Raw genomic sequence first — 72,089 nt, forward strand, 5'->3', positions numbered from 1 at the left:
TTTGTTGCAACAATAAGGTGCAACATGCGGAAGAAATGCAACAGATGATTCTGGTTGAAGGCGTTCTTCCGCTCGATCTGCATGCGATCCCTCCCGGTGAGGATGTAGAAATCCTCGTCTCGGTCATCATCCCGAACCTCGACGCCAGTATCCTCAGCCTCTGACTGGCCTGCATCTCTGGCTGATGCTGGCTCACATCCCCGGCCAGTAGATGATGTAGAAGTGCCTACATCCTCACGGGGTGTCGAGTGTGCAAATGTCTCCACTCCTCGACGAATCCCAAGGTGCTCGCCGATAACATCTGCTAATACCTCAATGGAAACACCGCGTATAGTCACGGTGTGAGAGGATGCATCCTGAGGCATGTCACACATCCCCATATAGAATTCTTGAACCATTGAGGGGTATACCTTCCCCCTCAATGTGCAGATATTTCCCCAGCCTCTACTGAGGAAAACATCTCTCAGGTTCGTCTGCTGCCAACAGAGTTCGTCGAACTCATTAATTAAGACCTCTCGCTCTACCATAACAGTACGAGCTCCGATACGGGCAGTGTTTGACGTGGCTCCTTCCCTTCCTCGTTTCCTAGTATGCAGTGGAAGAACATATCTTGAAAATAGAAAAGGAAAAAAAAATTATTTACAATATGCATTTTTTTGTATTAATTTTAAGATGCTCTGCCGTAACGTTCAAACGTTTTATCTTTAACGTTCGAACGTTAAAGATAAAACGTTCGGACGTTTATTTATACGTTCGCACGTAAAATAATGTCAATATATTTACATTCGAACGTAAAACAAATACGTTCGAATGTAACAATGTACGTTCGAACATAAGCAGTAAATAAATATTGGCTGACGTACGTTCAGACGTTAAAACAAATACGTTCGAAGGTATTTGTTTTACGTGTGAACATAAATATGAATGTCCGAACGTCGAAGCATGAATAATGTAGAAAATCAGTACGTTCGGATGTTATAATTAAACGTTCGAACGTGGAAGCCGTAATGGCTCTGTAATTTAAACGTCGTACGTTCGAACGTCTTGGTGAAACGTTCGAATGTTTCGACGCAGAATGGCTGAGTCGACTCAGCCATTATTGAAATCTCAAAAATTTCTCTACACGGTTCTAAATACCGAAATGTCACCGTGGAAATGAAGTATACACTTCAAGAAACATTTCTACGGTGACTATTCAGCCAATGACTAGCCGTGGTGGCCGGAAAATGAAGTTGAAAATCCGGCAACCACTTATCCGGTTTTAAACAAAACTCAATCCAAATCTCAATCCAAATCTCAATAAAATACATGTTACTTGAATAAAAGATGAATGCCTACCTTTAGTGACGGTTGTGGCGGAGTTAACGGCGGCGGTGAAGGAGGCGTGGCGGCGTGCAACGGAGTAGACGATGATACATATTGGAAATGTCGTTTCGACGTTCGGTTTTGGCCTTATATACACAGAACGTTCGAACGTATTTATTATTACGTTCGAACGTTTTTAAATTTAATATTATATTATAAATGTTTATGTTATATATTAGGATGTTATATAATATTATTGACAATTAGATTATTGGTTTTTTTGTGAGTGCTTGTTATATTTCTAAAGTTTAGCAATATGTTTATACATGTTGTTGTGATTTTATGCTTACTCTTGAAATAATTGTGATTATTGTTTGTGAATTTTGTGAATAGTTTATGAGCTTATGGTGTTTATTGATAATTTAATAAGTAGTATATAGTTATAGATATATAAAATGTAGTATATATATTATAGTATAAGTTAGTATATAATAAAGAATTTAATAAGTAACAATTTAATATATATTATTGATTTATATATATGGTATAATTTATATATTATATACATTTATGTTCTCATTTAAAGTATTATGCTATCATACTATACAATGTAGTATATAGTTATAGATATATAAAATGTAGTATATATATTATACTATAAGTTAGTATATAATAAAGAATTTAATAAGTAACAATTTAATATATATTATTGATTTATATATATAGTATAATTTATATATTATATACATTTATGTTCTCATTTAAAGTATTATGTTATCATACTATACAATGTAGTATATAGTTATAAATATATATATAAAATGTAGTATATATATTATATTATAAGTTAGTATATAATAAAGAATTTAATAAGTAACAATTTAATATATATTATTGATTTATATATATGGTATAATTTATATATTATATACATTTATGTTCTCATTTAAAATATTATGCTATCATACTATACAATGTAGTATATAGTTATAGATATATAAAATGTAGTATATATATTATACTATAAGTTAGTATATAATAAAGAATTTAATAAGTAAAAATTTAATATATATTATTGATTTATATATATGGTATAATTTATATATTATATACATTTATGTTCTCATTTAAAGTATTATGCTATCATACTATACAATGTAGTATATAGTTATAGATATATAAAATATAGTATACATATTATAGTATAAGTTAGTATATAATAAAGAATTTAATAAGTAACAATTTATATATATTATTGATTTATATATATGGTATAGTTTATATATTAGTTACATTTATGTTCTCATTTAAAGTATTATGCTATCATACTATACAATGTAGTATATAGTTATAGATATATAAAATGTAGTATACATATTATAGTATAAGTTAGTATATAATAAAGAATTTAATAAGTAACAATTTAATATATATTATTGATTTATATATATGGTATAGTTTATATATTAGTTACATTTATATTCTCATTTAAAGTATTATGCTATCATACTATACAATGTAGTATATAGTTATAAATATATATATAAAATGTAGTATATATATTATATTATAAGTTAATATAGTAGGAATCGTACGTTCGAACGTTTCAAGTTAACGTTCGAACGTTAAACTAAGAGCGGGAAATTTCCCGCTCGATTAAGGTATCTGTGCGATTATTCAGACGTTCGGACGTTTATACTATACGTTCGAACGTTATTTGATGAAAATCACCAGAAAATTATGTATATCCGAACACCAAATATGTTAACGTTCGAACGTTAGTTAAATTAGTGCGGGAAATTTCCCGCTCAAATATGGTAACACTTTGATGAAATGTACGTTCGGACGTTTAAGTTAAATGTTCGAACGTTTATCTGTAAATTTACGAACGTTCGAACGAAAAATTGTGATACATTCGAACATATATGAAGAAAGTGCTGGAACTTTCCCGCTAGATTTTATGTTATAAATAAGAAGGGTACGTTCGAACGTGTACTGTAAACGTCCGAACGTTATGGGCGGGAATAATTTTAGAATATAACGTTCGGACGTACAACTTAAACGTTCGAACGTTTAAACTAATAATTTTAGAACTTAATCAGTATGCACACGGGAGGAAGCGAATCATTTCTTCTTCTCCCGTGCGCGCAACAGAGAGAGAGAGAGAGAGGGGGTGTTAGAGTGAGAGAGAGTTGAGTTAGAGAGTTAGAGAGAGTTGAGTTTTGGTAAGAAAAAATTTTTATTTCTTGTCTTTATTTGAATTTTATGATATTTATACAATGTGTTTTGTTATAGAATATTTCTAATAAGTTAGTGTTGTATTTTTTTTAAGGATTGCTTGTTTTGGGAAGTTGGAAGATTTTGATTTGTAAGAGGATATTGTGAGTGCTAGGTATATTTCTAAACTTTATCAATATGTTGTTGTGATTTTATGCTTACTCTTGAAATATTGTGATTATTGTTTGTATAGTTTGTAAATAGTTTGTGAGTTATTGTAAATATGTTGTGATATGAATTTGAAATATTGTATTTATTATTAGAAATATATTTTCATTAGGCTTTGTTAATACATGTTTATTGCTTACTCAACTTTAGAAATATGTTAATACATGTGGCATGTTATTTTGTGAATATATTGTGAGTTATTATGAATATGTTGTGATATGGACTTGAAATATTTAAATTATTATTTGTGAATGACGTTTGAATATGTTTACATTGTTACAAATATATTGTCCTTAAGCTTTATTAATACATGTGGCATGTTATTTTATGCTTACAATTGAAATATTGTGATTATTATTTGTATAGTTTGTAAATATTGTGAATATATTGTGATATGGATTTGAAAAATTGTGATAATAATATTTCAAATTAAGTAATAACAAATAAAAGTAACTCTTTAAGAATTATAATAATTAAAATTATTGTATAACCATTGAAATTTAAGAATGATAATTAAATATTTATAATAATATTTGAAATTAAGTAATAACAAATAAAACTAACTCTTTAAGAATTATAATATTTAAAATTATATTATACTTCTTTTACAATTTAAGTATAACAATTAAAATTATATTTTAAGAATGATAATAATTATAATTATAATATAACCTTTAAAATACTCTTCAATAAAAAAGTCTTGAAACTACTAAATAAGTAGAGTTTGAATATGTAAATATACTTATTTATTATAAACTAAGGAGAAAGGAAATAAGGATCAAATAGATTCTTATATAAAAATTATATAGTTATTGTCTATATAAGTAAATAACTCACTCAATTAAGTATAACAATTAAGATTATAATTGTGGAATGATAATAATTAAAATTATATAATAACCTTTAAAATTATATATAACAATTATAATCTCTAAATTTTAGTCTAATTGCTTGACTGTCATAGTCTCTTCGGCATTGAGAGTTGTCAAGGTCGGACAGTTTGTGACATTTAAGTAATTAGACTAAAATTTAAACATTTCTTCAAGATCATTCTCCCTCGTTGTGTACAAGACACGAAACGTAGGGTCACATAATCTTCCATCCCTTTTTAGTTTAACAATATGGAGATATTGTTGTATGATTTTTTACTAGATGCGTGTGACATTGCATAAATACCCTTAGACCCGTTTGGGAATCAGTGTACATTTATGTGTCCACTGATTCCTGAATTGTCCAGTGTGGACAGTTTGAGATTATATTATCTGTATTGCACATTTTTGTTACTCGCTACTTTCCACGTTTAATATGAAGTTTCGGTGTCTTCTTCTACTGTTTTTCGGGTATACTGTTTGTAGGGTCACAATCCCGATATTTGAACATGTATACTTGGAGAATTATGGGGAGGTGCTGCCAAAATTTCTACTAACGTAGAAATTAGTAGAGTGACGAGATTTGTGCAATATGGAGAATATAATCTCGAATGAGATAGGACCAACTACCTTATCAAAAAAGTAATAAGAATTGGAGCATGACATGCATGTGAATTTTCAATGTACGTGTTATTAATATATAGATGTTTTTAGAAATGGACAAAAATTGGATGCGTCTGGACGATAGACTTGGAAAGGATTACGTACCCTATGCATGTGGAGTAAGAACTTTCATTGATTTTGCACGGGCTTCTGCTGATAGTCGTGGTTACATTAAGTGTCCATGTCGAGGGTGTAAAAATTTGTGTGCGATAGGATTGGATGAAGTAGAGCGTCATATATTTGTGAACGGTATGGATCGGGGTATACGCGATGGGTACTGCATGGTGAGCCGTATGAAGAGTCAGCAGATGTATTGGTCGATCATCACAATTATTTGCGGCACATGGATGATGATTATGAGCATGATGAGATGGAGGAGATGTTGGGTGACATTGGAGCTGGGATGTTTATGGATGAGGTTAACGACAATGCCTCAACTGGTGGATCAGGGACTGATTGTGAAAATTTCCCTTTACTGTGGGAAGATGCAAAGCGCGAGCTTTACCCAGGTTGTACAAAACATTTCAAAATGTCGTTTATTGTGCGGTTGCTTCACATTAAATTATTGTGTGGGATGTCGACGAAAGCAATAAACATGGTATTGGACTTATTTAACGAAGTGCTTCCCGAAGGGTCTGCATTGCCTAAGAACTTTTATGAAGCGAAGCAGTTGAGAAAGGGATTAGGATTTGAGTACAAGTCCATACATGCATGCAAGAATGATTGTGTATTGTTCTGGAAGGAGAACGAGGAGAAACAAGCATGTCCTGTTGATGCATCTGCACGTCGCGGTCGTGGCTATACACGTGGAATCTCTCTTGAAAAAAATAGAAGACATGGTAAACTGAAGATCACAATTCTTGATAATTCCACTGGAGGAGTGGATGATAGTGCAGCAGCGCTTTCCTCCTATATTGGCACAGTAGTTCGAGCTTATGCTCCATTTTATATACGCTCATGGCGAGATGTTCCGAATGAGATTAAGGAACACATTCGAAGTCGTGTGCTGGTGAGTTTACTTTTCAGTACATTTTTTTCACCTAGATTAATATATTATATTTTTTACCTGATTCCCTTATTAGGATGAATTCGACCTCGACTTTGGCCGTAGCGAGGATTTGAGAACCGTGAATGAATTGATAGCTACACTATTCCGACGTCACAAAGGACGATGTCATGACCACTTCAAAAAGTTTGAGACGTTGGAAGAGGCTGCGCACTCTCCTTTTCAGCAGATGAAGTTAGATGATTGAAGAAAGTGTTGCGATCTTTTCGCATCTCCAGATTATCAGGTATTTTACATTTATATTTTTTAATTATTTACATTCGTATTCGTTTTATATATTATATGTATACATATTACAATTAACATTTTTAATATATTTTGTAGCACTTGAGTTCTACAAATGCACAGAATAGATCCGTTCTGACTGTCCACCATCGTGCCGGTTCAAGGTCATTCCACCGTCTTGCTGAAAAAATGGTAATTAAAAAATTATAAAATTCATTTATTTTCCTGATATTATTTCTGATAAGTACTAATATTATCTTTTTAAAATTGCTAATATTGTCGCTTTGTTAGAAACGTGATGATCTTGAAAACTTTTCCCTCATTCATGTCTATGCTGCTGCTCACACTAATGAGCATAGTGAGTGAATGGATTCTGTCGCTGCAGATAATTATGTAAGCAGTGTTAATTTTGTTAAATAAATTATTTATATAGTATTTTAATAGTTTATTTCTTATTTCTATTTCTTTTAATACGTTACTAATTATTTACGATCATTACCTTTTAAATTGCAGAGCAAAATATTGGAGATGCAGTCGGCTTCTGAGGAATCCTCTCCTAGTGACATAGACATATTCACGCAAGTGCTCTGGCTGCAGTCTAGTATGGCAAGAAGTTTGGGACGATCTATCAAGCATAAATGTTCATCCTCCTCAACCTCATCGGCTTCACAAATTAATAATCTTACTGCAGATTAAGAAGCTGCACGGCGTGAGAATGAGTATATGAGGTCGAGACAACAAGAGTTAGAGTCTCTCTTAGAACGACAGTCTCATTTAGAGACGCGTTTGCAGGACCAACAGAGAGACCAGGAGGAAAGAATACGCAGTGAAGTGCAAGAGCAAGTGCAACGGGAGATGATGGTGCAAATGGAGCGTGTTATGTCGTTGCAATAGAATCCCCGTGGGCTAGGGAAAAAGAAGAAATAAATTTTATCAATATTTCTAACTAGTTTTAATATCTAATTTTGTGCTTTTATAAGACATTGTTACTTGTTAATTGGGTATGTAATATGATACAATTGGTATTATGTTTTTAAATTTTATGAAATTAGTATTTCTGATCTGTACGTTTGAATGTAAATAAAAATCGTTCGAACGTTGGTTCACACTGTAACAAACGTTCGAACGTAAATACAATTGAATCGTTCGAACGTTAAACTATACGTTCGAACGTACTCACGCTAAAACGAACAAACCGTTCGAACGGTAAAGCGACTAACGTTCGAACAAAGAACTTGCATTCGGACGCTCCTTCGTTTACATTCGAAATAACGTCCGAACATTAAACGCGCTATGTTTGAACATTTACGTTTACGTTCGAACAAATATTCGAACGATTATTGTAATTAACGTTCGGACGCATTAACATTCGAACGTAAATATGATACGTTCGAACACGATATCCAACGAACGTCAACTTCTCTCATTCGAACGCCAATCGGTCGGGTATAACGTCCGAACGTGATTTTCTGTGACAGTTCATAACCGTCACAAAAAAAAGGAACGTTCGAACGTTGTACCGAACGGAACACTTCCAACCATCACTAAAAATATTTTTTGTGACGGTTGAACAGTAAACCGTCACCAAATGTTTTCTGTGACGCACTTTAGGTGACGGTCATGGTGACGGTTTCAAACCGTCACCAAATATGTTTAGTGACGGTTTGCCATTTTTTTGTGACAGTTTTCTCTGTCACAAAACACACATTCTGTTGTAGTGAATCCTCTACACATGCATGCTTATAACTTGATCATATTGGCATACCCTTCCGATCGAGCCAGTAGTACTACTGCATCCATTCACGTGCATTAATCATCAGTTCTGTGGTTGGTTTGTGGTTGATAAGCCAACCTCGATCGATCATTAGGGCTGGTACCTAACGTGCTAAAGGGTTTGGTCGGTGTACTTTAATTGAGTTTGGGTAAGGTTAAAGTACTTAGTTCTTTCAAATATATATAATTGAATCATACTATATATATATGACATCGAGTACGTACGTACGTACGTACTACTTAGTTCCATTTCTGAAACCATGCAAATTCTCTTGAGTTTGATTAATTGTCCGATCGACTTAAAATAATTAATTGCTGTTATCTAAGATACATGCACTTAGGCATTTTATGACTTTCAACATCCATCCATGTGATCCTTTTTTGTTGTATAACTTGTGCCTATGTCTTCTTGCTTTGGTATCACTAATTGGATTACGAGCTACTAATCATCAACTTAATTAAAATCAACTGGTGTAGAGAATACACAGAGAATGCATGGTTTATACAAAGTACAAACTAATTGGAGTGTGCAGGCCTGTTCACACATTTTAAAAGAAGAAAATTTATGGGCATGAGTGCTGGGGCCACCGAGAGTAGTGGGTCCTGACACTGCCCACCGATAAGGTGATTTCATTTTTTTTTTTTATGCATTTTTTAATCTCTTTAAACATTTTTATTTTTTTAAAAATCACAACATCATTTAAAAATACCTACTTAGTTATTAAGTAAAAAAAAATAAAAAGAGATCAAGACCCATTATCAGGACAAGAAGCATTTTTTAATAATTATATTCTTAAATCGGTGCGTAAAACACATTTAGTAAAATGTTTACACATCATAATTTGATTTGGAGTGGCACATGGAGCTGGTCAGGTGCCTAATGTTGATTGTCATTAAATAGATGCCACGTGCAAATTTTAGTTATATTGAGAATAGAACAACATGCAGCAAATCACAATTTTACAACTTGAAGATCTCTCAAAACGCGAAGCTAGAAGCTCCCAAAAAGCAGATCATCTCATCTAATGAAGATGCCACATGACGTTTAAATTTCAATACCAACAATGCATATTAAGAAACCATTTTTAGAATCATCTTGCCTAATTTTTGGTCAAGCCCGTTTCCTTTGTGAGCATAATTTTTTCAGATTCCTTAATGTAACTGATGAAATAAAATGAGAGCTAATAAATTAAAACTTTTCAATAAAATAACAAGTATAGGATAGAAATTAATTTGGGAAATTAATGTTGAGGGACATATGGATGAAGGAAGTGCTCAAAGAGCCAAGCATGGAGAATTGAAATGGAGCTATCAGGAAGCCCCCTTTGAGGCCTCCAAGCATGTCGCATTACACCAAACTGCTGAAGAGCCCTTTGTTGCCTCAGATGCTGATCTACATAGCGGAGATGAGGTATCCCTCCTCCTTGATCACACAAGGAAGTATCTTTCCCAAGGTTTCTTTGGGTAGCTTGAATTAGACCCATGATTGCATCACGTAAACAGCACCTCGTAAAAATGATATATGTGAACTTTGAATCAGCTCACATTCGAATCAGGATCCTTGGAATCGGGATGGGAGAACAATAACTTTGAATCTCAGGATCCTTCAAATCGGAAGAACAAGAAAGGGAGGGAAGTGGAAGAGTAGGAATTCAGGATGAGAGAGGGAAATGAAGTTGTAGGGATTCGGGAGGAGAGAGAGGAGAGGGAAAGGAAATTAAGTTATTCTGTGAGATATGTGATATTGGAAGAGAAATAAATCTCATACGTGGTGCGATCTTATTGGCCGGTGTGAAATTGGGTATTACACCCGTCCGGTTGTGAGTTTTTCTCTTTGATTTGATATATAAATTTTAAAATTTGAATCTTACAAATCAAATTTTTTTCATTTAAGTAATCTAAATAGTATGCTCCACACGTCAACTTGAGAATAGAATAACTCGTAAAAAAAGTGAGCTAGACCATTAAAACACTCATTTTTTTTATACGAGTCCCATATTTTTAAAAAAAAAAAACATGCATGGAACTTACACGTCCTTAGTCTACAAATATCATTAATCATTCCTTTCATGACATTCATTATTGTGAAATATAATTACACTTAAATTTTATTTTGTTATATTTATATTATTTTTTAGGGGCTGGTGGGTTTTCTACGCTTCTCCCAATCTGTCCACTTGTTCACAGATTTAATAAAAACTAAAAAAAATCTGAAAAATTCAATGAAAATTTTGAACATTATCCTGAGAGCTGGTGGGTTTTAATTGCAGGAGTAGTGAACAAACGATGCCTCGTAAACCGGGCCAGCAACCCCAAATAGGAATATATATATATATATATATATATATATATATATATAATTAAGGGGTTTTAATTAAGGGACTGAAAGGAATGCGAGCCCTCTGAGAATATCTACCGATCGAGTAATAATTAAGACTTGATCATTTGGACCCATCAGGCATCAATTCTATTAATGGACTCTTTGCCAACCATTAATTAATAAAGACCGATTTCAACCAACTTTCGTTGCCCATCAATGCCTACTTTAATTCCTAAAGAATTTTGCTCTTATTACAAGAAAAATAAATTTTTATGATTAATTTATTATAATTAAAAAATTATTTATAATCAATTTTAATTATAAATAATTATTTCGTTAAAATTAACTTATTGCAAATAAATAATTTTTTTATAGTGTGAATTGTACGTTTGCCCTGGGAGTTGCTTAAAAATTCACTCCATACGTCGTGGATATGATAAAAAAGATTGATGAAAAAATCAATTTATTTTTTCACTTAAAAGCAATCTTATCTATTTATTTTTTCAGAATATATATCCAGTAAAATCTTAACAGAATGTAAGCTAAAGAGTAATGTTATATTGTTATAATATCTCCTAATTTATACAATTCATTTTGTCTATTGACGTGGCGTGACTTTTTAAAAGGATTAAAATCTTTTTAAAATATATATTCAAAATAAAATGACACTCGAAAACATAAAAATATGAAAACTAAAACTCTAGATCCCTCTACCCTTTTATTTTTGTGTTTTTTAATTTTTTTAATAAGTCAAATAGCACCACAATGTTGTGCCATATCATGAAATAAAGTGAGTGTTATAAATTAAGAAGTATAATAGTATTTTTTCAAGTCAAACTCGTTTGTCATGTCACTGATCTTGGGAATAGAATATTCTTAATCCATATGTATAAATGATTATATAAAAAAAACATTTTAGAAATTCAAATAAAAACTTTGTCATAAGCTTAACCATCATTTAGCAGTTTTAGTGCATGTTTGGGATTGTGATGTGAAATATAGCTTATAGTTTGACGACATATAACTTATAGCTTAAATAATAAATTTTATTATTAAAAAGTTATTTTCTATCTGGTAACTATATGTTTAAAATACTTTAAAACATATTATATTCATTGGGAAACAAAGTTAAAAAGTATTTTCTGAATTATAAATGACGATCATTTGATTTTTTAAAGATTATATACATATCCTTAAAGGTTAGAAAATTGTGATTATCTAAATATCGTATGAGAGTTTTTGCTTATTGACAATCTTTTTAAAATTTAAATTGCATTACGTGTTATTCAAAAAAACACGTTTGAAGAAAAGTATCAAAATATTTTTTAACTCAAACGTACTTTTTAGCATATTTGAGATTAATAAGTACTTTAATATGTAACACCCAAATAATCTGATTTTTTCATTAAAGGGCTTTTAAAACTATTTAAATATTTTTTAAAACTCCTAACGCAACCCCAAACAAGCCCTTAGAACTATTGAATATTAATTAAAGTTTTAATCTTTTGCATCATAATATTCTATCATGTTTCCAAATTCGATATTTATAGTACATAGTCCATAAGATAATACACGACCTAAAGGAATAGCTCTCTTTTTTGGCTATTTCATTTATCACTTTAAACTATATTTATACATAATACAAAGACATTATGTTCAGTGTTACTACGCATAAGAAAACAATCCCAAGCCTAAATGTAATCTCAGCTCTAACTAAAACTAGTTCTAGTCCCTAAATTTAACTCAAAAAATCATTTACTTTCTATGATTCAAAGCCCGTTTACATAACTAAAATGACCAACAACAATCAAGGAGGCCTGACTCGTCACAATAAATAGTTGTATGTTCTCTTATATATTCATCTTATGGTCCCCTTCAATTAAATGAAAAGAATCATAGCTCCGTCCCTAAATGTCATATGACGCACAGCTATGGTAGTAAAAATCATTTTTTCATGGTGAAGTCCATTATTTTTAAAAGAACTACACCAAGTTTGAACATTCTAAACTTATATATAATATTATTCTTTCTTAAAATATTTATTTTATCATTAGTAATTAGAAAAATTCTTCTCATCAGCCACTAGGGATGTACAGGAACCAATCAGACCAGTCGAGAACTAATCAGATTGACCGTTGGAGCACGAAAATGGCTGGAACCGACAAGGAACCAGTCGACGGGCGAGAGGATTTAAGGGAAAACCAATATCGGTTGAACCGACCGATTCTTTCTATTTACTTATTCTTTTTGAATATATGTATATAAAACAGCGTCGTTTTACTCATGAAAATGCGTCGTTTTGCCAAGTGAAAGTTAAAAAAAAAAACATATAGAACGGCGCCCTTTTTTTAAGTTAGGTTTAATAAACCCCCCTCTTCTTATTCTTCCTCACGTACAGTCTATTACCTCTACAATCTTAAACCAAACTGAACGCGACGTTCCTCCTCCGTCACAAAGATGCCGACGGCAAACAGAAGAACCTGTGCCGTGTCGAGACCAATAATATCGATTTTCTCTTCCCAATCGACTGGTTTCGGCTGGTGTTGAGCTCTCATGGTAGACATCGGTGGGGTCTCGGTTTTGGCCAAAATCATGTTGAAAGCGTCGGTTTTCACCCTATCAGACACTATTCACTACCCACACTCTATGAAAAACTCTTCCACACTTATGAAAAAAAACTAGAGGTGTGTGATGTGAACTGAATAGTAGTTGATATATAAAATTCATCTAGTAATTATAGCATTAGATTTTTTCTCTTTTTCTTATGACTCGTGATAAAATCAAATATTCTCTCAATAACAAAATGCTCCCTAATTCGTTGCTTGATCATGTCCTTGGCACATAGTTTTAACTTTTCTTTTCTTCCATGCATGTTGCTGACATGACAAAAATCTTGGCTCTTATTTGGGCTGATTACTAGCTAAATTTCTTTCTTACTCAAAGGCCCAACTAGGATTTGGTCTTCTGGCCCATTAGTTGCCCCTCTTTTTGGAGGTCCAATTAGTCTTCTTGGTTAAGCCATTTCTACATCTGACTGGTCTCTATTAGTTGGGCCTAAAGAATCTATTTCTATCTATCTTTCTTTCAACACCACTCACCAATTTGGGATTTAACCATTTTAATTGGTTGGTTGGGACCACACAGCCCGATAAGCCCTATCCTTTTGACTAGTTATATTCTATTAGCCATAGTGATAGAAGCACGAATGGAGGTAAATAGAAATTGAGAAATGATATTTACAGTCATAGTGAATAAATATGGAATCTATATAAAAAATTAATTTTTTACTGATGGATCTTACTCTTTTTCAAAAGAAATATGGCTCTTATACAACACATAATTGTATTTAGCATTACTTATGGAAATTACACAACCAACAATAAAAAAAAAAATTTGGAAAATACTAGTTTGCCCTTGAAGTTGTCCCAAGGTTTGATTCATAGTATATATATTTTTTTCTAAAATGTTTAAAAAATTATCACTAGTGATTGGTGTATTTTTTTTAATATTTGAAAAAAAATCGATTGCACTAAGAGCACGCCCAACCGTAAAACTGGGTGGTACACTAGCATGGTCCAAAAGATTTTGCATGTTCCCTGCCATTCTCGTGCACTTCTGTACGTAATTGTAGCATCACACATTCTATTAGATGTTGAGAAGTGCAACATCTTCAAAACGACCTCATAAAAATAAGAAATTTTTTCTAAATGGGGGCCGGTTTTATTTTCTACACCAAACACCGGCGTAATTTTTTCCATATCACGGTTCGATTTCAAACAAAAACCCACCCGCCCTTCATCGTCCCTTCTCTGACTTGATCGATAATTTATATGTTGACGGTAAAACCCAACTCTTTCTCTCAGTGTAAGATCCTAAATAGTTATTGCAAGGTAAAACTTAAGTCCAATTGTTTCTAGACTTTTATTTGGTTGTTGAGAAAAACTGAGAGAAACAATGTACTACAAGGTTTTGAGAAATACTTCTATGCAGCCTTTTATTTATTTGGTTGCGCTGAGAAAAACTTAGAGAAACAGAAACAAATGCCAACACTGAAGCTAAACTATCAGAAAACTCAGATCTTCGCCGAAGACCAAGAAAGTTTGATTTCTAGACTTTTGTTTAGTTGTTGAGAAATATGAGAGAAATAATGTACTACACAGTTTTGAAAAACACTTCTATGCAGCCTTTTGTTTGTTTGGTTGCTAAGAAAAACTTAGAGAAACAAAAACAAATGCCAACACAGCTAAAAGATAGGAAAACTCGGATCTTCGCCGGAGACCAAGAAAGTTTGAGAAACTATTTCTAGACTTTTGTTTGGTTGCTGAGAAATATGAGAGAAACAGTGTACTACACGGTTTTGAAAAACATTTATATGCAAACTTTTGTTTGTTTGATTGCTGAGAAAAATTGAGAGAAACATAAACAAATGCCAACATTGAAGCTAAATGACCGAAAAACTCAAATCTTCGCCCGCGACCAAGAAAATTTGGCGAAATCAACAAACCTCTAACAAAGGAAGGTTGAGGTCAAGGTCGAGCAACCTATGGGTGGGAGGATGATCAAAATCGTCAAAGGAAGAAAGACTTTTGTTGAGATCCGCTCTACCCAACGAACCTGCACATTGCAGTTTGCCTTTGCCCATGTTGGTATGAAAGACTTTTGTTTGTTTGCTCCTAAATTTTGCATTATAATCTTAAAAAAAAAAAAACACACACACACTAGCTAATCTGTATTCTGTATGTGGTGTAGCGGCTTCCGTATAGATATAGTTTAAAAATAAACTTAAAAAGAAAATCATGTGATGTACAATATCAAACCGCACCAGTTCGTGAGTTTAAATATCTTGTCCATTTTATTTTGACATGATAGGTATGAAGAGAATACCAAAAAGCAAATAAACTGATATTAATAAAGATGATAAAAATATATATATTTATTCTTTTATGAATAGAACATTTTTCTTTCCTTTTTAGATCTTTTGCTCCTTAGCTCTTCAATTTTGTCTATCATTATATTCTCTATTTTCATATAACCTTCTATTTCCTTTAGCTTTTCATTTTTTATAAGTAAATAAGTTCATTTAGCTTTTAATTCCTCTTATTACTTTTACTAGGTCGGAACAACGTGCAAAGCACGTTTGCCTAATTTGGCGAAATAATTATTTTAAAAAAATAGTATATATTTCATAAAAAAGTTGATTTTGATCAATAATTTAAGGCATGGGAAAAAATGTGAAATCTAGCAAATATTTAGGAGTAATGATAGTTAAGTAGAGTATAATAATTACATGCTTGCATAAATTAGATGATAAAAACATTAGTTCAGAATATAATATAGTCCAACACATATCTATTAAATGTGTAATTTTGTTTAAGTAGTTAAACTCAAATTACACAATTGAATCATTACTTATATAACATTAATCTGAACATACTAATCTTAATAATTCCGTATACACAACATTTTTTGTGCAGCTTTTTTGTTGATCGTTCAGTGACACAGGCCATTTTAAAACCCTTACTGTAGATGTAGTTTTAGCCCTTGATAAAGCCACATATAATTGATCATGTGAGAAAATAGGTTAAGGTAAATATATCCCAACAAAATCTAATGTTTGCCCTTGTGACTCATTTATAGTCATTATAAAGCTTAATCTGATAGGAAATTGGGTTCGTTTGAATGAGAAACCACTATTTTCATCAATATTTGATTAGAATGGGATCATTGGAATAAAGACTCTTTTTCGCTATGGTGTCCAACTGTGATTTCTGTATCAATGACATTTCGATCAAAAGTCCGATAAATTAGGTGTGTTCCGTTGCATAGTCCTTCTGAATGATTAATGTTTATAAGCAGAATGATGAGACAGTATATCTTCAGTGGAGGAAGTCCATTTGGGATTAGAGTATTTAAAAAATCTTCCATGACTGATTGTTCAGATGCATATAATGCTTCATCAAAACTATAATATTGCCTAAGCTTAGCAGGAAACCTATGAATTAGTAATGCATTTATTTCATCAACATAACTGCTCTTTGGTGTTAATATGACCCGATTCATTATAGCTGAAATATTTATTGAATATTCATGAATATTATGGAAAACGTCTATTGAATGATCCAAAGAAGTGCAGTCAGCTTCATAAGGTACAAGCATGCCATCAGGAATTTTTATAGTTTCATCAACTGTGATTGGTGGTATTATGTTGCCTAATTCTAACACCTTCTGAAAAAACAGAATCCAATCTTACTCACATATTTTCAGTCAAATGAAACTTAATCAATGTAGGCCACAAATAGGTAGAAACCAAACTGGCATCGATCTGTTCTTGTCTTGTTCCTTTGCAAACCATAGGTAAAACCTGGCGAAAATCTCCACAAAAAACTATAACTTTTCCACCGAATGTTAACTCTGAATCATTAATGTCTCGTAATATTTTATCTAATGCTTCGATATGTTGTTTTCTTGACATAAGGGCCTCACCCCATATAATTAACTTTGCTACACGTAGTAGCTTTGCAATAACACTTTGTTTATTGATACAACACGTGTTATTTTCATCAGTATCCAAGGAATCTTTAAAGCGCTGTTCGACCTTCAAGAAGGATAAATGCAGCAACACCAGATGAAACAGTTGCAAGTGCCACTAACTTTCTTGATCTTACTGCGGTGAGAAGTGTCTTGTACAGGAATGTCTTTCCTGTCCCACCAGGGCCATCAACAAAGAATGGAGTAGCTCTATTTGAAAAAACCTTTGCCAAAACTGAATTATAGACATGTCGTTGTTCACTATTAAAGGATTTTGATGCAGTAATATCTTTTTCTGAAATTTCAATAGTCAATTCATCATCGATTTCCCTAAAATCGAATTGGTTTTCATTGAAACAAATGTTGTCATCAAGAAGATGGAATGAATTAATGTCTTTCTCTATTGATTCAGGTGTAAAAGAGATTGAGCACAAAACTTGCATTTTTACATTGAACATAGAATCTTCAATTGACTTAAAATTAACTGACATATCTTGCTCAAAACGTTCCCAAAGCTCTCTCGGATTGGTTGGATTACAATAAACCAATATAGTTGCAAATAGATGTCTCAAACTAGACGGCATTTAATATAGAGATGCTTCTTGTAAACAATCTTTTAAGTCGTTGTCTCTCTGTAGCAAACCATGCATAGTTGCTACCTCACGAAATGTTGGAGCTACAACACCATCAACTGTCTTAAGATCTTCAAATGATAAAGGTCCTCTTACACGATTTAGCAATATCTGTAGATAATACCTCTCACATTCAAATGGATTTGCAATAATAATTCGACCTATAATAGTTTTCTTTCTCCGACATGTCCATTCTTTGTATTGTTGGCTCCAAACATAAAATTCTAAAAATTCTTTGTACAACAACGTCCTGGCATTCTCATCCACACAGTTTAATGCAAAAAAATCTGTTAACATCGATTTTGCAGGCCAATCAGATTTGAGAACATTGATTAAGTCTTCATTTGCTTGAAAAGTTACTTGGTATTGATCCTGAAGATGTAAATCTAAGTTATATACTGTTGGGTACATTTCATTAACAATGAAGCCATATATTCTCCACATAGTTTCAGGCGGAGCAATATACCGGGCCGATTGGAATTGTTGGATTTCATCAATTTGTTGATTGTTTTGTTTATAAACCAAATTGAAAGTAACATGATCATGCCCTTTGTAAATGTACTTATAAAGATATTTGACTGCTTTTACCGTAAAACAAATCTCGACGTTAATGTGATAGTAAAATGTTGCAAGCAAATACGGATTATATGAAACTACTCAACGATTATCCAAATTATGACCTTTCACATTGACAGTTATTCCATTGTCAGAATGCCTATATATTAGGAAGTAATAATTTCCAACAATCGTACCCGATGCAAAATATTTTGGATAATGCTTTTTACAATAACCATTTTTTTCATGCAATCATTTGTTGGATTCAACACCCCACATGGTTCATGCATCATATGCTTGACAACAGCGTTATGCAAGTGTAAATTCACATTTTTATCAAGTATTTTTGCCGATACAATCTCATCAAAAGATTCAGGCGCATAGAACTTCCAATCCCTTCGTAATATAATTAAAAGATGAACATGTGGAATCCCACTATTTTGGTGCTCAATAATATAAACATATGTTGAAACTTTTCTAAATATTTGCCGCGTGAATAATCGATCTTTTAATTCTTCTTATTTTGCACGAAAACCCGAGCAACCAAATCAGGTTGATTTTGACTCTCCTCATGTAGGCGTAATTCATTTGAAATCTCTTGCCAGTTTGGATTGCATCTCATTGTTAAAAAAATGTCTAGTTTATCATAACGTTGAAGTAAAGATATTGATTCCATATATTTTTTTCGCATATCTCTTGGACTCACAATAAACGACGAAGGCAAAATAATTCGTTTTCCAACATTAGAAGCATTAGTTTCCCCAAGCGTAATGGTATCAACAATACCTTGATATAACTTAGATCGAATATGTTGTTGTTTACTACGAAAATAATCTAATCTTGACGTCTTGATCTTAACATACATATTAACAATAAATTGTTGCAATAGACAACCAGACAACAACAAAATTGATATGATATTTTCTTTGATTTACAATTTATAGCAATAATATTCATGGCACGAAACAATTGGATTCTTCGTTTTTCTGTTTAATGCTACAAAAGTTGAAGGAGAATGAAATATTATAAAATTGAACGTCTACAAACTAAGTACAAAATGGGAAGATTAAGATTACACTCTCACCTCGTTGTTCTCTTGTAAGTAATTCTTCTGCTGACATTGATTGTGAGGATCTATTAATTGGGTTGTTTCATCGCATATTAATGTGCTTCCTCTATTGACCCTTTGAATGTTTTGATGCTAACCAGTATCCTCAAAATGAAATAACAGCGTATACTGAAATGGATCATAGCAACCAAAATAATACTGAACTACATGACTTCCACCAGAATGACTAAAGACACAAATGTCCCGTCCTCCCAATTGATCTGCATCTTTATTTTCAACCCATATTGCTACAACTTGTGACGATGTCGGCGCATTGAATACACGTTGATCTAGGCCAACATCTTATATGAATTGTTTGATTTTTCAAATTTGGCAAATCACCAAGAGACCGAAAAAACACAAAGTATGGATTGATGCGAAGAATATCGATGAGTTGAACTATAATTGATGAATTCATTCTGTCTGAATCAGAAATACGTATCATAAAAATATAATTGGAGATAAGAAGGACGACCATTTAAAGGGACTAAATCATTGATATAGTGATAGATCTGTCCCTGAGTTTGGAAGTATAAATCTCTCTATTCCGTCTGCAAAGATCTCTATCAAATTTAACTCCAAAAGATATAAACGCGAATTTGTTCTTATAAGTCCGAACATAGGTCTTAAAATGCGTGGCTTCATCTGTGTCGGAGATAAAAAGATCATAAAACTAATCAGAGATATCATTTGTGGCCAAAGAAATTGTCTCATCAGCACAGCAAAATCCGTTTGTTTCATAATATAATCGTTTTACTTTATAATATTTGCAACAAGGCACATATGACAAAGAATATGCATCAAATGGCACGACTTACAATAATTGTCTAAGTCCACTAGAGCGGTGATTCCACCCACCTATTGAGTTCAAAAATGAACACAAGATAATATGTGTAAACCCATTGAATTCTTTGAATGATCTGACTAAGGATACTACGGGAAGAGTGATAAGAGTTGACAATGGAATCAAAAGAACGAATGATATAATTATACTTGTTTCTTACCTCTACAAGGTGGCAGTATACTTGTTTCAAAACTTGACTCTTCCCGAAAAACACATGGGGCTTATTTGAATATGATGTTCTCAAATTTCAATGAAAAAGAATATAAGGCTGCTTGAATAAGAAAGAAAGAAAAATAATTTTAGGAAAACTTATTGAATCAAAAGCTGATTAGAGACACATGTTTCATCTATATATGTGTTTTCTGATTTATGTGTAAGAAAATCCATAGAATCACTCAGACAATCAGAACGATTCGTCACATTGTTTAATGATGAAGTTGCCTCTAAATCAACAACACAGACATTAACACAATGAGGAACACATACTTTATGAAACGAATCTTTTAACTGGATGAAATTGCTTCTAGACGCTTTTTTTAGCATATATTTCTCTCTATTTTCTACGGAGTTTTTCATTTTTCTCTTCTAGTAAATCTTTATACGGGATTTTCTTTGCCGGTTATTTTCCATGATCTTCAAAAAATAGTTTCCAAACTTAACTTTTACAAAATTAATATTACTATTTAAAAACAAATATTTCATAACTCATTAACACAATCTTACTACTTCCCATTATATTAATGAAGCAAACAATTCTTCCAAACGTTAGATAGTGTTCCACACAACCAAGACTAAATGAATAATTAACAATTACCTAATGCGAAATGCACACCTCCCCAATGCATTTTAAATGCTATAAACAATTTCATTGATTAATATGCTGAAAAAAATATATTAAATCAACAAGGAAACGAATATAACAAAATATCACATGAAATGAAAAAATACCAAGAAAAAATAACCTATAAAAAGTATAAATCGATATCACATATTAAAAAAAAAAAGAAGGAAAAACGAAGAAGAATATAATCAAAGTAAAATAACTTTAACTTTAAGATTGAGTTTGTGATTGAGTTTGTGTTATTAAGGTTTTATGATTGTGAAGATGTGTTGAGATCTATAAGAGGAAAAAAACCAACAGAAATTTACCAAAACAAATCAAAACTTCTACAAATCCATAAATTTACCAGATCTAGAAATTTACCAAAAATAAAAAAAAAATTAAAACTTTTACAAATGCAAATGTTCTACATATTTTCAGATTATAGCCAACAGAAATTATGCAAAAAAAAAAATGAGATTAATATATGCACATCATCTCTTCAAATATGTGAAGATGTGCTGAGATTTATAAAGGAAAAAAACCAACAAAAATGAACAACATCCATTAATTTGTTTACAGATTCAAAATAGAAAAAACAAAGTAAAGATCAGACAAAAAAAAATAAAAAAATAAAAAAAAAAATAAATCTGTAGACAATATTTTCAAAGATACAAACATCTGTTGAAGTTTATAGGAAAAAGAAAACGGAAAAAGACACAGCAAACAAAAAAAAAGAACAAAGAAGAATAGAATCAAAGTAAAATAACTTTAACTTTAAGATTGGGTTTGTGATTGAATTTGTGTTATTAGGGTTTCATGATTGTGAAAACGTGTTAAGATCTATAAGGGGAAAAAAACCAACAGAAATTTACCTAAAAAAAAAAATCAAAATTCTACAAATTCATAAATCCAGAAATTTACCAAAAAAAAAAATCAAAACTTTTACAAACACAAATTTCTATATATTTTTAGATTATAGCCAACAGAAATTATACAAAAAAAAAAAAAAAAAAAGAAATTGAGATATACACACCATCTCTTCGAATATGTGATGATGTCCTGAGATTTATAAAGGGAAAAAAATTAACAGAAACGAACATCCATTAATTTATCTACAGATTCACAATAAAAAAAAAAACAAAGTAAAGATCAAACAAAAAAAAATAAAAAAAATATAGAACAATAAATCTGGAGACAATTTCTTCAAAGAAACAAACATCTATTGAGGTTTATAGAAAAAAGAAAACAGAAAAAGACATTAAACAAAAAAAAAAAAGGAAAAATAAAGAAGAATAAAATCAAAGTAAAATAACTTTAACTTTAAGATTGAGTTTGTGATTGGGTTTGTGTTATTTGTGTTTTATGATTGGGTTTATAACTTTAAGAAAATGGGATAATTGCATTTGGTTTGCCTCACGTTTTCTGCTTCTCCAAGTCCTTACATAACCAACTAGACCTCACATTGTTTTATATTTGATCTGAATGTTACCTTCAACTGTCTTACTTTTGTTTGACCAATTTTATAATTTTATATATATAATGCCCACCGACACAATCACCCAAAATATATAAAACATGTTCCAAAAATTAGATTGTTTGCAACAAAATAATATTATATTTGACAAATCTATAAGAATCTAAAATAAAATGCAAGAAATTATTAATCATACACTTACAATGATAAGAGCCAGAACGTCCAGCTCTAAAAGCCCTCAACCAACAAGACTTGAAAACAAACCACCAAAATAACCCACCGAAAATACTAAGCATTGCAATAACCAACGAACAAAAAAAGAGGAAGTCAGAAAATACTACACTAAACAACCATCAGAAAATACCAAACTAAACAACCATGCACTCATAATGATCAAACACCAAAAAGTTTCAGTTTTGGAAATCCCCAGCCAAGAACACCTTAGAGAACTGGGAAAGATGAACACCAAACACTTTAATTAATTCTTCACCTATGATAATTTGCTTGATCCTCAATTTCGGAATATCAGGAGCAAAGACTAGAATTCGTTTCTTTGAAAGTGAGGTTGTATAGATGTCAGACTGTATATCTTTTAAAGTGCAGTGCCCCCTCTCCTCCCATGCGACCTATCGTCCATCAAACCACTTCAAAACCAATCAAAAATTACAAAACCAACCAAACCAGACATGAGAAAAAAAAAAAACTCTCAAACTAAATATGGAAAAAAAACTCGTCAAATCATGCATGCGTATGTTTTTTTGTGTTCAGTAATGGGCACATTTTTTTTTTTTATCCACTTAGATGTATTGTTCTTAAAAATCTCTCTGACATGTATTTTATTTTACTTTGCAAGAAAGTGCAATAACAGGACCATGAACGGGCATAATACATGCATGGATTTTATTTTATTTTTTCAGTAATGATGAAGTTTTTTTATACCCACTGATTAAGAATATTTTTTAATGGTTTTTGTGATTTCTTATCTGTTTTTAGATTTTGATTGATTTTTTTTTTACAATTTTTTAATGTTTTGTGTTTTTTTATTTGTTTTTTGTATTTTTTTTTCTTGTAGCAAGCACGTTTTTGTAATTTTTTATCGGATTTTTAGATTTTGATTGATTTTTTCAAAATATTTTTTAATGTTTTATGTGTTTTTCTATTTGTTTTTTGTGATTTTTTTCTTCTTCTACAACGAGCACCTTTTTTTTATTTTCTTTGTAAATTTAAAGATGTAAACAGACACAATTACCTATACACAGACCAGTAATTTCCTTCCTCATAATTAAAATGACAGTGTCAGTGTATCAGAACTTAAAATGACAATGTCAGTGCATCAAAACTGGCAGAACATAAAAGACAAAACACTTATCTTTTGTATGATAGATTAAATTAAAATCATATATCAGAACTTAAAATGACAGTATCAATGCATCAGAACCGTCAAAACATAAAAGACAAAACACTTGTCTTTTGCATGATAGATAAAAATAACATCACAGTCAACAGATAAAAATGTGAAAAGTGCATCATAACTTAAAATGACAGTGTCAGTGCATCAGAATCGGCAAAACATAAAAGACATAACACTTGTATTTTGTATGACATATTAAAATAACATCACATATTAGAACTTAAAATGACAGTGTCAGTGCATCAGAACCGACAAAACATAAAAGACAAAACACTTGTCTTTTGTATGACAGATTAAAATAACATCACAGTCAACGAATAAAGATGTGAAAAAGTAAAAACTGACTGACGTTTAATGTTGATTTAACATAAAATTAATGAAAAACAAAAATTTCTGTTTCAGCCGTTTGATAGGCTCTTATATAATAAAGAATGATATTCTTCTTCACAATGGCTGGTGGCTATTATTCCCTCATTATTTTCACAAAAGAAAGCCATTCTATCATAACCGGGTAGCCCTCTCAAAGCTTTGGACGTTAGAAAGTCGCAATCAGTCCGACGAGGTAGCCACAAAATCAAGGGTGGGTTGGTTTTAATTTAGTGGGCTTAGGCTTTTGTTTTCTAAGTACTGGGCTTTATGACTATGGCCCATTAGCCATTTATTTCCCCCTTCAAAGGGTTCATAGATTATGGTTTTGACTTCTTCCTTCAAAGTATTTTGGTATGTACCATGTCTTCAGTTGGAATCCAAATATTAAATTTATATTAAATTATTAGTATTAACTATCTAAAAATTCATTGAATTGCCTAGTGTGATTAGGGAATGAGTTTTTCATTTATAATATGTTCAAAAGGATAAATCTGTTTGCAAATCTATTTATTAACATGTCAAACACATCAATGATGTGTTGCATCATCTTATATAAAAAGTAATGATATTGTAAATTTTTTTTTTTTTAAATGTCGGAAAACCTTTCAAAGGCAAAACCCTTCAGATCCAATCTCACATAGTAAATTTCGATCCTGTGCACCGTACTATCAAAAATTTCTCTATACAAAACTAGTTAAATCGCTGGTTTTTCATTGAGAAGTGTGGCCCTAAAGGATTTTTTACACTCATGAGGAGTTGAACCTTAAATATTACAAAAAATGATACCTCAAAACCAAAACTTTCACCACTTGGACTAATCCGAGTTTTGAAATCTTTTTATGAAAATATAACAAGTCTCACGATATGCGATTAATTTATTATTTGCTTAAGAGTATTGGTAATGGACTAGCCAAATACTAATGCAAGTCCAAACTTTAGCTAGATGTGAAAAAAACCTTCACATTAGACTAGCTAATGGTCTAAAGCTTAAGACTTGAGTTACAGTAAATCTTAAATCCTCTCCAAATATGACTAGCTACTATTTACAATGAAAAGTAATATTTTATTATTTCATCACTTCTCTCTTTTTGAATGGTAAAACATGCATTGCATGCACATTATTTATTCTATTGAATGCGAATATTGATAGAGTAAATATATTATTTCTATACAGCATGAAGATCTAAGAAATATATAAATTGTATTTATAAAAAATATATATATATATATAATATTATATTATTATTTTAACTTTAAGATAACTAATTTAATATAGACTCATTTAATAAAAAAAGTAATACTATAACTAAAATTTAAGATTCTAGCTAAATTTTAGAATTGAAAATACTCTTAACTTGCAAATAGGATAACTCCGTGCATAAACCACAGCAGCTTTTTAAATACAAAACTAGAAGTTACAAGCAAGAAGTCCAACATAATAACTCCCAATCACAGCATCACATCAACCAGAGCACCTGATAGGGTCAGTGCAACCCTTCCCGGCAGACTGTTTTGTGCCTCTACCTCCACCCTTTTCAAGATATTGTTGGTGATATTCCTCTGCTCTGTAAAACCTTTTTGCCGGAAGAATTTCTGTCACAATCTTCTCATCTTTCAACTCCAACTGCTTAGCTTCCTTTGATTGCTGAGCCAAACGAGCCTGGTTCTCATTGTAGTAGTATATTCCTGATCGATATTGTGCTCCCACATCACCACCCTGAAACACAAGTGAATCGTGTTTGAAAGGGGGGCCCGTTGACATCACCGTGAGGTTTCAGTGCATATTCTATGGTTACAAACCACACAAAAATGGCCTTAAAATTTCAGGTAAACCGCCATTTTGTTCAGCTTTAGGAAGAGAAAACAGAGAACTAACATAATAAAATTAACTTTGTGAGATGGAATTTGCAAGATTGAAACCTCCAACATAATTCATCCTTCCCTGAATTGGGACATTCCGTCCGTCCGACAGAAAATTGGAGACAACGTCAATCCATGCGGCTACAGTTAACCCTAAAACTAAATTAATGCACTTTTTTTTTTTTTAAACCTACGTGAATGAGATAGTTAAAGAAACACGAATCGAACCAAGAGTCAACTACCGACACAACCAAAAAGAAAAAGAACACAAAGAAAGATCAGATACCTGGCGATTGAGGCTTGTCGGATCATGGCGAGACCAGAAGAGAGAGAGGAGACTGGTGTATGGGCAAACATTCGGATCGAACTGGACCCGCACCACTTCCACATGGTTAGTGGTTCCGGAGCAAACTAGTTTGTAGTTCGGATCCGGGACGTGACCCTGAGAGTACCCGACCTCAGTCCTCACCACCCCGACCACTCGCTGAAAAGCCAACTCCACACCCCAGAAGCACCCGGCTCCAAACTCGGCTAACTCGTGACCGGGATCATCCGGAGCATCCGTGTCCAGGTCCAAAGCAGGGTTGTGGGCGGTTGTGGCAGTGCTGGCCATTCCTCAATGCTCCCAAAATTTTGGTCGTCCAAAGTCCAAACAGCATAACACGACAATTTATAAAGAAATGATATTAGCACGTTCGAAGTGTCAGAGAGTGAACCTAGTCGCTGTAACAGGTAAGGTACAAGGTTTACTATGGGCCACAATTTGATATTAGAAAAATAATTAATTTTAGAAAAAAATGAGGATAAGAAGAGATTTTATACCACAAATGACGATTTTATACCAGATATTTTTAGTTTTATGGTATTCAAGTTTTGCACATTTATTTAAAGTAAATCTAATAAATTTTATAAAATTACATCAGTTTATAAGTTTATTTTGTGTAATCACTTTGTATCTGTAGTAATTCTCTTAAAAAAAGATAAATATGAAACTTACATGATAAAATAATTTTTTTTAATGATAAATACAATTTTTTAAAGAAAATATACGAGACTTACACAAATAAAGCTGTATGTAGCATTACTCGTTTTATTTTAATAGTGGACATTTTAATGTTTTCAACCTGACTTCAAATTATAAAAACTGTTAATTTTTTTTTTCCTCAACAAGTAATAGATTCATTCCAAAACAGAAATTGTTCCATAAAAACAGTTAATTTACATGCTATACTGTTATTTTTGACACTTTGCACGCCTGCAAAATTATATCAAATGCTATTTTTTAATCAATTTTAACTGTTAAATTACAAAAAATATATTGATAATTTGATATGCAAATTATACTTTTTTTTTTTTAATAGTGGAATATATAGTTGGGCTGGTATGATGTTGGTCCACTAAATCCGTATTAAGGCCAGAAGGGCCAGTTTAGATCTCGCTAGCCCAATATTTTCAGGTTAATTGCGGTTTTGTAACCCACATGAGCTAAAACTCCAAGCCACTGCTTATTTGGATCTAGTTTTGAAAAGCAAGGACACCAGTGAACTAATGTATTTCTACCAAAGGCGATTGACTGCATAAACACGGCGTTTATACATTATGGTGTTTTTTTTGTAAATTGTGATTTTGGTAGAGATATGTCTTTATATCTAATGATTTTTAAAATCGATGAAAAGTTGGATGGACATGTGACACAATTTTTATAGTCTCGTGATCTAGGTGCAAATTATCTAAAAGAGATGATTTGGGATGTAAATTGACGATTTTACATAGTTTAATGTTTAAATTTATAATAAAAGATATGGTAGTTTGTTGACACAAAATATATATTCTTTTCATCCAACTTTATTGTCAGAAACAAGATCAATCCCAAGTGGGAATATGCTATAGAAAAAGCGTAATTTTTTTTTTTTACATATATAGATAGATGCTTTTACTCCTTATTATTATTATTATTATTATTATTATTGATATCGGGTGTCTGAAAATAAAGTCTCTGTTAATTTTTAGGATACGTAGACTCTCGACAATGAGTTTTTTGCAACAGAAGTTCATATAATTCAACCAGAAATTCTCTCAATCTAGTGGCCCAAAAATGTAATTGCAGAGTTTTGAATTTAAAACGTCTAGTGCATGTGATTGTAGTGAGAGTGAAAAGTTTCGAGCAATCTATCAAAACTTAAAAAGCAGAGTAATTTACCAACTCAACTTTCCATGAATTATAAAATCTCAAGCTCAAGCCAAGGGACATGGTCTTTTAAGAACTTTCATCCCGTCTTTTGCACGGCCTTGAAATGGTTGGCGACCAATTTCATGCACATGAGGTGGAGATCGGGTGCATCGCACATCCTCGACAGATGTAGCACGTCCACGATGTTCTCCATCTTTAGGCGCTCTCCCAAAGCCTTCGTGCATCTCTGCTGGCTTCAGCTGTGGGACCGAATAGACGTGGGACCTTGCCAGTATGTGAATCCCGTACTTCTCCATCTCCTCCCCAGTGCACCTGCATAAGGGCCATTTTCCTCATTTAATCAATCACTCATATTACCACTGTTAAATATTTTAACATGAATATTAATAATTTAATTTTTGATTTTTTATTATCTACAATAATAAAATAATAATAATTAAATACGTACTTTTTTTCATCTGTTTGATGATAAATTTGATCTGATTATGAGAGAAGGATCACCCTAACAACTTAGCCTCAGAAGTGTCTTCCAATGACTAGAGGCACTCTGATGTTATAGGTGAGAACCATGTAACTCCTCAGTACTATTTATAGACTTCTAACCATCAAGAAATCTAAAAATTTGTGTTTGACTATGATTAGATATATAGTGTTAATCTTATCTCTTAGGAGTTTTCTTATTCCATTATAACTTATTTAGTAACTGATAAGTTTTGAGCTATTTCAAACTCTATCAAGATGGGTGTGTGAGACACAGAGTTTAAATAAAACTCTTACATTTTTCTACTTGGCCCATACGTCCATAAAATAATATTTTCCGTTCATAGGTTTATCATAGGAAATTAACCATACTGCACAAATTCATTTCTTGAAACTTTCATAGCTCAAAATACATTTCATGAGTTCCGTAATATCAATGTCAAACCAGCTACTAATGCAAGTCATGAAGATCCTCTGTTATATGATAAATAAATTCCCTTCCATGTACCACAACGCCAGTAACTTAATTAAACACGATCTTTAATTGAGACAATTAAGGCAAATACTGTAATACCTTGGGTTCCAATTCATGTCTATTATAGACATTATCTTATCATCATTCATCCACACCATTTAATGTACATATAAAGTGGAAAGACAAGAAAACAGAAACAACCATAATAGATATCTGTCAATTTCCAGTAACAAAATACTCAGCATATTAATTATCTCTTTAACATGTTCACATCATGGGTATAAGCATAAGATCCATCTTTTCAACATGTCCTTTAAAGTATAATCATTAATACACTATTTTTATGAACATATTTGTTTCTGTACTTTCTCTTTAACACTTATGTATTTAAATTTTCATTAAATACTTATCATTTAGAGAAAAATATTCTGGGGAATGCTTACAATACTTTCTTAGCGGCTTGGCTATAAGTCAACAATTTTAAGTCCTAAGATAAATTTCCTCAATCAGATACCATACATTGTGGCCTCAAAGCATACCACAAACTCAGTCCCTATTGCACATGAAGCAGTAAGAGATTTGCCTCATACTTTTTCATAAAATTACTCTACTAGATAGCAAAATACATAATCATAATTGTATTTTTTATCATTAGAGTAATCCCACAAAATAGGGTCTGAATATCCAGTTACCTTAAGAGTATCAGTTCTTTTTAAAGCAACAATATAGTCTTTAATCTCTTATAAATAACCTTGCACTCTTTTCACAGCTTTTGGATCAAACATACTTGGGTTACTTTAGCAACAACCAAGAATGTCAATTGAATAACTAACATTCAACCTTATACAGGTTTGTGCAATCATCAGATTTATTATAACAATCATATACAAAATTTTCTTAATAACCTAATCATTTTGAGGACACTGTAAAATACTAAGCATGTCACATTTTATTTTTAAAGCATATATTGAACAACAATTCTTCATATAAAATCTTTCAAAATTCTGTGCAACTATACTGAGACAATCCTAATAGTCATCGTCTTGGTATTAAAATTCAATCACAATTACGAAAGATGTCTCGTTCATAAATTTCATTTTTAAAATTCTTTAAAGACATAACTTTAATGCCATACTAGAAACTATAATTCATACTTGCTAAAAGTTATATACATGCAAGACCATAAATACAAAGATACTCCCACTGACTTACGGGTATATACATTAACAATATTTTTCTTAATTCCAAAACAATATTGGTATTATCAAATTTCAGATTCAATTTTATCAAAAAAAAAAATGTTACATTTCTAAGTAATCATTTTATTCGTTTCTTGTAGACTTCAAACTTGCATTCTACAATTGTTTTCACATCTCTTTGATGTAACTCTAAACCATAATGAGCTACTCATGTTATAGTGATTCTTAATGAATTCTTTCAAGTTTATTAGAAATCTCTTTCAAATCAATACTCATTTCTGAGTGAAATCCTTGATTCCAAGTATGACTCTATATCGTTCAACATTACCTTTAAAGTCAAAGTTTTGTCTCTAACACCCATTTACATTCGACTTTTATACATTTCAGACAATTTAGACGAAATTACAGATTTTATATTGATTCATGGATTTCAATTACTCTTTTCTGCATTGGTCTTTTATAAAATCATTTATTTCTATAACTTGTGAAAACATATACGAACCTTCATTTATTTCTATGTCAAATTCAAAATTTGAAAATACACCGCGCAACCTAACCAAAAATCAAATCAAGAAGATCATATGAGGTTACCTGTTCTGATGTCTCTATGGCCAATTCTTCAGTGGTGTTTCTCTGATTAGGTAGATGATCATTTGCTTGTTGTTTCATGTTATCATTAAGATAATCATAAAATGAACTATAAGCATTTTCGAAGTATAAGAATGCACTTTACAACAATCACATTTCTTATTTCTATACTCTCACTGATTTTGCTAACCATAAAGAATTTGACATTTCAATTTCCTCAAAATTCAAATTATGAATAGAGACAATACAACCATTAACTATTATACGATCTAACTTTCTTTCATTACGATTGTAAAACCTTACTTTAAATTGACTATTCATACATATATAAGCCTTAAATCAAGTTCCACAACTCAAAAGTCTTTGAGACTACTTATTGTGAACACAATTTAAAATATTGTCTTTAATAATTTTACTACACATCTTTTCAAGAAGTTAACAAAATAGGTCAAGATTATAACCTGACTCATAATATTTTTCCTGGCACTCACTACTTCAATCCAATTTGATGATTTTTACATTTCTATTTAGCTGCATTTCCTCCCCATGAGAAGTGCCTCAAGAATTACTAATGGCTTGAGACTTCTCATGTAGCAGATAGATACATCCATACAATGAAAATCAACTATGAAAGTAATGAAATACTTATATCTATCAAATATTATAGAGAAAAGATTTTCATGCGCCTATATGCATTATCTCAAGAAACTCTCTATTTCTTGTACCATCTTTTCTTGATATGTTTAATTTTTTTTCAATTTATACAAATCAATACACATCCTGAGATTAGAAAATCTAAATGCGGAAAATATTTTATTTACTAATTTCTACAACTTTTCTTGGAGATATTTGCCAAACTTTTATGTCACAAATTATGTTTCAAATTCTATGCCATAAATTGTAAAAAAAATTTCATGAATCATTTTTCACTTGGTTCCAATACATGCCTCACGTGTGAAAATGAAAAACTTTTAACAAAAACATAAATATGAATGCATGATAAATACAAATTTTATTCGAACAAAAATTGGAACAAACATAAATGACATTTTGAAACAATTTAAAAATTTGAACATTTGTGCTCAAGTTCAACCGTTAAAATAAGTATCAACATTTATAGAATTTGATTTGAAACTTATATAGACAAAATACATATAAATATTTGCACTTAAGTTCAATCTAAAAGAATGTATAAACATGTATAAGATTTGATTCGAAACTTATACAGAAAAAAGGTTTACCCTTCCCTTCGAATCATGTCTCATGCTTATAGCACATAAACCTTCATGTGTCATTGTTTCTTTCAAACTTCAATTGACACAATTCTTATATTTTCATCACCATCATTTCCTTCATTTCTCAAAAAATACAAATGATTTTTCATACAAATTAACAAAATAAATTTGTATCTAGCTAATAATCATGCTACCAACTTTTTTACATCTCATTACTTTAATGAAATAATAATGCCTTTGAAGTAAACCGTTACGTACAAAACTAAGAAATTCCTATAGTTTGATAAAACATTGTACTTTTCTGACCCTTATCATTATTCTCAATAATAATTGATGTAAAGACTTAAGATGGATAAACCACGGCCTAAAACTCTTAGTATAAATTTGACATGCTCATGTTTATCTATACTAGAGTCGATTCCGTACAGAAAGCATTATAAAGATATTCATTTACTTACTGCAAGAAAAGCATTTTAATTACATTAATGCTTTGAGTTCGACACTTAGAAACAATAATAAGATATTAAACAATTATGGATGAACTAATAGTGTCATCAAGACCCTCATTTGGGAGTAGATCTTGATACACAAAGTGTTCTCACCAGTATTAAATTATGTGGATGAACTAGTTGTATCACCAAAATTCTCCTTTGGGAGTAAACTGACATACAAAGTGTTCTCTCCAACTTTAAATTATATGGATGAACTAGCTGTATCATCAGAATTCTCATTTGGGAGTAAACTCTGATATACAAAGTGTTCTATCCAACTTTAAATTATATGAATGAACTAACTGTATTATCAGAATTCTCCTTTGGGAGTAAACTCTGGCATACAAAGTGTTCCCTCCAACTTTAAATTATGTGGATGAGCTAGCTGTATCACCAGAATTCTTATTTGGGAGTAAATTCTAGCATACAAATTGTTCACCCCAACTTTTACTTTAATGGATGAACTAGTAATGTTATCAAGACCCTCCTTTGGGAGTAGATATTGACACAAATTGTTCACTCTAACTTTATCCACCCTACTATGGAGTTTAATGATTTTTGACCAAAATTAAGAAAATCTTGTACCTTTGGGCAACCAATCTTTTCTTTAATTTTGATATAAATCATTTGCCTCATATTAGATAAACAAATATACATGGCATGATAATGAGAGCCAAAATAAATAATTCATACATGTATTTAATAATAACATGTACATAAGATTTAATACATGTATTTAATAATAATAACATGCATATGACATTTAATAAAATTTAATGCATGTATTTAACAATAATAACATACATAAAATTTAATTTAATACATGTATATACTAATAATAACATGTATAGAAAACTTAAGAAACTTTAATACATGTATTTAACAATAATAACATGCACAAAATAAAATTTAATACATGTATATACCAATAATAACATGTATAGAAAATTTAATACATGTATTTAACAATAATAACATGCATAAAGTTTAATTTAATTTTTTAATAATAAATAATATTTGTTCCGGACCGGTTTAGTAAACCGGGCTGAGACTTGGTTTATTTAAATGGTCAAGTGATGGTGTTGACCTGAGTTGGGCCTACTGTTCAGGCCCGTTCCCATCCTTTTTTTTTGTGTTCTTTTATTGGGTTGGGCCACAACAATGGCCCATTGGCAAATTTAATTTTCTTTGTTCTTGGACTGGGGCAGATCCCACGACCCAGCCCAGTAGCCCATCCCTCATTGCATAACAGAAACCCTAATTGCATCTTCTTCAACCTTCAGCCGCTGCCACTTATCCTTTCAAGTTTTAGCTGCCGCAGCCTTCAGCTGTGGCTACGAGCGTCTTCGGCGTGGAGAGGATGACGTCCTCCTTCCGTCGCCGACCCCAAGGTCACTTTACACCTTTTTTTTTTTATATTCGTTCATACCATGGAACAACCGTAGCAGTGGGCTTTAGAGCTCATTGCCACCATCTCAGAGGCGTCACGGAGGAGGTTCCCAGCCTCTTCCCATTGCCGACAGCCCTTACCTACGACGGGTTCACAATCAGGGTAGTGCCGATTTGGGACTTCACAATCCTCTACGCTACCCTTAACGCTACCCCTTCACGCCACCTTGGTGACAGGGCCACCTTACGCCGCCACGGTGACAATACACAGTGGCTCCATCATCATACATGCATGACGGTTTTTCAACCCCATTACCTAGCACAATTACAATGCGGGGAGGGAGAAATAAGAAAAAAAAAATCTCAAAAACCCGAAACACTCGGCGACTCGTGGTTTTCCCCATAACCCATATACATCTCAACAATTTACACAACTTTCTTCCATCACAACATAGCGTAAAAAGAAAAGAAAATTTACACAACAATTGCACAACACAAAAGAGGAAGTGAAAATAAAACCCAAGCATGAATAGAAGGAAATATGCGAGGGAGTTTCTCTTCCTCTGGCACAGACTCATCATAGCAAAAGTGAAATTCAAAACATGTACATAAAGTCACTTTGTGGGTCATCGTAAAATCAACACATAATAGATAAAAGAGAATATCATCGTAATTTCTCTTCCAGATCAAAAGGACAGTCTTTTTAGTCTTTAGCAGCATGATAAAATCACAAATACGAAAGCACATATAAAATCAAATATTTATTAACTGTATGCTTTATTGAGATCATAAAAAATCTACAACCTAAAGCTCTGATACCACATGTTAAATATTTTAACATGAATATTAATAATTAGATATTTGATTTTCTTTGATCCACAATAATAAAACAATGATAATTAAACACGTACATTTCTTCATCTGTTTGATGATGAATTTGATCTGACTATGAGAGAAGGATCACCCTAACAACTTAGCCTTACAAGTGTCTTCCGATGGCTAGAGGCACTCTGATGTCGTAGGTGAGAACCCTGTAACCCCTCAGTGCTATTTATAGACTTCTGACCATCAAGAAACTTAAGACTTTGTGTTTGACTATGATTAGAGATATAAAGTTAATCTTATCTCTTAGGAGTTTTCTTATCCCATTATAACTCCTTTATTAACTGATAAGTTTTGAGCTATTCCAAACTCTATAAAGATGGGTGTGTAGGACACAGAGTTTAAATAAAACTCTTACACCTACTACATTTAATAACGGAAGTAAAAAATCCAATCGGCCGAAAAATTTAACTGAAATATCATGGAAGTTCGATTTCTTTAGAGACACTGGGAAGAGAGAGAGAGAGAGACAGAGACAGAGATGACCGACAACCAACCTAGAGGAAGCGAACGAACACGACATCAGTGTCGCAAGGAACGCTGACAATCAGAATGAATTTCTCGGAGCTCTGATACTTGCGGGGCCAGTCGATTATACTTGCCAATACTGGCGAGACCGAAGCCTTCATTTTAACAAACTTTGGAGAAAAAGAGGAATAAAACGTTAGACTTCACGAACTTGGGCTAGAAAAGAAATATCTGGAAGTGCATGAGATTTCAAACAATTAGTGGCGAAATATACCAGAATGCTAGAGTGCACAGGGATGCGCACTGCATCAGAGGTGACGAAGTAGACATCGAAGTCAAGAAGTTTCTAGGCCATGAAAGGAGAATGGCTGTAAAATTCGTCGGAAATGCTAAGACATGAAATTTGATTATCTTCCATTTGAGAGAGAGAGAGAGAGAGATGAGTGGGCATCATCCGAAAACGTTTGGTTGTTTGCAACTGTATAGACAGCGTTGCTGGGGTCAAGGTGAGGAGTGGAAAATCGAGATGACAAATGATCGTGACTCACCGCCAAGAGTGGCTTCTAGCCTTTCTTAAGTGTATTAGTTCTCGTCCAATCCAATCGCCTAGGTTAGATAAACAAGCAACACTAGTATTTTCATTTTTCACCCTTTTAACAAACAAAATTACATATTTTTTTATCAAGTAAAATGTCATGAATTATAAATATTTTAGGCATAAAGGGATTATATAAAAGTAAACTCATAAAGTGACGTAGTTTGATATGGTACGTAATATTATAAAGTTACTTTTTTCGTAGAATAGATTTAACGAATCACATAAACTATACCAGCATATGAATTTACTTTTATGTAATTCTTTTATAGATTTTTAGGTTTAATATTGATACATGTACCAAACTTTTTATGTATTAATCTTTACATACTAATAAGTGCCACATTTATTTATTTATATATAAAAATTATAAGAATGAATGATGAAAATGCAAGTTCTATTCATTAGTTCTTATTTCAAAACCAAGTGCCCAAGCAGCCCTGTCCTTCCCTTACCAGCTTGCTCAACTTTTAGACCACCAAATGAAGAGTAGATTTATATTGGATTTCCATCTTGGTGAAGCTCGCACGACCATGTCGGCGAAACTCAAACAACAACCTCAGGCAACTTCCAAGGTTAACAAAATGATCTAAACTATTTGCGGCATAATATGAAATGGATAATGATAGGTTTACTACTTTCTACCACCAATTTACTACTCTCTTTATTTTTTAATTTTTTTCTTTTACTTAATGGTTAAGGAAGTGACTATTAATAAAGTTATATATTTTTAAATTTTTCCTTAATGATTAAGGATGTTAAAAAATTACTTTAAGTAAAATAATAAAAAAAATAAAAATTTCAAATACACTATGGAGTAGTAAAGGAGTTGTAGGAAGCAACAAACTTATCATTATCCAAATCAGAGAGCATTCAACTCGATGGAATAATTGAAATTAGAAGACAACCATTCAAACAAAAATAATTTCATAGAGGAACGATTCGTCTAAGCTCGCTGATCAAGTCAACAACAAAAAAAATTCTCAATTTCTAACAAAACCAAACACAAGTGCCAATGAACATGACGAGCATGAAAATGAGTTAATCGTGTACCTGGCATAGGACCGATAAAATGAGATGGGACGTTTTGGTCTTGTGAAATGGGAACGTTTTCAGACGTGCATTAGACGAAAATGGGATGAAGCATTCACTAGAAATTTCAAGAAACCCGTCTCCTCCACAATCGCATCCTCTAGCTCTTTTGAACAAGAAGGGATTTAGGGTTTATATAGAGGGCTTGGCCCTAGCTGCATGAAGTTGGTCCCTGACGCTGGGATTTCTTTCATGTGCCACGAAGCATGCAAGAGGATACTGGTAGAGAATAATGGCGAAGCATGGAAGAGTTTTTTGAAAGTACCAAAGATTTCACGAAATGCCGGGAATTAGTTTTTTATTTGTTGCAAAGCTTGTAAGGGTATGCTGGTAAAGACTAATGCAGAAGCATAAAAGAGTTTCTTGAAATCATCAAAATGTCGGGGGTATCTTCCATATGCTCTGGAGCATGCAAGGGGATACTGGTAGAGAGAATGAGGAAGCATACGAGTTTTTTGAAAGGAATGAAAGATCTCACAAAATGCCTCTCTCAGAGCAATGAAGGAAGAATTGGGGTACTTTTTTTTCTCAAGTTTTTTGGGTTAAGTTATTGTGTTCTTTTATCGTTTACTCACCTCTGGATTACTATTGTTATCATTGTTTTCATTTTTACCTCTTTTGTGACTCAGTTCAATGAGGCTTGTTTACGAGGTTAGATTTGATGCTTTTTTGGAAGATATGAATACCAGTTTAAAGAATGTTAGAATGATGGCTACACTAGTAGGAGTATAAGCTTTCTCGAGCTTGACTGTTTAGCACTACCCGTAGTTCATGCATTAGTAATAAGATAAACCTCGTAAATTTTGGGAAATTTCTCCAAACAAGCAAATGTTTTAGACCATTGCTTTTAGGTTCAAACATTTGTTGGTTTGTCGATCGGCCTTACAACATTATCAGAGCAACTTAAAATACAGCTTCTGAAGTTCCAAGCGGTTCCCATTTTCGAAGGATAAAATTTCCAATTGCTTTTCTCGGCTTTTCCTGATATAAAGGTTAAGACGATTGTTCAATATTGGTAGCTCTATTGTTAAGACGACCTCTTAGAGCCCTCAAATGAGGAACACAATTAGTCAAGTTGTTCAACATGTTGATAGCCAAGATCTTGGAAACATGTTTGCTAGGCTTGGAAGAGGCCAAGGTGGTGGCCTTGATTTGCCTAGGATGTCCCAACAGATGATGCTCGTTGTTTCCTAAGTCCTTAGAGGTGGATCAGCCCACTCTTAGCTTTTTTCTGCCATGGAGGTTGAAGCCCAACCGCACCGTAATGAGCCAAGGTTGCGCAAGGATGACAAACAAAATGAACAAAACATCGAGACCAATCTCCAACAAGTGGCTTAGAGGATTGAACGACTAAATCCATCTGAAAATGTTTTCTATTATGTAGTCGAAAATGCAATTCAGTTATTTGGCAGAAGTGGTTCCAAAGATCTTATTAATGACTTGTGCAGCGATAAAGATCTTATTGTTGAATATATGGAGATGTTGCACCGTGATGTTCATCAACGACTTCAACTGCTCACCATAGATTGTCTATTTAAACAACCTAGAATCTAAAATCTCAAGCACGAAGAGTCCTCCAGAAAAATTACAAATAAAGGAATAAACTTACGTCTGTATACCTCTAAATTGTCCAAATGAAGCAATAACCATTTCCTACTCTGTTTGGCTGCTAATAAACCAAGAGAAAAGCAAGAAAATGGTGATGCTTACAAAGAAGAGATGAATCAGTCGACCCAAGAACACCCACAATCTGAGAGAGACATGAGTGCTGACGGAGGGGAAAAACCCAATATCTGACCTGAGTGGAGGTGGCGAGTGCGTATGCAGAAACAATGGGGACTGAATGCAGGGGGAAAATGGAGTTGAACTACTCAGGGGTTTGCGTCAGTCAGTAGTCTTTTTTTTTTTTTTTCAATTTGTGTTATTTAAAAATAAAATAAAAATTCACCACACCAGTCGGGGTGCGTGAAACCAACTGAACGTAGCGGAATTGATTTAGAAATCCTTAATACTTGTTCAACGAAAAACATATACGGGTGACTTAGGGCATGCTTGAATAATGAGATAATATGAGAATTTTGTAACATGTAATGCTCGGTACAAGTCCTAAATGTATAAGCCTTGTACAAGCATTTTGTAAAATTGTGGGACTCATCAAGAAAATGTGAGTTTTCACACTTTTCCATAATAGGGTCCACTTTTTATTTATTTATTATTTATTATTTTATAAAGGGCTTGCGTGAAGCTTGTGGGTTTGAAGCTTGTATATATCATTTCCCTTCTATAAATAGTAGTGAAATGATTTGAATTAAGATGTTTTATTTGGTTTTGAGAAATGAGAGAAAAAGTTGGATAAAAATACTATAAAGTTAAAATATTGTTTGAATATAATTTTTTAATATAATTTTTTTTTTTGAAGTTAGAAAAAGTTGTATTATTATTTTTTTTGTTTGGATCCTGCTACTCAGCCGCCCAGTATGTACCGTTGGGCGTGTAGCCTAGTGCATTTTTAATTTTTTTTCTTCTTTTTTTCATACATTTTAAAATATATTTAAATATTTTTTTAAAAAACACACAAATACACTAGTAGTCACTTCCATAATCATTAAAGAATAAAAGAAAAATAAAATAAAATGTATGAGCGGTCAAATCTAGGGGCAAAAACATGGAGCAAACTACCATTTTCCTTTTTGTTTTGTTTGAAAATTTGAAAAATTTGTAATGATTAGGTAATGATTAGATGAAAAAGTTAAAAGTTAAAAATTTGAAATTGAAAAGTATTTTATATTTGAATGATATTTGAGAAAGAATTTATTAAATTTTTTTAGATGAGATGAGATCATCTCTTAGTGTTCAAACATAGCCTTAGGTAACCTTAGACTAATAGGGGCGGTAAATCTTGTTTGCGTTTTGTATTCTTGTTGTGTCAAGTCATGAACATTATACTATATGAGTTAACCCGAACACGACCCGTTAAACTAAATGGTTCAGAACTTCAAACCCTAACATGACCTATTTAAATAATAGGATGACATGGCATGACTCATTTCAACCAATTTCAACCCTGTTTATGTGAATGGGCTGAACTGACCCAAATAACCCATTAGATTTGATTAACATAATTTACATAAAACTTAAAATCACAATATCTCCAAAAACTATAACAGTAACTACTAATGAGAAATATCAATAAAATCAATATGTATAATCCAAGCAATAAAAACACCAAAATTAAAATCTCAACAATACCAAATATGAGCATTGCTCCAAAATTACAATCTAAATAATAAAAACATAAACATATTATAATAATATTAATATTACAATCCCAGTAATAATAAACATAAATCTAAACATTTTTAGAACTTGAAGAAAGAAGTGAAGCATCCTCCTTGCTCTTGTTGATATTCAACTCCATAACATCTTCAGTTAGCTCGTTCAATTTCATTCTTTGTGTTTCTATTAAAAAAGATGGCATCAGTAAGTTTTATGTCAAATAAAATTATTTTATTGCAAGCATGACAGTAAATTATTTAATAAAATAAAAATAACGTTACCTTGCTCACCATATAACCAATCTCTTGTGCAAACTAATGCTTCAACAATATCTCAACAAATAATGACCTGTACATTTGACCGTTTTGCTTTAGTTTCCTCATTTTGAAAACTTGCTGAGATATCTTCCGGCGCATACAAGTCAATCAAATAATCATTTTTTACTTTAATGCACGAGTTATTACCTAATGCCTCACTCATCTGACATTTAAAAAAATCCAACATGCAACAACTATAACACATCAATATAATGTCTACACAACAACTATTGTACATAAACAACCAAAACAAGCAGTGTTGTAGATACACAACAACCATTGTACATACCTATTCTGCAACTATAGTAGATAAACAACCAAGTCAAGTAGTGTAGTACATACACAACAACTATTGTGTATATCTATCATGCAATTATAGTAGATAAACAGCCAAAACATAGCAACTATAGTAGATAAATAGCCAAAACAAGCAATGTTGTAGATACACATAAACTATTGTGCATATCTATTGTGCAACTATAGTAGAGAAAAAGCCAGAACATAATAATTATAGTAGATACAAAGCAACTATTGTGCATATCCATGATAAAATCAAATATGACTCTTTGAGAACAAAACCAACATCAAACAAGAAAGTTCTAGTTTCACACCAACCTAAAGAAAGTTCAGCTGCTCACCAAAATCATACAACCTTCCATATATGCCGATCACAACCATCACAACCTTCCAATGCCATCACAACCATCATAGATTCACAACCATCACAATCATGAGCAATCAATTGCAAACTACAAACATTATTAATCAATTGCAACTACAAGCATGATTCAATCAATTGCAAACTGCAAACTACTAGCATGATTCAATCAATTGCAAACTACAAAGGGTTTAACAACTTACCCTTGCCACTTGGCAGAGACGATAGAGAGGTAGAGAGGGTTAGCCTGCAAAGCAAAGAGAAGTAGACCAAGAAGGGAGTAGCCAACATGAGAGATGTGAGACTGAGGTTTTAGAGGGAAGGAGACCGAGAGAGGTGGGAGTGAAGGTGGCGTTAGACAGCAGGCCGAGAGAGTGAGGTGCAAGACTAGGAAGGGGGCGGCGTGAGAGAGTAGACTGAGAGAGTGAGCTACTACCGTGTGAGGCTGGGAGGGGGCGGCGTGAGGTGGGAGTGGAGGCCAAGAGAGAAGAGGTGTGAGACTGGGTGTGGACGTGGGAGGGGGCGGTGTGTGTGAGAGGTTCGTGAGAGTGAGATTGAATAGGTTAAACTTAGGGTTTTTTGGTTTTTAGGGTTAAGAAGGGTATAAGTGTAATTTTGAGTAAAAATCTAAACGGGTCAAAACATGTTGATTTCCTGTCATGCGGGTTGACCTATTAGTAACTTATTTAGAAATCGTATCTTAATGGGTCAATTCATTTTGACCCGAGTCCGTTAATATCAAACTCCAATCCGCTAATTTCGTGTCGTGATAGTGTTGGGTTCACGGGTCGTGTCACATATTTTCACTCATAAACTAATTTACGTGAATGTGCATTATTTGATATCTAGTTAAATTGAAAAAAAATAACAAATTTAGAATTCTTTATAATTTTATTCAAATGGAGTGCAGTTATGTATGCAAAATTGACATGATTTTTAATGAGGTAACATAAGTACAATAATTGATTGTAAAATAAAATGTAAAAGAATTATAAGTGTATCAATACTTTTATTTGTTGGAAAAGAAAAGGAAAATCAAAAGGCTTCTTCAAATTTAAGAGAACGAATGATATTGTTTTAATCGAACGTTGGTATATAAAGTCTCATTAACTCACTAAATTGTTATTATTATTATTGTTATAAAATTTCATGATGTTGGAGATTGGAAAAAGGATGCAAAAGTGAAACGTAGCACCATGCATGCTAGAATAGTACTAAAATGCCTGTCCATTATCTGTGAAATTGGATTCCTTGCTAGAATATGACCCCAAATAGTAATCTCATGTAGAAGTATGGGCCCTCAAAAATCTGATGGACCAAAGTCTAGGGCTAAGCCCAGTGCTACCACAACCCCTCGGCCAGCATCTCTACCCGAATAATCACTGCCAATTCTACCAGTGAGTCGCTGTCCATGCCCTGTTTCCTTCACGACTAGGAAAATGATATCTATACAATCATTAGGCAAATATATTTTAAATGATGTGAATTTTTGTAAAATAATTTATAAAAATAATTTCGTTTTACAGAAATAACCTTAGTTTAAAATATGATATTATAAAGGATTAATGTAAAAAGATTTTTTTTTTTTTTTTGTTAGAAAGAGGACGGTACCCTAATTTTATTGATAGCCCTCACTTGTGGCGAAGGAAAATCGTGGTTACAACCAAACACCTAGGTGATACAAATAATCATAAAACCAAAAATCCAAGTAGCAAAAAAACCTAAACAATCAACAAAAATAAACCATGATCATTTTTGTTCATAAAACAATAATAAAAGCAGACCAACCCTAGAAACTAACCAACACCTGCAAGAAAGAGCACACAAACAAATAATAATAACCAATGAATAAAAAATCATAGAGAACCAAACTTACCAAGCACAAACCTACGAGATGCGAAGATAAGGAAGCCCAATCCTATCCGTACGAAGAATCCCTCTTAACTGGATTGGCATGTCACTATCATCCACCCAGTCCCTATTTAAACCCCAGCACTCTTCTTAGCAAGAAAATCAACCACAACATTACATTCACGAAAGATATGATGAATACGATATTCCATGCATATAAGCTACTCATGTAATTCATCCAAAAAATCCTCTAAATATCAGATATTACAAGACCCTTTAACAATCTAATTGACAAGCAACTGAGAATCCGTCTCAATCTCAACACGAAAAAATCCAAGATGATAACACCTACGAATCCCCTCCAACACATTGCGCATTTCTGCAAAATTATTGGAACCCTGACCCAAAGACACAGAATACGCCATACAGAGCTTACCACTATGATCACAAATAACACCCCCTGCACTAGCTGGCCCAGGATTACCTAAACTGCTATCGTCAGTATTCAATTGGAGAAAACTGCTGAACCTTTCTGATATTCATTGGTTCTTAAATTTCTCCGGCAACGGCCATCTTTGGATGCCATTAGAGCCTTTATCTGCTGCTGTTGGGATTGTAGAATTTGCCAGTTGTTTCTGCCATGCAAAGGCCTCGGCATGTTTTTGTTCAGTTATCTAATGAGAACGATTTCAATAAATCACTGTCCCGTGAATCTTGTGATATCAATGGCATTCCTTACAAACCTTTTGCTTGGAGGCCAGATTTTAATGAGTTTTTTGAACCGTTGTGGGTTCCGGTGTGGGTCTTCTTGCCTGGTCTTCCACCGAATCTATACCACTCATCTGTTTTGAAGATGTTTATGGCACCCATCGGTAAGTTAATACGCTGAGACAACTCCACGATTTGTGCCGCATGAACCGATGGTGCTAGGGTTTGTCTGGAGGTAGATGCCTCACAAGAACCGATTTCTCATTTCTGGATAAGGAAACCAGGGTAGCCACGAAGCCGTAGACAAGAGGTCATTTTTGAAACCTTACCGGCGTATTGCAATATATGCAGATGCCAGGGCCATAATAAAAAAACATGCAGAAGTGGAAGTGATCAGAAGAAGAAGGTGAAAGGTGGACAAATTTGGGTTAAAAAAGGTAATAAAACTATGGTTGAAGAACAAGTTGAAGGCTCGCTTGAAGAAGTGGTGGTGGAGGAGCAGGTCCTTCCTGAGGTGGAACCTTCGACAGTGGTACTTCCTATGTTGGTTGGGGAGGAAAAAACTATAGCCGTTCAAGAGGGTGTCAAGGAATCTCCGGAGCTTACATTGGTGCGGGTTGATGCTGAAGGAGATGCGGTACAGGGATTCAGCGTGAAGAAGATGTAAAAAGAGTTATACGTATATCATTACTCTTATAGCTATCAACGCGGTTTTAACTTCAATTATCATGTTTTGAATAGGAAAACTTGGGGCTGGTTTGGTTACACAAAACCAAACTAGCTCATCTCATATAATCATTACAACTTTTCTAAACTTTTACACAAACTATAATAAGCAATTCAACTTTTTCAAATTTCAAAATAAAAATAATATTAAAAAATTATATTATAACAATATTTTATTCAATTTTCAACAAAACATCTCATGGTCTCATCTCATCTTAACTGCTTAACCAAAGATCAGAGATTCAATTCATATCAAGTCAACTATAGAGCTCTAAGTTCTTCCCCTCTTTTCTTCTTTAGTTCTGAAATTGCTTTACGATTTCATTAAACCCCCACCAAAATGAAATCAATAGAAAATGACAGAATTGACGAAAATGATGCATCATGGAAAAAGAAGAACAAGAAAATTAAATGACACTTCGGTTTTGGTCAAACTAAGTTCCCTCTAAATTAGGAGTCTTGAATCGATGGCTTGCAAATCTCTTAAAAGGCATTATAAATTTGTGGAAATATATATAATCATTTGGGATAATGAAAATGCCAATTTTGAAAGTCTGATGTATAAATTCAAAGAAAATTTATGATTAAGTACTACTGTAATTTGCCCTTAAATATTACTGAAATGAACTACCAATTTAATTAATGTATCTTATCCAATAATCAAGTACGGATTTATATATATGAGCTGCGGACCCTTGAATAATGTTAGCTAGCTAGCTGGCTATGTTTGTATAATGATCAATTCCTTGTTCTTCTTTTGCTAAGAGGCTTGATCTACTTTTGAAAATAGATCATTAATTAGTAGTTTCCTGCTTCTTGAGGGAACATTAATGACCCATAACGTCTTGAAAGAAACAGTACATGACTACTAAAACTTGAACTATCATAACTGGTTCAGCCGTCTTCGATCGTTGCTCTTCACTGCAATGATCAGTGCTAGCTGCTTTAATTACTACCTTAATTTACTGTAGCATGCGTGCATGATGGGATAGGGGAGCAGTACTAATAATATCCGTCATTCTCCAAGTTGTTGCAGATTAAACCAACATTAATAATTCATCAAGTTCTTATAATTATTCAGATTTTGAAGGTGACAACTCTCATCAACTGATCTCTAATTGGTTCTAATGATCAGTACCATAAATATATAGTAGCATTTTGGGTTTAGTTTGATCGTCAAGTTGCATTGGTCTTGAACCGGCCTTGATTCTCTGGCGAGGCTACTATTGATCTCATGAGAGACAGACAGACAGTCATCATGCATGCATGGACCGACGCCTCCCATGAGAAGAATTACCTATGATCACCATGTGAGATTCTGGTGTGCGAGAGGGTGCATGCATGCTACTATATATATATATTCATATATATGATTGTGATCACCTAATAATATCACATTTCTTCATTTTCAACTAAGTGCCTGCCACATGTTTGGATCCCCCACATACATGTTTATCATCAAGAATATAAACCCAATATTTTTATATGGAGTACTATCTATCTTGCATGCGATAGTGACACACTAACTTGGCCAAGTTAGAGTAGTGTGAGGCAGCAAGATTCGTGTTCTTATCATCAATACTACGAGAGTTGGGCCATTTGTATTGTCGCTCATATGACACATACATGCAGCTTGCAGGACAAAAGCCACATGGAAGGAGGACCATTTCTGAGGTTTATAAGTCACAGAATACATGATAGTTCATACCCCTTCTAAAGCTCTTACTTCGCTTGTCTATGGAGCATTCATTTTAATAACTGACATTAAGTCATATATATTCTTCGCACTGAACTGATTTCGTATTGTTCATCAACTAGCATTCATTTTAAAAGTCGATGGATAATAGCACGTCAACACAGTAGTATAAGAGTGGAACGAGAGCGCACTATGTATTTGACATTTTTTGAGAGCATCGATCGAGCACATCTAGATCAGGATAAATGTCATGATAATGACTTATATTACAGGTCTTGTGAACGGATGAGCTGCCTATTCAATAGATTTATGAGATCCTTTTGTTGACCAAAGTGTGAGGGGGGAAAGTGATCAGGACCAATCTAACCTTCCAATATTTTCTTTATATGCACATCTCACATAATGAAAATAATTCTCATTTGGACGAAATATATATGTTTTCAGAGAGAGTGATTACAATACAAAGTACAAATGATGAGGAGGTATTACAGGGGTATGAACATCTGGATTCATTGCCTGGGGAAAAAAATACTGCATATCATTGTGTACAGATAAAGATACAATGTGGAGATCATGAGAAAATGAAGGAAAATTGGTGTCAAACTCTTGCAGATCGAGATTATATGTACATAATGATCAGATAAATCTGGCATGAACTTAAATTCAGAAAAAAAAGGGGAATTTGGATTTCACAATATTAGTGGTTGAACTCAAAGATATCATAATGTGGCGGTGCAACAACACACAAGACTTTTCTCATTTGCCAAACAAAAAAGAAAAAAATGAAACGAAATGAAATGAAAGTCTCGATCAGTGGGCCCAGCTGAAATGCTGATGTGAGAGGATATCGATGGATGTGAATGGAATGGAGTGCTCCATAGGGATAGGTCTATCAAGCCATCATATGAATGAGGCTTACTTTATTATTGTACCCTACTCTCAGCATGCATGTGCATAGCTTTGCTGCATCATGGCTAGCTAGCTAGCTAGGAAAGGGACATACATGCATATAAATATAATATATATATGTGAACCTTGATTGACGCAAACTTTGTCAAACTTATAGTTGTAACCAATTTTAGTCCACAACAAACGGCTCCATCAAAAGATGATCCCATTTCAAAGTTTTGCATGTGCTCTCTCCTTTATTTCTCTCCTCCCAACCTATTATTCTTCCCCACGTTAATTCCCAAGTGGCCCCCCCCCCCCCACCCCTCCCTCTGCACAATTATCGAAGGAGATCAGGCAGAGATAATTTTTCCTCTTGTTTTGGAGGGTGAGTAGATTTGGTGGGATGCTCTCCCGCCATCTCCGTTTGAATGGCAAGAGAAGATATATATATAGGACCCACGTCTCGAGTTGGTGATCTTTAATGGTTTGTAATTCAGAAAAAAAAAAATTGGAAGAAATCCTAATTAGCTTGTTATTAATAACACTAAAATATCATCCATGGCAGATGAAGACTTACCAAATGAAGATGAAGACTTAACGAACGAAAACCTACCACAACCATATTGGCTGAAGATCCTCCCGATCTCTCATGCAACGACTAATTCCTCATTTTGTCAACTTTATATTTATGCAAGTTACCTTGTTTATCTAGTCTCCAAGTACAATATCTTTTGTATTGATGAATATGAAATTTTTTCTATTCCTTTCAAATTCTCGCGGGATTTGAGTCAATTCTAGGGTTTGCTGCATGGTGAACCCCACCGCCCCATTAACCTCCTCGGTAGGACAGCCTTCCGGTGACTTGGGTAAGGATCAGGAGAAGGTGGGCTTGCAGATATAGTTGTCAATCGGCCTTAACCTTTGCCTGAGGTTGATGTTCCGTTTTGTGAACCACGTTTCAATGAAGGGGAGATATTTTTCATGTTTTCTCAATCTGAAATCATTAAATCTGCTAAGCCTTTTCGTTATGTAGTCGTGTTAAAATTCTTACGCTATCATCCATCGTTAGATCATGTCCATGGGTTCCTAAAACATCAATGGGGTCTTCTTCGATGCCTGTGGAGGGACAATTTAAGAATCCATGTAATGTGTTGATCAGGTTATCAAATGAGGATGAATTCGTGAGTGTGATGGCTCGCGGTAATGTTGATTTGGTAGGTGTGCCTTATAAGGTTTTCCATTGGACTCCAGGATTTAATGAAGATGAAGACTCTCCTTTGGTTCCTGTTTAGATCTCTTTACCAGGTCTCCCTTCAAACTATTTTCATTCTTCCCTTCTGAGAAGCATTGGCGGAGGGTTTGGGCTTTTTTTGAAAAGCGATAATGCAATGGCTTACATTACAAGACCTGCAGCTGCACGTATTTGTGTGGAGATGGATGTTTCATTACCTTTGCGGCATCATTTTTGGTTAGGTCCTCTAGGCCTTGAATCCAGTCATTATCAAGAAGTGGTGTATGAATATCTTCTCATGTTTTGTGGTTGGTGCCGAGACCATGTGGAACAAAAATGTGCCTTGAAAGATAAATATGTTATGAAAGGCAAACTGAAAAAGGTGTAGGAGGAAAGAGGTCGAGGTACTGTGAAACAAGTCTGTAAGGTAGTGGGAGAAAAAAAACTTGATGAGGGGAAGAAGAGGTGAAAGTAGAAATCCTACAAAACGGAAGGAAATCCCTTTTGGATCGGATTAGAAGTAGGAATAAAGAGCAGGAACAACGTAATATGGAGATACTTTTTGTGTCTTCTAGTGGGGTTATTACGATCAAAATATGGAGATACTTTTTGTGTCTTCTAGTGGGGTTATTACGATCAAAAACCAATTTAATCTGGAAGTGGAACCAATGGTACTGAAGGAAAGAACGGAAGTGGGTGTAGAAGAGGGTTCAAGGCATTTGGATATTCATAAAAAGGAGGCTAACACTCTGCTGGGCTCTTCTGACGAACAAAAAGGAGGCTAACACTCTGCTGGGCTCTTCTGAGTGTTCGTCAAAACCATCTTGGTTTGAACAATAAAAAAATGGCTAGTAAGGAAGTTTTTTATGAAGTTGTTGACGGCTTTCCTTCCCCGAGAAGCTCGTTGAAGCTTATAGATGAAGCTTTGGAGTATGAATTATGTCATATGTCGGATAGGGGGTTTGTAGAGGAAGATGATCATATGGGGTTGACGAGATAGCATGGTCACTCCTTGTCAGAAAAGGAAGAGGAGGATGAGATTGAAGAGTTGGCTGCCAAATGTCATGAATCGGTTAATGAGGTTGACGTTCTGATTAAATATCTTTAGGGTGTGAAAAAGAAGAAAGCCGCTCTTGTTCTTGAACGAACAACACATTCCAATAAATATTATTGATTAAATGAATATTCTTTTTTGAAATATTAGAAGTATTTGTTCGTTGAAGGCTAACCTATGGCGTTATATTAATAAACATCGATCATTGGTGGTAGCTTTGTTAGAACCTTTTCTTTCGGTTAATAAGTGTCCTCGATGGGCACAATGGTTGCATCTTCCAAATTTTTGTCATAATGTAAAGGAGGGAGGTAAAGTTTGGCTTTTCTAGGCGGATGGGATTGACTTTTAGATGCTTTCAGTAATAGACCAAGCATAATTAGGATGATTTTCTCATGGAAATACTCGAGTGTTAGCTACTTTCGTTTTTGCGAGTTGTTTCCAAAGCCAGCAGCGTGAATTATGGAATTATCTGTGTGATATCAATGTGGATGGACGGCCTTGGTTTCTCAGAGGTGATTTTAATATTATTTTTTCAAAAAAAGAAAAAGTTGGTGGTATTTTCCGGGCCTTGATAGAGTGACAATAATGTATTAAATAAGCATAAAATTGAGTCAATTTTAGAACAAAATTACGTTACATGCTAGTTTAATACATTAAAAAGAAAGATGGAAAGTTTGATGCGTAAAAAGGGAAAAGAGTTTTTACATGAGGACACTGACATCTCTCTCCCTCTTTTGTTCTCTCTCTCTCTCTCTCTCTCTCTCTCTCTCTTTGTTTTCTTTTCCAGCCCTAGCCTCCAGTGATAAACTGCACGGAACAGAAAGGGATAACCAACTCATGGAATATTCAGAAAAGAAAGTGGAGCAAGGGTGTGTGCAGGAGCATAAGAAGGGGAAAGATTCGTGTGAGAAATGAGAGTTTTGGTGGGCAGAGCAGATTTCAGGAAAAATTTTCTTGTGCTATTGTTCTTTTTCCCCCGCTGAACATTATTCGATGATGCTTTTTTTTTTTTCTTTTTGGTTGTTCACCAATACACTATGTGTAAGTAATTTTCTAAAACTTAGGCTCAGGATTTCTTTGAGCGGTTTGAGTTTCCTAAGGTTTGTGATTTCTATTGTGCTTAGCAAGTAGTATCCAGAAAGTTTTCTTACAGCTATTATATGATGCCTTTCTAGAGCTCACTTACCTATCCTTGATCCATTGTTGTCTAAAGGGTACAGTGTATTCTTGGTTCGTGTGAGACTTTGGTTTTGTTAGCACATCTAATGATAGTTTGGTATCAATTTAATTGAGGTATTTTAGAGTTTATTTTGAGCGTGAATCATATATATTAACCAGACATTTTGTTCATGACCGAGATGATGTTTGAAGGAAATTGAAAAATTCTAACCCTCCTTGCGGAGCCAAACTGTGAGAAGGAACCCGCAGCTAAGTGTTTGACAAAAAGTCCTTTAGATATCGAAAATGTTGTTTTAGTTTTTTTGTCTTATTGAATCTACAAAGTCCAAGCATTGTTGAAAGATTTTTCAAAAAGATTTAGTAGAATAGAAGCATTGTTCAAATAGAAGGGAAAGGAAGATGAAATCACATCATTTCATCTCTATGCATACCAGATCAAACTCAATAGTCTAAAGGCTTGTCTCCATCTGCTTATTTTTTTTATCACCATTCTCTCTAAGTTTGAGTAAATAAGCATCCTCATTTTAAAACACCACGGTTTAGTTCTTAGAAAAGCTTTAATCACTGTGAAATTGACCTTGGTACTCTTCCTAAAAATAACTACATATCTTTTGCACTTGGGAGACACTTTAATTGAAGAGACAGTCCTCTCGTGCTGGCCTTGAATTTAACAATTGTATTAATATTGTGGTTTAATAGACCTTCCTTCATATGGTCATCAGTTCTCCTAGTGTAATGGGAGGTTAGGGGTGGTAGAATTTGGGCACGGCTTGATAGAGTGTTGGTGAGTTCGGATTTTTTGTTGAAATTTTCGGAAGGAAGAATGGAATATTTACCTCGTACGTCATCGGACCATTGTCCAATGATTACTCAGTTGGATCATGAACGTCAGGTTGGTTCTAGGCCATTCTGTTTTCAAAGAATGTGGTGCTCTCATGAGAATTTCCTTTTTGTGGTTCAGGAGTGCTGGGTGTAGGATGTGCAGGGATGTCCTATGGTACACGTTAGTGTGAAACTAAAGAAATTGAAACAAATCTTGAGAAAGTGGAATTTTGAGGTTTTTGGCAGGGTGGATTCAGATATAAAAGTTATTGAAGAAGAACTGATGGCACTTGAGCAAAATGTCATGTTAAATTATTCTCAGGAGATGGAAGCTGAACTATTGTGTTGCAAACAAAAGCATCTCCATTATTTACTTAGAGAAGAAATAATGGGACGTCAAAAATCGCAATTAAAGTGGCTTTCGGAAGGAGATGCTAATATGGCTTTTTTTCCATGCTTCGTTAAAGTGTAAAAAAAAATATAAAGTGTTGGACAAAATGACCCTTGAAGATGGCAGAGTTTTAAAGTCGACTGATGCAGTTCTTGATGGGGCGGTGGAATTTTTCAAAAATCAGCTTACGACAATGGCTGTGTCCATTGATGAGCTAGGTATGAATTTGTTGTTTCCTATAATTTCAAATGAGGATAATATAGCTTTGTGTAGAACTCCTGTGATGGCGGAGGTGAAAGAGGCACTATGGTCCATTCCACAAGATAGTAGTCCCGGTCCTGATGGGTTCTTGGTAAGTTTTTTCCAAAATACTTGGGATATCATCAAAGAGAATTTATTGAAGATGGCTATAGAATTTTTTGAGGGGAAGCCTTTATTCACTTTCTTTGGTGCTACTAATATTGTCTTACTCCCAAAAGTTGAAGATTCGAATAACTTCTCAAAATTTTGACCTATAAGTTTGTGTTTAGTAGGGTACAAGATTTTGGCTAAGCTGTTGGTGTCCAGGTTGTCAATGTCCAAGAAGAAGTTAGTTTCAGAAGAGCAGTCGGCATTTCTAAAGGGGCGTAGTATTTTTTTATAACATTTCTCTTGCCCAAGAACTTGGTCACAACATTAACAAGAAAGTGAAAGGTGGTAACATCAGGATTAAAACTGATATGGCAAAGACGTATGATAGGGTGAACTGGAAATTTTTAATGGATGTTATGCGAAAGTTGGGTTTCTCGGAACAATGGAGGGGCCTGATTTTCAATTGTAGTTCATCTCCTATGTGCTCGATTATGTTAAATGCATAGACGAAAGGTTTTTTCATGCCATCACGTGGTCTACGCCAAGGTGATCCATTATCGCCATATCTATTTATTTTATCCCAAGAACTCCTTTCATGTATGATCCAAGATGATTTCCAAAGGGGAATGTCAAGCCGTTTAATTCTCATGGGGGTTCGTCGATTTCTCATTTATTCTACGCTGATGATATTCTTATTTTTGCAAATGGAGGAAAAAAAATCAATGACTTAGTTGATGAAGACGTTACATGCTTATGAATCCATGTCGGGGCAGTTGGCGAGTCCTCATAAATCCTCAATTTTTTTCTCATCAAGATTTCCTCCTTGTAAGAAAGTGGAGGTGCTGCGACTAACTAGTTTTGCAGAAGGAAAATGGCCTTGTATCTATTTAGGAGTGCCACTACATGTGGGGTGGATTACCATTCGACTTTTTGAACAGTTGGTTATGAAAGTTCAAAAAAAATTGGCGAGATGGAAGAGCAAAATGCTATCATTTGGGGGTAAAATCACTCTTATCAAACATGTTTTATCTAGCATGCCGATTCATATCTTATTAGTTATGAACCTGCCTAGGGAGTGTTGAAAGCTCTAACATCTATTTTCTCAAATTTCCTTTAGAATTCTGGTGATGAGAGTAAGAAGCGAAAATGGGTGGCCTGGAAAAATATTTGTCTTTCGGTGGAGGAAGGTAGATTGGGTATAAGAGATCTTTTTGAAGTTCAAACTTTGTTATTCTTCAAATTTGCTTGGAAATTGCTCGAAGGTAATTCTTGTTGGGTGAGGTTTTTCAAGGCATAATATGTGGGAGATAACCATCCAACATCTGTTTCTAATTCTATTGAATCAAGATTTTGGAAGGGAGTTATGTCAGTGATGCCGATTATTGTTAAAAACTCAAGAGTCTTGGTTCGACAAGGTGAGATTAATTTCTGGTTTGATAATTGATTGGGAGATGGAGCTATCATTGAGTCTCATGAGGTCGTGGGGGAATCACAATTGAAAGTTGCTGAGATTCTAAACTCCTTGGGTTGGGATATTAACAAGTTATCTTCTTTGGTACCTACGAGTTTAATTGAAAATTTTTTAGCATGGCAATGGAAGGTGCAAATTGGCAAAGACATTATGATCTGGCAACCAAATCCGGATGGGATATTCTCGACTAAATCGGCTTGGCAACTAATTCAATCTCATGGAAATATTTGTTCGTGGCGCAAATGGTTATGGCATAAAAATGTTGCCAATAAAATGTCCTCTGTTTGTTGGCGAGCACGAAAGGAAGCTTTACCTGTGGATGCTATGATTGCTAAGCTTGGGCTATCATTGGTTTCAAAATGTAATTGATGTGTCATGTCTAAGCAGGAAACAATTGATCATGTGTTATGTGGAGGTGAGTTGGCAACTAAAGTTTGGGATTATTTTGCTGCCATAGGGGGAATTTGTTTACCTCAAGTTTGATCATGGCAAGGGATTCTTAACCTCTAGTGGCTTCGTGCGTCGCTTTCTTCTCAAGCTGGATTATGTTGTGGTCTAATTCCTATTTTGATTACTTGAGCATTATGGATTTGATTGATATTTTTTCTCAAGATCGAAAGTTCAAGAAATTCCAGTTGAAAGATTTTAAGATATTCCATGAGTTAAATTGTCCTCTGGCACGATTGTTTAGAAAAAGTTGAAGGTCGTGGCTTGGTCGAAACCAAGAAGGAGTTGTTTCAATCTTAATGTAGATGGTAGCTCAATTGGGAATGCTGATGCTGCAGCAGGTTGGGGGGGGGGGCATTATTTGGGACTCAACTGGCCGGGTTTTGGCTGGTTTAGTGCATCACTATGGGGTGTCTTCTAATACTTTTGTGGAAGGACGTGCATTACTTTTTGGCTTAAGATTGTTTCAACAAATGGGAATCAAAGACTTATGGTGGAATCAGATTCGTCCGTGGTGGTGGGATGGATCTGAAATGGTGTGTGTAATTTTTGGTATATGTGAGATTTTTGGGAAGAAATTAACGTTGTATTTTGCTCCATTAATTGTAGTATATGTCATATCTACCGAGAAGGAAATATGGTAACTGACTTCCTAGCCAAGGAGGGTGCCGAAAACAACAATTGGGTATTTTCTATATCAGAAATTGGAACCGTAATGCTATGAGGTATTTTGTGCACGGATCGTTGAGAACTTTCTTATTTATGCTTGTAATTCTTTGCTTATTATTTGGTGTAAATCGTAGTTCCTCCGCCTTAGTGAGGATCTTGCAATAAAATTTCCTCCTTTGATTAAAAAAAAATCTCTAGTATTAAAAATAAAATCTCCTGAGACATTTTGTCAAACAAGTTGTTATTGTCCTTAGTAAGGATAAGATTATCCTGTAAATTTTGGTGAGAGTTTAATACTTCCATACCAGAATTGATGAGCCAAAGAATCCAAAGTAGCTAATGTTCTCTTGGAATGGACTCTTTGGATTTATTGCATTATTTTTACAGGTCTCTTTTTTTCCCTTATATGGGAATGACAAATAAGCCCTACTTGGCTACTTTTTTCGTGTAGCGAATTCGGTAACAGTTAAAAGTGGTAGTTGGACCTTCCTAATCACGTATATTAATATGACTGGTAGGGTTGAAGCTTTTCCTTTGCCTTTACTACCATTTTTTCCTTTATTGTCTTTCGGGTCTGCTTCTTCTTCTTTTTTTTTTTCCTACCCTGCTGGTCCGCTGGAGTTGTTCGAGGTTCTTTGAGTTTTGTGTTGTCTCATGAGAGAGAGAGAGAGAGAGAGAGAGAGAGAGAGAATTGATATAAAAGTTATAAATAGATCATTTAGTATAGCAACACTTCTGCACTTGCTTCCTCTAAGACCACTGTGATTCCCAAGCAGAATCCACAGGAGATGGGTCTAAGGACTAAAGAGTAACAGGCCGAGGTTGTACATTGTGACCATCAGAATCGAGTCAAAAGTGGAAAAAAGAAAGAAAAAAAGAGTGAAAATAAATGGGTAGAAAGAGAAAAACATGGAGTGAAGAAAAAGCCAAGAAAAGTAAATCGGCTTAGAGATCATTGACATTTGACCCCAAGCTTCTTGTGCCCTTTTCTTTTTTACTTCCCCCCTCCCTTCACTTTCTACTAAAATTTTCTACATATTTAGCCTCTCAACTAGACTTCAAATCACTTGCAAGGATTGTAATTGTTGAGATATCACAATCAGCAATGAGAACCCTTCCTGCAATTTAGTGCACCTGCACTCGTTGTGATTGTGCCAACAAGAGCAGACGGTCTTGCTCCTAAGCTCGAAGCCTTGGCATAGCTTGATGAAGCCCCAGCACCTGATGCTGTAAAAAATGCACCATTCAGCAATAGGTCTCCTTCAGACCTCCAATTCCAGTGCTTCCAATCACTTTCTGGAGCATCCTCATGTTTGGTCACCTGCAGAAATTCACAGTTTCGAGACATATATCAGTAACAATAGTATATGTGACACCTTTTGTCATTTCCAATCATACCAACTAATGTGTCACATTTTTTCACCTCTTTGCTGAATCTGTCATCTGGTGCAGCAAATCTGTTCCCTTGGCTATTAATGGTAGGGGAAGCACTCCCTCCAATGGCATACATTTCCCAGTGAGTGTAGTCATTGTTAACCACATGGAAGTACCCTAGCCTACATCTGCATATGGAAAAGAATATACCCTCAACAACACAAAAATAAAGCAATCCAACATACAATTCACACTTCTTTTGCTTTTGGGACTTTTTTTTTTTTTTTTTTACCTTGGCATTCTTTGGACAAGCCCTTCCCCAAAGTGATTGAAGGCGATGGTCACCTGCATGCCCTTGTCCTGAGTGTAGGAATCGCTGTGACCCAACAACATCACCTTGTCATGGTGTGTCATGTAATTGTTTGAGATGGTAATGGCTGTGGAACCATGAATTGCATCAATCAACCCATCATCACAGTTTGACAGTGAACAATGGTCCACCCATATGTGGCTCCCACCAAAGATTGACACCCCATCACCGTCCGATACTGTCCTCCACCCATAGTGCCGTGGGGAGCTCCTCACCATAGCATTTCCCCCTTGCTTACAGTCATGTAGGTGTATGCCATGAATGATAATATTACTCACAAATTGAACAGTGATGCATGGACCCCCAGCAATGTGAACACTCGCTCCCCTCCCATCAATGGTCTTAAACGAATTCATAATCAGCTCTTCCTTCAACTTTATCACCATATCTCGTGCAAAGATAATCCACAATGGCTCATCTTGAACCACAGCATATCTAAGAGTCCCCGGCTTTGGGTTCACTGCATCTTCATCGCTGCTGTCTGTGACCACGTAAATCTTGCCATTTTTTCCTCCAATGGCGTTTCTGCCAAACCCAATAGCACAATCAGCCAGCCTCTGGCGGTTCTTCTCCCAATTGTGGTCACACCGCCAGCAATCGTCGATTGGGTTGCCTGTCCCGCAAGAAAGATAACCCAAGTTCCTCCTAGCCTTAGACGCATTGTTGATGCTCCTGAAATTAACAAAAAAAATGTGACATTTTTGTAACATTAGCATGCAAAGTAGCCATTTTTTAGTACCATTCCGTACCCAAAAACAAACAATAAAAGAAAGTCATGTTGGTGGAGGCTCATACCTTTGCACTTCTTTTACTACTAGCTCAGGATCCTGAACTGGGGAGGAGGAAATGAGGGTTGGGAGCAGGACAGAGAAGAGGAAGGTGATGAGAAAGAGCGGAGGAGGGATTGCCATTTTCCTGTTGTGTGATAGGAAATGTGCGAGAGAGCAAAAGGAGGGAGAGTGAGGGGTTTGAGTGATGATGATGAATGGAGGAGGGGAGAGTATGTATATATAAAGAAATTTAAAGCCGGGCTAAATGGTATGATTTAACTAAACATGTGGGTCCAAGGTGCTCGTGATTTCTGGTTTTAAGGGATTCTCAATCAATTTTGGGTAGTTTTTTGCCGTTAAGCGAAGCAAGCCATGAATGATGGTGGAAAAAAAATAAATAACATCAAAAGGAAAATCGTTTACAGGATCATGAACAAATTCTTTAGAACAATTGCCATTCTTTTTTTAAGTAGAAATATCCATTTAAAATGTGTACAGCATCAAACATCATTGAGATGATAAAAGACACAGAGTAGCATTCATCTTCTTTTTATCAAGTGAGAACATAAAACAGACTGTTTTCTTACATCTTCTACAAACAGTCTCCACATGGCTTAGATTCTATGATTTTCCATACAAGTAGATTGTGCTTTTCTACATCAATTTTCTACTTTTTTTAATTAAAGTTAGAAGCTACAGAGTGTGATAATCATCTTCTTTCCACCATTTTCACCCCTAGATTTGAGGTTTGAATAACCCAAATACTCATAATATATTCTCTTTGCACAACAAAACTCACATTCAAGTAGGTATGCAACCAAGTCATTAAAAAAAACATTGAACAATCTGTGTTTTTGCACTTATTTATAGTAATACTCCTATATTCGGATTAACCCATTCTACACAAATATCCGCAATGACGATTTTGTTATAGAAAAATGATAATTATAGTCTTAAATGTGTAAGTGTCGCACAATTACTTTAAAAAAAATAAATAAATACGATACCTATATGAAAAGAAAATTAATTTTTTTAATAGTAGATTCTATTTTTTTTCAAAATGACTATACAAAACTTACGCATTTCACGACTATACATTTATTGATGTGATGTTGTCCATTTAAACAATTAAAATATTATGTCACTTCAAATATGTCACATCAAAATGCAATGATTAGAGATAATAAAATTGAATAACAACATTGCTGGAACAGTAAAATATTCTCGTTTTTATTCTTTTTCTCCTTAAAGAAAGCTGGCCATTCTCTCTCTAAAAATTCTATTTTTAAAAAATTATTTCTCTTATTTTTTTCAATTCTTATAACAAGAAAACTATTCATCAGTAATCAATTATTTTTAATGAAAATGATTATTTATTGTCAAAATGAGTCTATTTTATCGCAAGTAGTCATTATCGTCGTAAATAATCTATCACAAATACTTATTTTTCTTATATCTGTATTTGAATAGAGGCAAACATGAAATTTTTACCTCTTATTTTACTTTCATTATTTTACTTTATTTTTTCTTTGTATTTCCTTCTGTTTTGCATGATGACAACCCTATCTCATACTGATAACATTATCAAAGACAGCATATATCCCTAATGTCTGCTTTAACCCAATTCTAAACAACATTACTCTTCTTGTCATTGATAAGTGCAACAAAGTGGTTCATTCGTTGGATCCTCTTTTTTTTTTTTTTTTTTTTTTTAAAAAAAAGCAAGAATCAATGCGAAGAGGCCAACTTGTTGACTCCATTTTCCAACTTTTTTGCTCTATTTTATGTTGCGGTGTATTTTTAGGTGTTTGTTAGAATCTTCAACCTCCTCCTTTTATATCTATTTATTGTGCAATCTTGATTGAAAAATAAAAAATACATCTTTTAAGTAATATTATTATTAAATTTAATGTGTTCATAGGTTTCACAGGTACCCGGGATCTACTAATAATTAATATACATGAGTATACGCATGCATGCAGGGAAAATTAATATGATTAAAAAAATCTCTTCAAATAAATTGATTCTGTTTATTTATATGCAGAAAAATCACTTGTACAGTTTTAAAGTGTACAAGTCATGTGCACTTCTTTTGAGAGAAAAATTAACAAATCTGGAACCTAATGAAAATACTCATTTTTAATGGTAGACCCGCTATTTGTACACCTTAAGATTGTATTGAACATGAGTTATTCTATTTTCAAGTTGAATAAATCTTCACAACCTCCTCACACTTCACACTCTACATTTTTTTTAATTTTTATTATTTTTTTCTTTTATCAAATATTTATTATATGAATAATGAATAGAACATTTGAAATAATTTAAAAAAAAATTAAAAATTTAAAAAAAGTGGAGTGTGGAGTGTGGTGGAGGTTGTGTGGCAAAACTCTTTCAAGTTGGTGTATAGAGCATATCATCCACATAACTTAAATGATAAGATTTGATTTGTAAGATTTAGGATTAGTTTGGAACCTAAACTTATTTCAACTCATCTCAACTTATCATTACAACTTTTTCAAATTCTAAAATAATAATAATATTAAAAAATAATATTCTAACAATATTTTATCATCTCAACTCAACTCAACTCAGTTCAACATCCAAACACAACTTTAAGCTTTAAAATTTCTCTTCCAGATCGAACTATGTCATGTAAATAATTTACTATATATGTTATTTATACCGTCTTGTAAATAAAAAAATTTATTTAATATTATTTTTATTTATATAAAGGACATTCAAATAATTTGTTGACAAAAAGTAAGCCAAACTCCATAAATAGATTCTTTTTATGATGGTTGAGTAACACTAGGACAAGGGAGTAAAAACTCTCATTATTGTGATGCTGCTCAGTTGCTCATCACTCACTTCCAATTATCACTAGCACTGTGGACAACCATTCATAATTCATTTTTTATTAATTGTTTTTATGGAATTAATTTATTTGAAATATATATCTATATTTTTTAAAAAAGGATTTAGGTGTCACATGCTTTTGCCCTTTTAATTAGATCATTTGTAGGGCCCACTAACTATTTTCCCTGCATTTATGAAGCCCATTTTCCTTCTTATATATTTAACTTTTTCCCTTAGCCGCAAACTTCGCCGAAATTTCACATTAGCAAACAAAACATGGGACCCATTATTCTGACATGGCAAAGACTAGACCTTTGGAGCTGCCACTTGTCCCCGGCATCTATTCGACACATGGCCCGCGATTAGAGGCCCGTGGTATCCGTTAAATTTGCGGACTCGGTGAAAGCTATCACGCGGGAATTTTATTCCCTTTTAACGGATACACCTGTCGTTCGGGAAAATCTTAGCCGTTGACGATGGATTCCCTTAGTTCTGATCAAAGCCGTTGATGTCTACATTGTGGGGGATGATCTACTTTTTTAAAAAGGAAAAAAAAAAAAAAAAATGTTTTTGGACGTTTTTGGACATTGGAGGGGTTTGGGCGTTTTGGGTAAATGATATTTGTTTAGAAATTGATGTGATTTATTTAAACGGTTTTTATTATTGAATTTAAAATCAAATACAGCATTTCTTCTTTGGATAGTGAGAATGTTTGAATGCCATGGTTTTTTTTTATTATTATTGAATAATGATATACGTATAATTTTTTATATAATTTAAATTTAAATTGAGAATATTTTTATAAAATTTATAAAAATATCTCTAATTTAAAATAGGATTGTGAAAATGGCTTATATATCATTTTCCTTATTGCTATGTGATCTGCTCAATTCATTACAATATAATTGGTTTTTTTTTTTTTTGTTCATATTTTAACACTTTATTGTTAAGAAGTGAAGCAAATATATTCCTGCTTAAAAAAAATTAAAATTCAAGATTTCCGCAAACCCGTTACTATCAACGATTTATAAGATTCACTAAAAAAGAGATAAATATATGAAGAGGTGTCCATTCCATATGGCAATCTCATATGGAATGTCCATTTCATGTATGATGTAGTAATTTCACAACAAAATGTGATTATCAAGATCGAATTAACATTGAGAAGTGCTACAATCACAATGAACTCTCACAAAAGTAAACTCATAAACTGTATGATTTCATATAATACGTTAAATCTATTTTACAATAAAAATAACTTAACATAAATCTAATATACCATTTGAACTTATATAGTTTCTGAATTTACTTTTATGAGATCTCTTTGTGAAATTCAGAACATTAATTATCAAGTTTTGAATTTATTTTTTAGGCATGAGAGAACATTAATTAGTCAAGTTCTGTACACCAATATTTTGGTAGGATATCATGCCACCGACATCATGAAGTTGTATGAAGAGAAAGAAGATCACATGTATTCATCAACCGTAATTTCCACCAACGGAGGAATTTGTATCCTAGCATGGCCCATTAATACACCAATAATTAATTGTGTGTATTTAGGTCTAACAAATATCATTTATTGGTCATCATCATGTGAGTCATGTGTAGTCTAAAATATAGTTCTTATAGACTGTAGCTAGGGTTTAGATCTTAGTATTCCCATTAAACTCTAATGAGATTTGAATCCTGCAAATTAGGATCATAATTTTCTATAATTTTGAGTTAAACACTACTTCGTTGCTGCAGACAAATGTCACTAGAGTAGTGCTACGTGTATTTATAAATTTACTTACAAGACTCATTTTATTAGTTTTCTTTTGAAATTTAAACTTTAAATTTTGAATTTGATCATTTTCAGCATATCAATAACTGACAAATAGAGAAGTAAATTTTGTGTAAATTTTTTCTTAAGTACATTTAGCATTTTCCATGCTACTACTATAGTCTTAGATTTGGATTGAGACTTTACGACTTAGAGTGAAAAAGAGATAGACGTATAAAGTGGATCTTATAATATTTATTAAGCATTTAATGCTGCCTAAGATACTTACTCAGATAATTATAAATAGTGTAAGATCTATTTTATATATCTATCTCTCTTTTATTCTAGACTTTAAAATTTACATAAGAACTCTAATGGAACTAAATCCATCAATCTTAATTGCATGAAAAAGTGGGGGGCAACAGGCGAGTCCCCTTTCAAAGTACTGTGTGTTTCTGTGAAGTTTGTAACTTTGTTGATTATACAAGCCATGCGCCCTGAACAATTAAAACAAATTAACGACTCCAAATAATGATAATATATTATTGAACTTGAAACCGTATAATTCAGGTCCTGACAGAATGAGTTTTCATTTTTATTAAAATATTTATTTATTTAGTTTTTTTGGGTGGCATGGTTGGTCAATACTAGAGGTTTTAATCAGCATGTTTAAAAGCATGGTCGGTTCTTTAATAACCCTAAGTAAGGTCTATAATACAGCATCTGTAATGAATGCATGGGTTAATTATATATTATATCTACCTTCTTCTTTCTCTTTTTCTTTTTTCTTTTATATATATATATATATATATATATAAATCGTAATTAATCTTACAGTTATGGTAGGTAGAATAAAGTTTATAACTAATTTATGATGAGAAGATGTAGTTTTGCAATTTCCATTCAAGAAGTGTGTAAGGAATAACGCTAAGACTATATTTGGATATTAAATTGAGTTTAGCTGAGTTGAGTAGTGGAGAGAGTTATGTGAGACTCATCTAAACTGAGTTTAAAGTATGTTTGAATGTTAAGATGAGTTTAGTACTTTTTATGAAAAACTGAAAAAAGTTGTAGGTCTCACATATAAAAATGTTTTAAGTTGAAAAAAGTTGAAAGTGTCACGTGTAAGAAGGTTTTGAGTTGGAATGAGTTTAGTAATTTCAGAATTAAGTGTTTGGATGTTATACTCAAATTAAAGTTAGACTGAACCCAGCTAAGCTTAGCTGAGTTTGGAAACCAAACGCAGCCTAAAAGCTATTACATTGAATTGTAAGATGAGATGAGATGAGATAGTTTTAGATGAGTTGAATAAAATATTAATAGAATATTATTATTATTTTGGAATTTGAAAATTTTGAATTGTTTATTACATTTTATATAAAAACTAAGAAAATTTGTAATGATGAGATGAGATGAGATGTGTTGAGAGTATTTCTATATCCAAATGAGACAGTCATACTTCTAACCAAATTCATATATATATTTATATTTAGAAATTTTATTTTCATTGTAATTGTGGACCATAAAGCAAAGCAAAAATTATGGTGTGGTTCAGTCTATTTATTTTGTTTGTCATGCTTATATGTCTAGTTACCTGTCGCTTAAAGCGCCGTGGGTAACTAGTTTTAGGAAGAATTTGAAAGTCTCAAGTAGGAAAGAGACAAACATTTCATCGTACAACGTTTATTTCTATTCACATAAATCCTCATAAATACTTGCTAAAATATGATTGATTCACTTTAAGTGTCGATCTTTCTATTTGAGATTAAGTTATTTCGATCCAACGTGGACAAGAGATAAAAGAAAAAAGAGATATGAATGCCCTAACAAAAAAAGATAGATAGATAGATAGATAGATCAAAAAAAAAAAAAAAAGAAAAAGGGAGAGGATGATTGTGATCTCCCTAACGAGAGAGAGTTAATAGCGTAGCAACATGTATATCACATACATAATCATATTAAGCCATGTGATATAGCTCCCAATATCATCATTCTTTACTAATTACGTGCTTCACTAATTACGCCTAATCTTTCTGTTTGTCTGCTGTAGCTTAGTCTTTTCAGCTATAATATCTTCTTTTTTTTGGCATGCATGCGAATTGAAAACAGGCTAGCTTGATCCATAGGTAGAGATATAAAACCATTTATTCATTGTAAGAAAATTATTTATTTGTAATTAATTATTTTTTATAAAAATAATTATTTTTTATTAAAATAAGTTTATTTTCGTTACAAATAATCATTATCGTCGTAAATGATCAGTCACAAATACTCATTTTTTTTAGTGATTTTAGAAATAAATCTAATTATTTAAATTCTATTATTATAAAAGTATTGTTAGATACAATTTTAATGTGTATAAATTTTGTATATTTACTTTTAAAAAAAATGGAATCTACCATTAAAAACAATTCAATTAAATCCTAAAGTTATCTATTTTTTAAAATGAGTAAGCGAGGTTAATACATTCTAAAATTATAAATATTATTTATCTTTAAATAAATTTAATACAAATAATGATACACGCACCAACCTTTTTTCATTTTTTCTTTTCTTTTTTCAGAACTCAACAAACAAAGTTACCTAACTCTATTTCTGAATGGGATTTTGGTAACATTTTACAAATCCTTTCTAGTTTGTGTTAGTTTCTCCAGGTTGAGTGAAATTTCTCATCATGTTGTATCCCAAGAAATCAAACAGATGTCGTTCACTTTAATCGAGTATGTCGAGGGCATGACTCCGTGTTAAAAGTCAAACTTACACGATGATTACGTGCACTCATGTCTCCTTGCTGCTTGTTCTCTTTCTTGGAGTCCAAACTCAAAGATCGATAATCTTGACTTTTATTGGAGCGTGGAAGGATTCTATAGCCCATGGGAGAGAGAGAACACAGGTTACTTCAATCACAATATTTATATGATAATGATAGGATTATTATCTTATTATTATTTATCTATAATTTTTTTGTACTTAACTTTTTTTAATTTTTATTTTACTTAATAATTAAAGAAGTTAATATTAGTAACGTTACATATTTTTTTAATTTTTTCTTAATCTTTAATGATGTTAAAAAAATACTTAAAAAAAATAAAAAAATAAAAAAACTTAAAATACACTTTCTTTTAAGTGTGTGTGTATGTATATATATATATATATATATAAGTCCTGCCTATTCATTTATTTAAAAAAAAAATTGGATAAATCTAAAATACATATAAAAAAATTATTTTTCATTTTTTTAATAATTGACGTTGTCTTTTTTCAAATAGAGTATACTGAACTTGTATATCCTAAAATTTTATCTAATATTGTTCATTTCTAAAAATATTTATCTTGAATTATCTGCAATTCGAGTAGAAATTTACAAGAGGAGAGCGGTCCCTACTCGCCAAGGGTTGGAGTCACTTGCCCTAGAGTTGGGGTTTGCACCCCTAACACTCATACCCAAATTGCCTTCAATTCGGTGGGAAGTTTCATAGACATGAATCCAATATTTAGACCCTTTCAACATGCTTTGTGTACACACATAGGGATATAGCAACACAACTATGGGCTTATGCATGTGATATTCTCTCCACACATTGAGACAAAAGGTTTTTGGAGGATAGTTTGGATTTAAACACATTTGCAATCACCCTTTTTTTTAAACTTAAATAGTTTTATAATTCACCAATACTGTCAGAGCAGCCCATTTGAATACAGAAAATTTTATCTCATCTCATCTAATCTAATTTTAATTAATAATTTTATTATTTTTTATAAATAATATCAACTCATTTCATCTTATCTTACTATCCAAATGGACAAATTATATACGATAATAAAGAGATCAAATCCCCGCAGAAACACACAAAACAATGATATGAACTTGGTCAATAAAGTCGTGAAAAAAAGCCCCCATTTTTTTTTTTTATATATATAATGCATTTTCTCCTGAACTTAGTGTAATCAACAGGTTTTAGGGGACAAAAGTAGTTGAGAGAGAGAGAGAACATTTTTTACCAGATATCCAGTAGAAGTATCTTTTTACCCACGAAATGAACTTGAAAGGGATTGGTAGAAATTGACACAAGACTCTGAGATTTTGAAGGACCTTTATCACCTAAAGGGCTAACCCCATGTTAGTAAATTGCGGGGAGCCGACAAAAGTAGGAAAAAAAAAAAAAAGAAAAAGAAAAAGAAAAAGAAAAAAGAAAGAGCAGATGCGGTACAATACGACCCAATTGGAAGATTCGTTGGGGAAATTGCCTCTGGGTCCATTTCCTTGTGAAAAAGCCCACTTGTCAATAACCCTTTTGTTCACAAAAAATGTGTCTTTTTTTTTTTCAAAAATAAAATTATTTTAGAAAGCCATTACGTTGAACTGTTTTTCCATTTGCTTGTTAAGAAATATATCCATTTAGATTAAAGTTTTTTTTTAGGTTGTCTAACGAAAGAACAATAGCGTTATAGCACCCCCGTTAACACGTGCTGCACATGATCTTGACACGCTTGTTTCAACAACGTGGTACACGTATTTTGTGCAGGCAAGCACTTCTGTTGTAACTTCTCGATGAAATGGAGTTTCGGGATGTAAACGTCATCGTCTTTGCATTGTGGCACAGGGTTCCAATTTTCAAGTCCATCCGTTTTTATACCTTTGGTTTTGATATATTCTCATACCTCAACAAAAGTCCTAAACCAAATCTTGACAACAAATCATCACACGCTGTAATTACTATTCAATTCTTCACTCAATCTTATTTATCTTCGCGTCTTTATTGTCTTTTCCTACAATAATTCGCAAATGAAATTTTCTTGGCTAATCTAGTCAAAATGTCTCCTATACTTCTAATGAGTGGCTATAATCGATCTTAAGTTGATCATTCCTTGTTATTTTTTCTTAAAACACCTCATTTATATTGGGTGGCATGTAAAACTTGATTTGTGAGCAAAAAAGGTGCAAACAGAAAGTTCGCTCGATTGTTGTTCGAGCGAAGCTCAACCTGCACTCAAGGTTCGCTTGATAGTGGGCTCAAGCGAACATTAGACAGATTGTTCACTCAAGGTTCGCGTGATGCTGAGCTCAAGTGAAGTACTAACCCAAGTGTTCGCTAGAGCAACGCTCAATAGACCGCTCAAGCTAATGTTGGATTGGCTATTCGCTCAAGGCGCTCGACATCTACTAGAGCGAAGAACCTAGTTTTGTCGTTTAGGGTTTCAAGTGTCGTTTTCACTATATATATATATATATGTAATGTTTATTCTTTTGTGAGTATATTTAGTAAATCAGAGGAACAAAAGAGGCAAAGGTGTGAGAGCATATTGAGAGAATGAAAAAGCCTTAGAAAGTGAGAACTGAGATTGTGTGAGTAGAGTAGTACTCTTATAACTCAATGTGTGTAATTGTAATCTCCTATGAAATAAAATTCCTTGTAGCTTTGTGGATATAGGCACGTTGCTGAACCATGTAAATTTGTGTCATGTGATTAATTGTTTGCTTTTATTTTGTTTGTCATTGTTGGATTCACAACAACTGATATTAGAGAGCTAAAGTTCGGGTTTGAGGGAGAACAATGGCTGGAGACAAAGGATCAAGAAGTTTGACAGCATTGACTTCGGATACTGGAGAATGCAAATAGAGGATTACCTTTATGGAAATAGACTCCATCTTCCACTGCTGGGGAAGAAGCCAGAGTGTGGAATATGCTAATTAGAACCTGATAGATTAACAGGTTTTGGTGGTTATTCGGTTGACGTTATCCAAATCAATTGCGCACAAGATTGTCAATGAGAGAACCACAGCAGATCTCATTACAACTTCGTTTGGTATGTATGAAAAGCTTTATGCAAATAACAATGTGTATTTGATGAAAAAACTGTTCAATCTAAAGATGTCAGAAGGTATGCCTATAGCTCAACACTTAAATGAATTCAACACTATCACAAATCAATTGTCCTCGGTTGAGATTGAATTTGATGATGAGATCGTAACGTTGATTCTTTTGCCATCGTTGCCAAATAGTTGGGAGGCCATGAGGATGACAATAGTAACTTAGCTAGCAAGATGAAACTGAGTTATGATGACATACATGACATGATTCTTGCTGAGGAGATACACCGAAAGGACTCTGGGGAGTTCTTTGGTACTAGTTCGGCCTTGTGTGTTGATGATCGAGGCCGGGGACCTGTCAGGTCCAAGAATAGGGGCCTGAGCAAAATGAGATCTAGGCAACAGATCACTTGCTGGAGTTGTGGCAAGCCAAGCCATATCAAGAGAGACTGCCGAAATTAAGAAAGTACTGGGATGACGCTGTGAACACGATGATTGAAGAAATACAGGACGCTCTAATTCTTGCAGTGCACAGTCTAGTTAACGATTTTGTGTTGGATTTAGGAGTTTCGTTCCACAACACTACACATCGAGAGATTATGCAAGACTATGTTGTAACACCCGGGCCCAGGCCCAAGCCCAAGCCTGCGAACTATTAATTTATTGAGATTAATATTTATGGGAAGCCCATTTGAGATTTAATGAGTAATTTTGAATAAACTATAGACCCGAAATTAGTTATGATGGAATATGGATTTTTTTTTATTAGGCTTGATAATTTGGTTAAATCTTTTTTTTAATTTATTTTTTATTTTTTATGGACCAAGTGGAATCTATTTATTTGGTAGTTGGCTTGAAAAATTTATGGAACGAGTTGGGCTATTTTAGAATTTGATTCAAGGCCCATTAGTATTTATTATATACTTGACCCATGAAAAAAAACATGAACAAGTCAAAGAGATTATTTGGACTGTTTTAACTGACCAAACCCATTTATTAAGTCCATACACCACCAAGATGTAGGCCAAAATCTTTCGAAATGGACCCAAAGCCCACAAGCTAAGCCCAAAAGCACTACCTTAGACACGTGCATAACTCAATGCACGTTGATCTCTCCCTTCTCTTCATTAGGGTTTCCAATAGCGTGAATATATAGATAACCATACACTTGGATCACACTTTACGCACAACGGTTTCTCCCACTATGAAGACCCATGATCTCACAACTTTGCACTCACAATCTTCCCTCAGCCCCCATATAGCACAAAACAACATATCACTCCAAGCAGACCCACGCCACCGCACCATGAGACAACCGACTATTCCACGGCACCGCTAGGAAAGTGCACCACGGAAGGCCCATGTCCAGCCTAGAACCACCATAGAGTAGCCTAGCCACACGTGCACCATGAGCCAGCTGCTGCTGATGTGCAACCCGACAGAGAGACCAAGAACTCAACTGAGCACTGTTTCCCCACTAGCCATGAAACCAAACCCCGCGGACCACCAGTCACAGTGTTCCTGGCTGGAAGAACACGACCTCATGCTCCTCCATGCTAAACCAAGCCACAACCACCGTGAACAAAACAGAAACGCCCATGTTTCAAGCACCCAAAAACAGAGCACTTTTGGACACCAACATGCACCGGCAAGCACATAAACTATCAACTAGACATTCCTGTGACTTCAGTTCCTCTGCCATAGTGCCACCGCTACCTTCAGCCCACAGCAGCAAGGCTAGCATCCCGTCTGGTCGTGACCCCTAGTCACCCAGAGCCACGATGCAACAACCACACCAGCCACTTAGTCGCTGCACCCACCTTGAGACACTACTCCCCGTCCATAGTGTAGTCCATGCACCATCAGGATAACGCCTCCTCTCTCTCTCTCTCTCTCTCAATGACGTGCCGCTGCATTGACCAACTTCAATTGCCGCCCAAACACCTCCTTCTCTCTCGGTATGGAACTCTCCTCTCTATGGCATGGGTTGATCTGGAGTTTCAGAAGTTTTATATTTAAATTACGGCCCTTCCCAAAGAGCCCTTACATGTTTTGATCAATTCCTAGAATACCCTTGTCATTAGGTTGGTTCTACGTTGGCCATGATTGTTCTTTATATATTAAACTCACTTTGATTGGGTTTTGTTTTAAATACAAGAATTTATAAATAAAATAAATAAGGATTTAAATTGTATTATTTGGTATTAAATTATTTTAAATAAATTGAGTTTCAGAAGCAATAGTAAGTGTTTAGTTTTATTTTGAACACCTTAAATTTGATTAAGTCTATTTTATTAAACGAAATTTTTTCTAATACTTATATTAAGTGAATATAGATTAATTTAGGAAGTGATGATTAAAGATACGAGAATATTACATTTTTAGAAAAAGAAAAATAGGTTACTCGAGTATTTTAGGATTTAATATCAAAATATGTGTCTAGTAAATGATTAAGTAAGTTACATGTCTATTTTATAAGTAATGATTGATAATCGTTCAGCACGATTGTGAAAAAATTTAGAGAAGATAGAAAGTTTAGGTAATCGGGATTTCTATACTAAACTTTGCATAAAAGAAATGGACTGAGGTTATTTTGGAAAAATATGCATGTTTTGTTATGAAAAGAAATTTGAAACAACCTTAGTGATTTTTTCTGCATTACTCATGAAATCTATATAAAAGAGAAAAGTATTTTTGTCATGACTGGTGTAGCCATGAGTTTGTTTTTGGCATTCTGTTTCTGAACTGTGTAAAAAGAGCGAATATGAAAATTTTTGCTTGATTGTATAGAGATGATCTAAATTTGTTATGTTCTATACTCTGTTTTGATAAGATGTGACATCTCAAAATCTTTGGCATGACATTATGGATTTTGTATCTGGCTTTGCTCTACTTTGCTCTGACAAAAAGTTTGCTTGAGCAAAACTCAACCCGTGAGTTTTCTCGACAGTGGGCTTGAGTGAAGATCAAACAGATTGTTCACTCAAGTTAAGCATGATGTTGAACTTGAGCAATGCACAAACCCTAGTGTTCACTCGAGCATCGCTCGACAGACCGCTTGAGCCAATGTTAAATTGGTTGTTCACTCGAGGCACGCTAGACACCCGCTCGAGCGAAGAACCCAATTTTTCCGTTTAGGGTTTCCAGTGCCTTTTTCACTATATATATGTAATGTTTGTTCTTTTGTGAGTATGTTCAGCAAATTAGAATGAACAAAAGAGACAAAAGGTGTAAAACCATACTGAGAGAGTGAAAAGGCTCTAGAGAGTGAGAATTGAGATTGTGTGAGTAAGGTGGTACCCTTATAACTCATTGTGTGTCATTGTAATCTCCTCTGGAATAAAATTTCCTGTAACTGTATGGACGTAGGTTCGTTTTTGAACCACGTAAACTTGGATTGTATGATTGATTGTTTGTTTTTATTTTGTTTATCATCGTCGGTTTCACTACAATTTATTGTTGTCATTCCTATTTATGTTGATTAAATTTTTGTAGCAAGTAATGTTGTTATCACCATAAGCAAATTCAATAATTTTTTAGCTCATAAAGGTTCATCTCCCTCACAATCACATAAATCAACGTTGTATACTCCATTAACATTTTGACCATCACTATAATAGATTTGGATTCTCGTGTCAGTTTAGCCTTTGTGACGGTCCAAAAATCGTCACAAAATATGCTTTTTAGTGACGTCTTGACTTTTTCGTTTAGGATATCTAAACGATAGTCTATTAAAGACATAATGTCATCTACTGATATTCAAAGAGACTTAATCTGTCAGTCAATGTGTGCAATAATATACGACACAATCACATCGACCCAAGAAAGGCGCACATCCCCTGTAGCTGCACCAATCGGCTTGGTCAGTTTCACAAGATCTGGTGGAGACCAAGTCTCATGCCAAGCACGCCCATTTGCTTGTCCAAGGCTTCTTCAGTTGAGGTCATATCGAACGGGCTCATCTACTCAGTCAACCACTCATCGGCTTAGGGTGCCACTCTCCGTTATAGTAGCAATCGAGTAATGATCACCCTATATGGAAGTTT

At 33.6% G+C, this 72,089-nt stretch overlaps 3 protein-coding genes across 3 annotated transcripts; all 3 read right to left on the reverse strand.

Moving 5' to 3' along the window:
• Positions 1–17,244: 17,244 nt before the first annotated feature.
• LOC121236623 lies at positions 17,245–17,778 on the reverse strand. Its single transcript, XM_041133065.1, has one exon. The coding sequence runs from the start codon at positions 17,776–17,778 to the stop codon at positions 17,245–17,247; it is 534 nt and encodes a 177-aa protein (XP_040988999.1).
• A 7,994-nt stretch (positions 17,779–25,772) lies between these two features.
• Positions 25,773–26,998, reverse strand: LOC121237900 (peptide methionine sulfoxide reductase-like). Its single transcript, XM_041134828.1, has 2 exons — positions 26,557–26,998; positions 25,773–26,127 (listed from the first exon to the last, which is right to left on the reverse strand). The coding sequence occupies exons 1-2, from the start codon at positions 26,881–26,883 to the stop codon at positions 25,873–25,875; spliced, it is 582 nt and encodes a 193-aa protein (XP_040990762.1). The 5' UTR covers positions 26,884–26,998; the 3' UTR covers positions 25,773–25,872.
• Positions 26,999–55,784: 28,786 nt separating this feature from the next.
• Positions 55,785–57,816, reverse strand: LOC121237271 (probable pectate lyase 18). The gene is made up of 4 exons (XM_041133947.1): positions 57,633–57,816; positions 56,760–57,509; positions 56,517–56,655; positions 55,785–56,414 (listed from the first exon to the last, which is right to left on the reverse strand). The coding sequence occupies exons 1-4, from the start codon at positions 57,746–57,748 to the stop codon at positions 56,193–56,195; spliced, it is 1,227 nt and encodes a 408-aa protein (XP_040989881.1). The 5' UTR covers positions 57,749–57,816; the 3' UTR covers positions 55,785–56,192.
• Positions 57,817–72,089: the final 14,273 nt, after the last annotated feature.

This window comes from Juglans microcarpa x Juglans regia, chromosome 6S (assembly GCF_004785595.1).
Source record: "Juglans microcarpa x Juglans regia isolate MS1-56 chromosome 6S, Jm3101_v1.0, whole genome shotgun sequence".
NCBI lineage: Eukaryota > Viridiplantae > Streptophyta > Magnoliopsida > Fagales > Juglandaceae > Juglans > Juglans microcarpa x Juglans regia.

Excerpts from the sequence above, each read along its gene's own strand:
- LOC121236623 (XM_041133065.1), bottom strand. The coding sequence starts at position 17,778 with ATGCCGTCTAGTTTGAGACATCTATTTGCAACTATATTGGTTTATTGT.
- LOC121237900 (XM_041134828.1), bottom strand. The coding sequence starts at position 26,883 with ATGGCCAGCACTGCCACAACCGCCCACAACCCTGCTTTGGACCTGGAC. Across the intron at positions 26,128-26,556 it reads CGACAAGCCTCAATCGCCAG|GGTGGTGATGTGGGAGCACA; the intron begins GTATCTGATCTT and ends CTTGTGTTTCAG.
- LOC121237271 (XM_041133947.1), bottom strand. The coding sequence starts at position 57,748 with ATGGCAATCCCTCCTCCGCTCTTTCTCATCACCTTCCTCTTCTCTGTC. Across the intron at positions 56,656-56,759 it reads CTTGTCCAAAGAATGCCAAG|ATGTAGGCTAGGGTACTTCC; the intron begins GTAAAAAAAAAA and ends TTCCATATGCAG. Across the intron at positions 56,415-56,516 it reads ATGACAGATTCAGCAAAGAG|GTGACCAAACATGAGGATGC; the intron begins GTGAAAAAATGT and ends GAATTTCTGCAG.